We start from the raw sequence: 60,948 nt of genomic DNA on the forward strand, positions 1-60,948 counted from the left end.
TGCAGCAGAGCCCTGACAGCCACAATCAATAACACCCTCGTAGCTGTCTTGTACTGTGAACAACTTCTCTGTAAATTAAAGAGGAAACTCTATTACTGAACAGCCAGAGGGCTCGGGATGGCTTCTGCAGACACGTGTCCTTCCCCTTGTAGGAACATGGGGACAACCACTTGGGTTTTGTCAGGTTGGTTCCAGCTGACCCTGCTGTTTCAGGATGTGGAAGCCTGGTTGCTCCCCCTTACAGCCAAACAAGTTCTCCTGCATCTCTTGCAAAGCCTCCCTCCTTTCCTCCCTCCTTTCCTCCCTCCTTTCCTCTCTCGTTTCCTCCCTCGTTTCCTCTCTCGTTTCCTCTCTCGTTTCCTCTCTCGTTTCCTCTCTCGTTTCCTCTCTCGTTTCCTCTCTCGTTTCCTCTCTCGTTTCCTCTCTCGTTTCCTCTCTCGTTTCCTCTCTCGTTTCCTCCCTCTTTTCCTCCCTCCTTTCCTCTCTCCTTTCCTTTCTGAGGGCAAGCAGAGCCAAAAGTAAAAACCTGGTAGAGAATAAAGGTCAGGATGAGAAAGCTCAAGAGAAAAGAGCTGGTAGCAGCTCTCCAGGTGTCTGTTGGTGCCCATGGCCTCTACTGATAATGTGCCTGAAGGGAAAAGCAGCAGTGGGGGTGAGGAGGGTTTGCTCTTGTGCTTCCCCATGGAAAGGTGACCAGCAGCAGCAGAGTGGGCTGGTGGCACTGGGTGATGTGACAGCACTGGGTGTTATGGGATGGAAACATCTGGTTGGTATGGGCACATCTGTTTCCAGCTGCAGTAGTAAGTATTAAGAAAAAGTAATCAGGTGTAGGAAAGGAGCAGGGAAGTGTGATGGTGTTGCTTTAATTTGATTCTGATGTTATTGATTTTCCATTGGGAAGTGCCAGGTGGTTTTGCTTTTCGTTTCCTTTTGATCTGATTTAGATAAGAACAAAAAGACTTTGAAGGATGGGAGGAGTAAGAATTACCAGTCCTGATGAGATCAGGGGTTCTGACCACTGCCAGATGATGAAGAGAGGGAGGTGTGGTGGGAGAAGCTGAGTTTCAGAAGCAAACCCATGGTGGAAGCTTCATCCATGACAAAATCCCACTGAGCTGGACTACTGAGTGGGACAGCTGTGGTACCTCAGACCACCTTCATCTTCTCTCCATGTATCCAAGAATGGGAAACTGGTCTGGTTATGGAGCCTTCCCAAGGGAGCACAACCCAACTGGAGTCCTCCATCCCTGGCACCCAGGACCTGGGTCCTTCCTCCCCCTTCATCTCCAGGCACTAGCTGCCAAACCTCCATTTTGTTGTCTGTTTACTCTTTTCTTGTCTCTTACATTCCTCTATATTTATGTGAAGCTCCAGAACAGCCAAGAACACTTTAATCAGAGGACTGTCTGCAATGTAGTCAGGGATAACACTCATCAGGAAGCTCAGAGGAGGAGCAGGAGGGGAAAGTTTCTTCCCAACTCCAAGCCGGAGTTTGGCGAGGACTCTTGCATTTGCCCCACTTTCACAGAAGAGCAAACAAAGATTTACTCTTTACATCTGGTGTTTTAAAGCTTCACGGTGGGAGCAGTGGCTGCTGGATAGGTCGGAGGAGCTGGTGGTGTCATGAGGAAATTATGCAAACAGCATGATGCTAATTTACATCCAAGGTCTCTTGTGTTCCCAGCCATAGGGATCTCACTTTCCCAGCCAATCTCTCAAAATCCCCCTTTTTTTTTCTTTTTTTTTGTCATGTGGCTTGGGTTGGATACATGCTCCAGCTTGCAGGAGGATGATTCGAATGCAGCAAAGCTGGTGTGCTCCTTCAGTGTGAAGGGTTTTTTTTTAAATAATTGACTTTGCAGTCTCCATAAGTGGGATCTTCCGACAGAGCTGGCATTCAAAAAGGAGGGAAAATGCTCTGATATAAATAAAGGTAAAACTTTTTAAGGTTTAGCAAACTTAAAATAAGAGCTCACGAGGGTTTTGGACCTGCCAGGCAATATTGTGCACCTCTTTAACATGCTGCCCTTTCTGGAGCTGAGATTTTAGGTTTTTTTATTCTCACTCAGGCACCCGAGTTTGGCAGAAAATCCTTTTTACATGATTCACATGAAAGTCTTTGCTTCCTGAAGTCTTCTCAGATATAAAGGACAAAAGCTCACATTATTTGCCCTATTTTTCACTGGCAACTTTATGGGGTAAGGGACCACAATGCTACTGACTTATATCCTTAATGCAGATTTTTCTACTTAGGTTTTTTTCTTTTTAAAGCATCCATCTTTAGAAATAGGTAGATTTAAAAATAAGTTTCTGGCCCAGCACAGAGCCAGCGGGTGCTGAGCCAAAGATAGGGGATGCTTTTCGCTTCTCCTCTCTTGGGAATGACCCTTCTCATGCTGAAGCAGCAAAACAGATGCTGGTTTCACAACAAGTGTTGATGCCCAGTGGTTAATTCTGGCTCCAAGTGCTGATCCTCTTGGATAATTATCCCATCCTCCCTCTTGCTCTAAAGCTGATGGAGTTGCATCAACTCATGCAAAGCAGCACTTGTGGTGGATTTAAAGGAGCTGCAGTCCTGATGAGCTGATAGTTTATAGTCTGACCACAGATTTATTATTTTTTTTCCTGTTGTTATAGTCACTGGCACAAAGCAATTGCCTTCCTTTTTGCCCCTCACTCAAAGCACCAAGACAACGAAGCAGTAAAGTGAAAATCTGTGAGATCCTCATCAGAGGGCAAGCAAAACTGGGTTAGTGAAATAAAATAAAGGGATCAGTCACATCCTGTACACAGACCAGTTTTAAGTAATTCTTGAAGCAGGAGATGTTTTAGGCTCGGAGAAGTGGCTGTCATCAAAATGCCAGGAGAAAATGGGATTTGTTCAGAAAATGAAGCACCTCATTAAAAATCCATCCCTTTCCTCCTCGTTCCGTGGTGTATTAATTGTGAGACTTCAGCAGAGCTCCTCACAGCTCTGCCTCGGGGCAGGGGGGTGAACCCCATATTTTGTGTCTTGTTTCCTCAAGTATTCAGCCATCTCTAGGTGCTTTCTGGTAGTCAGGAGATCTGTGAAGGAGTTTGAGGACCTCCCACCACCACTGTGTGGGGAAGTGTGATTAATGAAGGGGTTCATCTCCATTGCTCACTTCCTAATTGTCTCCCTGAACCATTTGTGAGGAGTTCCTGGCTGCCTGGTGCTGCTTGGATCGTTCCTCCTGCAGCAACAGCTCCAGGAAAATAGGAAACCATCCTGGCTTTGCTTCATTTGGCAAGTGAAAACAGGCGAACAAGTGGCTGCTCCAGTTCCATCCCCAGATTACCAGCCCCTGAACCCTCTCAGGTTCAGGCCAGCAGCTCCACCAGGGCTCAGCAGTTATTTTTCTCCTTTCTCCCAGGCAAGCAGACCAGCAGGCATGAGCCTCTGGGTTCTTTCTCCATACTCTGCTTCTCCTTCCTGACTGACAAACTCTCTGAGTGTATCAGAATCGTGGAATCCCTGCCTGGTTTGGGTGGGAAGGGACCTTAAAGCTCATCCAGTCCCTTGGGCAGGGACATCTCCCAACCAGCCCAGGGTGCTCCAAGCCCCATCCAACCTTCAGCACCTCCAGGGATGGGGCAGCCACAGCTTCTGGGGGCAACCAGGGGCTCAGCACCCTCACAGCAAAGAATTTCTTCCTCATGTCCAACCTTAATCTCCTCTCTTCCAGTGTAAAGCCATCACCCCTTGTCCCTGGCAGTGGAGCTGACAGCATCATCTGCTCTTGATCTGTGCTCACACATCTCATCTAAAATAATCCCAAGCTCCCGTTTGGTGCTGTTTCTTCTCTGCAGACCCCAGTGCCCAAGCTGACAGCATCCTCCTCCAGAGCACAGGTTTGATCCTGAGAGAACTGGAAATGCAGCAGAGCTTCCCCACTGCCTGCCCAGCCCTGCCAGGCACTGATTTTTCTAAGACACAGGTGCTAATTACTGGGAAATGGTTTCCTGAGAGATAGCAGTTCCCTAAGGGGAAGTGCTGGGGGAGGTGTTATTTTCCATCTAATCTATTAAATTTAGAAGCTGGCATAGCTGCCCCCCTGGGAGACCCCTTGCCATCCCTGACTTCTGCAAGCAATTTCCACTGCTACCTTGTCTCTGCTCTCCTCCCACCAAGGTTTCTCCATTTATACATCAGCTCCCTGTTAGGAAAATTGTCTGCTTTGCTTTTTTCCACACCCCAGGAACACCCAGAGCCCTGTGCTGAGATCAGGGAGTTGCTGTAAGGCACCAGGCTGAGAAGGACAAGGTCCAGGTCTACCCAGAACCCACCAATGAGAGCAAGAATAAAAAGACAACCCCAATATCTTGCTCTTGACACCTTTTCAGTCCCCCAAGGAGGGACCAGAGGGCTTCAGCTCAGGCTGTCACCTTGCCACTGTCTTTGCTGGGTGTTGGGTCAGAACCAAAGCCTTTGAGATGGGTTTTACTGCTCACTTCTTAGCTCCTTGCCTCTTTTTTTTTTTTTTTTTACTTCTTTTTTTGGGTTGGGGGGGTTAATGCAGGCCTTGCACATTACTTTAACAAAGTTTTTATGTGTTTTAATTTTCTTTTATTACTTTGTAGCTGATTTCCAACTGCTTCTAGGGAGACAAGGCGATGAGACAGAGCTCCTAATAAAGTGGCATCCATCAATGCCTTGTTTTACTCTCTTTCATCTCTAACTACTACCCAATCACTTGGACAACTGATGCTTCTGAACTTGCAATTAGACCCAAGCTTTTTGCTTCTGATGAAGGAAGATTAATTAAATCAGTGCTTTTCAGGACTAGAACAAATGCAGGAACATTTTGGGCAATTTTCTCCTGCCTGTAAACCTGTAGCCTATTCATTTAAGACACCTGGCACAGAACTAACATTTTGCTCTGATGGAAAACAATAAACTGAGATTTATACACTGGAGCCTTATGGAAAGGTTGCTTTTTTTCCTTCCCAAAATGCAAATTACAGAATAAAACTACATGAGATCAGGGGGAAAAAGTTTCTAAGGTTTCATCCAAAGAATAAAACAGACTTCTGCAATGAACCTTTCTTTTTTTAACCACACCTAAGAGAGGATCATCTCGTGATAACAGCTCCAGCTTCTCCATACATTGTGTTTCTCTAAGACAAGTTTTTTCTGGGGAGAAAAAGGAGATGGATTGATGTTTTTTTCCCAGTCTGTTCGTGTGAAGGAACTGCAGAGAAATGATCCCAGTTGCTAAGAGGAAAGTTCCAGGCAGCAGAGTTACTTTGTGATAGGTATTCTCCATTTCCTAATTACTTTGTATTTATTTCTTTGGCATATTACTACATCTCAAGATTGGTTGCCCGTGTCCCAGCTGCTGATTTCACCTGAATTTCTTTATTTTTATGGTTTAGGTGCTCGGTGAGCGTCTGCTGAAGCCCAAAAAGAAAAGCCTGGCTTAAAAAATCCAGGTAGCAATCATCACGTTGGATGGAATTCACCAAGGTACATCATCTAGGGATGAAATACCTAACTCCCCCTCTTCTCCTTCATGTCTTCCTAACCATCTTCTCTGAGCACCTGTACTAAGGCACTGCAAATAATTTTCATTAAGTATCTTATAAGCAGCACAATAAGCAACATACACTGCACAGACCTTCCTGAGATGTTTCCTCTCTGTTTCCCAGCCACATCTGGTCAGTACCATGCCCTTCCAGCATCAGCCTGGGCTGGATCAGGAGCAGTGTGGCCAGCAGGTCCAGGGAAGGGATTTTTCCCCTGTGCTCAGCTCTGGGGAGGCCACAGCTTGAGTCCTGTGTCCAGTTCTGGGCCCCTCAGGAAGTTCAGGAAGGAGATTGAGGTGCTGGAGCAGGTCCAGAGAAGAGCAAGGAGGCTGTGAAGGGATCCAGCAGAATTGCTGTGAGGAAGGGCTGAGGGAGCTGGGGGTGTTGAGGCTGGAGAAGAGGAGGCTCAGGGGAGACCTCATCACTCTCTCCAACTCCCTGAAAGGAGGTTGGAGCCAGGGGGGGGTTGGGCTCTTTTCCCAGGCAACTCTCAGCAAGACAAGAGGGCAGGGTCTCAAGTTGTGCCAGGGGAGGTTTAGGTTGGAGATGAGAAAGAATTTCTTTCTGGAGAGGGTGATCAGGCATTGGAATGGGCTGCCCAGGGAAGGAGTGGATTCTCCGTGTCTGGAGATCTTTCCAAAGAGCCTGGATGTGGCACTGAGTGCCATGGGCTGGGAACCACGGGGGGAGTGGAGCAAGGGTTGGACTTGGTGATCTCTGAGGTCCTTTCCAACCCAGCTGATTCTGTGAATCTGTATAAACCACCTCATCATTACCCATCTCTTGGTTGGCATGGGTGCAGTTTGCACCATTCTGACCCCCACTGCCACCCCCTGTCCCCTCCTCGGTGTCGGCATCGGCCCCTGGTTTGTTTTGGGAACAGCTTTGGTTCAGCAGCCTGAAAACATGCAGAGTCTTTGCTGGCATCTTTTGTCCACCTATAACCTGCACATTGGCTGCTCTAGGTGTAGCTTTTTGGTGGTCCCTGTTTGCTGGTCCTGGCAGTTGTGTGGCAGGAGCTCTTGGTGTTGGTGTCCTCAGGAGCAGGTGAGATGCTGAGCGGCTTTGCTGATGTCTGCTGTGGTGTGTTCAGAGAGGCAGATGGCACCTGAGTGAATCCCTGTGACTCCAGGGGGTTTGTTGAAGCCTTCTCTACTCATCCACACTTCAGGAACATTTTGCATAAGATTTAGGGCTCCTTTCTTCACAAGAAAAGCTACAAGAGGTGCCCAGCATGTGGCAGTACCCAAGCATCCTGCTATTTTATCACCATCAGCAACTTTTTCCCTGCCTCTGTGTTCCAGCTCCCTGCTACAGTCAGTGAGATCTGGCAGAGCACTAAGATTTTTTTTTTAAGTTTTTTTCAGCTGTGATTTTTGTTTATTTTCCTGAATTTGTTCATTTGTACCTGTGCACAAGGCATGGTGAGTGCTGGTAAAGTACTACGTGCATTGGTGTCCTTGGTCTGGGAGGCTTTGAGGTGTTCAGGTTCCTCTCAGCTCTCTTTGATTAGCTTGAAGTTCCCCAGATCTTTGTTAATTGAAACACACATCAAGTAACTACACAAACGAGTCATTTATAAACAAGACAGCAAGGAAAAGAGCTTGGCAGGAGTAATAATGGGAATTAGTAATACCCACCTGGGTCCCTCCAAGTGTGCAAAATTCTCTGGTCCTATGAAAATAAGAGCGACTGATTGCAGATGGATAATTGCACCTAATTACACCCTAATCCAATTCTCAGTTTGCTGACCACCTCAGAAAATTTCCCAGCCTCTCAAGAGTCTTTGCTAACCCCTACCAGCCCAGTAGGCCCAGACATTGCCATCTGAATGCAACAGGCTTGTGGGCTGGGAGAAGGAAGAGCCAGCAGAGAGTAAGGCTTGAGAAGGTTGGTGTTTGATTTTGGTCTTTTACATCTTTAAGCATGAAAATATTAATTTTGATGTCTGATTCTTTGCCCCATCTAATTGGTAATCTCTCCAAGGGGGAGATTACAGAAGGGGCCTCTTACTCTGTGTACAAAGTGTTCATGGTCATGTAGAGCTCCCAGGCCAGGGTGGTTTAGCCCTATAATTGGGCAGGTTAGGTTCATGCTAGAGCTTAATGGCAATTTAAATCTCTCCCTCATCCTGATGCAGAGATATGAACACTTTGATCTAGGTCTTTCAGTCTTCCAGCTCATCATCAAGCACAGTGCAGAGCTGGTGCTCTCGTAATGAATCAGGGGACTCAAGTGTTTAAGACATCAAAACTAGGCAAATTCCCTTTTTCTTTTATTTTAAACTCTCCATTCTGCTGTTCAAACCTGTCCTTTTCATACCTCTTCACAGCTCGTGTTATGGATGAGGAAAGCAATTAGGGATATTGTCTTTGGAAGGCTAATAATAATTAATGCATCAGTTAAAAATAAGAAATTATGCAATTGGAGCAGAGAAGAACCCAAGCCCATTTCTACAGGAGACTGTTCCCTAGGAGGTTTCTTTCTGTCACAGAAATAGCTGCTTGCAATCAGAAAAACATTTCTTCTCTAAGTGGAAGAATAAAACCTCCTTTTCTCCCCAGCAGAGGCCTATGTTTTTAATAAACATATGGAAGGGTATTTTTTCTGCAGTGGGGAATTAGTATTCAGGAGCTTCACAGTGCTTATAAATCTCTGTGCCTTTTCTTTCCTTTTATTTAATTAAGGCAATTTTCAGTCTGTGTCCTCTGAAGTCCTGGTAGTTTCACTGAGCCTTTCCATGATCGTTGAGGCTGTGTGAGTATTTCCAGCTTTAATTATGAAGGGGTTCCCCTGCTTGAGTGAATTTTCCTCCTTCCCCATCGTGGCAGGTTTTTCCTTTGCAGTTTTTGGGGCACAATCTTGGGTGGTGGGAGGCTGCTGGGGCCCTTCACCCTCAGTTGCCTTCATGTGATGTCTTTGTAGAGTTGTAGAGTTCCATTGGAGAAGAGACCTCCAGTTCCATCCGTGAGAGCTGGTTCTGCTCCAGGGTGTGGGAGGTTTTGGGTTTTAAGGGTCAGATCCTTGGTCAGTGGTTTGTAAAGGGCTTTGCACCACTTTGGGTCAGCATTATAAAGCACTAAGATAATTAATCCTTGCTTTACACATGCAAATGAAAACAGTAGCACCCAGCAGCTGCCCTTCTCCCAGAATCTTCTCCCCAGCTTGGAAAGGGGCTGGGATGGGGGGTGGCAGCCCGTGGTACCATTCATTCTTTTTATTCCTTTTTATTCAGAGCACAGCATCGTTCTTAGCAACCAAGTTCTTACACTTTACAGGTAGCCCAGCCAGGTCAGGATGTGCTATAAATCTTTGACAAGTCAAGCTCTGCTTCTTGCTGGGTACAGTATATGCTTGGCCCCATTAAGAATAATAGCATGAATAACCATAAGCCATTAATTTTGACGAGATCAGGCCCAGATCACCTTAAAAAGAGTGCCCTGAGACCAGGGGAGACATTTGGCTGTTTCTGCTCTTCAGTCCTTTAATGAAGAAAAATATGGAAGCAGCTGCAGTGTGCCTGGCAGATGAGCACCCCGAGAAAGTTCACCCTGTCAGGATGGAGAGGAGAAAACCTGCTGAGAAATTCCTGCCCAGAAGTTGTGGCCTTGGAAAGGTTCACACAGAATCACAGAACCCTCCCAGCTGAAAATGACCTCCAAGATGTCCAACTTCCCAGCATCCCCCCTCAGAGAAAATCCCTGTATCAATAGTTGTATCACCCAATAGAGCACGTCCTGAAGTGCCTCACCTGCACAGTTTTTAAATACTTTCCAGGGATGGTGATGCCACCTACACAGATTGTAAATACTTTCCAGGGATGGTGATGCCACCACCTCTCTGGGCAGCCCCATTCCAGCTCCTGACTCCTCACACAAAGAGGCACCAACTGCACCAACATGGACAACCCCGTGCCAGGAAAGTCCTTCTGCAGCCTGAGCAGGGTTAATCCCTGCAATCAGAAGGAATGAAAAGATCAAGATCTCTCTTAAGATAAATCCATCAGGATTCCCAGGTTTCAGGGATATTTTATGGCCGAAGATGGAGATGGTGGAGGTATCTCCATCCCTGGCACCCACTCATCCCACCTTCTCAGCACCCTCTGCTTGGCTTTTGCCTGCAGGGGGTTGGGTGATTGTAGCTGTTTTCAGACTTTCCTTAGAGAAAAAAGATCCCTTTTGTATTTTTTTTCCTCTGCCAAAAAAAAAAAAAACAAACACAAACTGGGGCAGTTTGTTCCCTTGACTTTCAAAAGCTCTGAGTGGAAAAAAATTAAAAAAAAAAACAGCAAACAGAAAGAGAAATAAGAAGTGGAGGGAAGGCAGAGCTCCTGGCAGTCCCAGGTGTCCACATGTTCTCTGTGTGTGGCTGAGGAATTAATTGTAGCTGCTGCTGCTGTTGTTGGAAGTTTTATCTTTGACCCAAGTGCTCAGATTTGATCCTTACAGGACACAAAACTCCTGGATTCCACCTTGTGCCAGCAAATCCAAGGGCACCATGGACACTCAGCAGCACTGACCCAGCTCCTCTCTGCTCAGGAGACCTTGACTTCAACCCATGCATCCTGCCTTGGATTTCTGCTCTCAAAGCTCCAGGATCCATAGGAGCTCCAGGATCCATAGGGACACCTCTTCACCCCCCAGTTCTCCCAACCAGCCCATCCCAAAACTACAGGCAAGTGCTGGGGAAGGAGATGGGGGAATCACTGACGTAGCAAATGAGATTTTTTGATGTAGTTTAGAGCTCATTAGGTTCCATTTGCATGGTGACAATGTCAGATTCATATTATTCAGCAGCAGGAGCTGCAGTGGCCCCCAGCTCCCCCCTCACACAGACAGCTGCAAACTGAGTCCCTGGGTTTAACATCTTTCTTGCTGCTTTAAGCAATTTCTCTTTAAAAGGAGCACGGCCAAGTGAGAGCCTGATTTTTTTATTCATGTGGGGGGCTTTTCAAAGCAAAACATTTACCATTGTACATTAAAAAAAAAAATCAGGCTTACAGGACCTAGGAAAAAATAATCTGAAGCTGTTTCATGGGATCCTTCCCCAAACATCAAGATGAATCCTCCTCAGTGCTGAAGGAAAAGGAAAAAGACTTTTGAGTTCAATGTAAAGACCAGGAGCAATGAGCTCCCTCTCTCAGTACATAGCCTGCAAAATAAAAACTGAAAAAAAAAACCCAAAAAGCTGTTTTTGCAGGAGCCTGGCGTGGTCTGGGGACACCATTAGCATTTTTAGCACCAGGAGGGGGGGATCTGAAGCCATCCTGGGAAGCACTGCCAATCAATTTGTGATTTGCTCTCGGCGTGAGGTGCTCTCCAGCTCTCTGAAAGAAAAAACAAACTTGAATCAACAGAAATGATACAAAGAAAAGTAATGAAACATCTCAGAAGGGTTGGAGATTGCATTCAGAGTGGGACAAACACACACACACACCAAAAAAAGAAATGCTGAAAGGGAATGTTTGCAGGAGGCAAAGGCAAGGTAGGATGCTGAGTGTTGGACATCTTGACCTTTTCTTGCTGTTTGCTGGGAAATGGAGACAGGAATGTGCCAGTCCCTCTTGTCACCTCTTGTGTGTCCCTTTCCCACCTCCTGAGCAGGACCCTGGAGGGTAAAAGGCAGCAGCAGAGCCTTAAAACACTGTCCTCACCCTTAGCACTGCCCTAAACCAGGAAAGAAGGGCTGGGTTATCCCTCATGGCTCTGGCTTGGGTTTGCTCAGAATCTGGGGGAAACACAGCACCTGATGGTGAAATGAAGAACCTGAAGGAAAGCTTCTCTTCTCTTTTAGCATTTTAATCCCAGGGAGGATCCTGCAGAGAGCTGTGAGGTCCCTGGGGAGGAGCAGAAAGCCACCTGAAAGCCTTGTCCTCCTCCAGAAGCTCCATCCAGCAGTGTCCCCTCCTCAGGCCATGCCTGGGGACTCCCCTGACCCAGCCCCTCCAATCCCCAGTCTGTCCGTGCCATCTGGTGGCAAATGAGAGGAAATAAAAACGATATTTTAAATTCTTTTTGCCAAGTCAAAACTCTATTCAAGGAGCCAGAGGAGTGGTCAGCTGAAGCTTGGCCATTTTCAGGAGAGCAAGGGGCAATCCATGAGACCAGAGCATCTGCCTGCTCCTTTTTCACCCCTCCAGGAGAGGTGTGGAGGAGGTTTGTTAGGAGTCTGATTGCTGGTAAATAAGTTGCCAAGATGTTGTTTTCCAATGGAATCAGCCATTTGTCCCTATAGAAGGTTCTGTTTTCTTCTTGTTGAAAACTCAAAATGCTTTTTAAATGGATTAGTTTTTCTGTTGCCCTACGTGGGCAATAATATATATATATATATATTAACATATACAACAATATAATATATATTTTTATATATAAATACATAGATGGGAAGGAGAAAGAGGTTAAGTCTCCCTCCACCAGCACTTTTTCCAGGTTCTGTGGGTTCAGGGGAAGCAGCTCACAGCAAGGGATGCTGGAAGGAGAAATGGGGGAGAGCTGCAAAGGCAAACTCTGCTTTCTAGTTAAATTTCTAGTTGAATCTCTAGTTTCTGAGGTGCTCAGGCAGTAATGAGGAGCCAGGTAAAAGTTCTCTGATAATAAAAAAGAAGCTCTGAGGGGACAGAGCCAAACTCCTGTCAGGAACCTTCTCTGAGGCACAAACTGAGACACAGGAATTCCCTTTACACACAAGAAAGTTTATTTTTATATTATTATATAACTTTATATATAAAGTTGATATTATTTCTTTTTTTTTTCTTAAACATGAAGGCTTAAACAGGGCAAGGAGTTGTCCAGAGAGGTTTTAGTGTCTCTGTCCTTGGCAATACTCAAAGCCCAACAGGACACAGCCCCACCAGGCTGCTCTGAACAGTCCCACTTTGAGCAGAGGGGTTGGACAGGGGACAAACCTCAACCATTTGTGTGATTTATTCAATCTCCCATCTGATTTCCCTCCCAGGTTGGAGACACTATCAACACTGCTTCACAGCCACCTGCATCCCAGTATCCCCCATCTCCTCTTGCCAGGTAAGGAAAACACAATCCATCCCATCCCATCTCCACATCCCTTTTGGCTGCTTTCCTTCAAGGCCCAGAGCAAGTGGGAGCCAGAGCCTGGGTGTTCATGCAAAAGCAGTTCTCTGCAGCCCTCTAGTGCTTATGAAATACATAGAAAAAGCAGAATTTGCAGCAGCCATGGGGAAAAAGGGCAAAGAGAGCTCAGGCTGTGGAGTCCTGCACCTCCAGCCCAGCCATGGTGTGTGCACAGACCCAGGCTCACCCCACACCAGGATGCTCCAACCTGGGCTGCATTTCTCTCCCTGCCCCTGCTGCTGGATAACCCAAGCAAACCATTTTTCTCTGTCTCCCTTTTCCACTGTCATCATCCTCATTTTTCTCTCTCTCAGAGCACAGGGAGGAGGGAACATGGATCTCCCAGTGGCTGCAGCAGTTGTGCTGGAGTGCTTTTCCCAGGAGTTCATCCTGCCATGGGTATTTGAGGTATTTCTTTTCCAAGGGGAAGAGTTTGGAACGTTTTTCTAAAGCTAAATGAAAAGAGAAGCTTTTGTTTGCTGACAGGACAGAGTTCCAGCTGGTATTTATCAAAACAGCTGGGTGTTCAGACACATGTCCACTGGAGAAGCTGTGTTGGGTACAGAAAGCAGAAGTTGGCCAGGCAAGGCAGGTTGGTTTTGCAGCACCAGCATCTTCTCTGGAAAGGATTTCAGAGCTTCCCATCCCCTGGGGCAAGCACTGCATGTCCCCTCCCAGTGGATATCCCCTCTCCCCTTCTCCCACATGCCCTCTTCCCTTCCCTGGAACCTTTTTCCACACTTTCAGCCCTCTCTAAAGCATGTGCTGTAGTTCCCCACATCCCCCAAAACCCAGGGTGAGCTCATGCTTGGGAGGGCCCATCAAGGGGAAAGGATTAGGAGAGGGCATCAGCTGCTGGTCCCTCTTCTGCCAGCTTCTCCCTCCTTGTGTTGGGATCTCAGTGACCAAAATATACAAGGAGCCAAGTTGGGAAACTCCTTCTGCATCTTGTGTCACTTCTATCAAAAGCACTCCTTCAGTTTTCAGTTTCAAATCAACCCATTCTGCCAAAAAACAGCTACAAATAATTAAAAGTTAATTAAATGGACTGGTTGCTTTCCAGGCTCTTTCTGATAAAATCCTGAAAAGCCTCTTTACAATTGGATTTCTCCCACAAATCTCCAACAAAAGCAGTCTTCTGCATATAAAATGTTTTGAAGGATTCATTCTCTGGAGCTCCTGAGACAGATGTACTGATACCAGCTACACTGAAGCAGGTCAGCTGTGCCTTGCAGCTCTAGGATTAAGCTCTTCCCCATTTTATTTTAGGTAAAGCTGTAAAGCCTCAGCCAGGACTCCAGGATGCCCTGACTCTGCCAGCACTTGGGTTGGGACCTGGGCATTGAGCAGAGAAGGTCCATGAACCACCAGCATCTCCATGAAGGTGACAGTGATGGCTTTAGAAGGAAGTCTTCACAAGGACTAGAAGAAATAAAAATAAATAGAAATTAAAAAAAACCAATAAAACAAACACAAAAAAACCAAGGTAAAAAGCAGATAGGGTTTTATGCCTGGGAAAAGTTTGGATTTGGTCCATAAATTGAGAAGTTGTTTGGGATTTAAGTAGAAGATGTTTTGTAAATCCCCCTCAGTAGAAGAAGGATCTCAGCTACTCTCCTTTACCACCTGAAAGCTGAAGCTGCCTCTCAAAACCCAACCTGAATAACCTTGTCATTTCAATTTTTCACACATTTTTCTCTGCTGTGCGTTCTCAAGATCTGGGGAGTTTCATTTTCCCAGCACAGCTGCCAGAGGCTGCTGGTCCCTATCAGGGCTCTCTCAGCCACATCAAAGGCAAGAGGACACATCAGAGGGGAGCAGAAGGCCCACGGACCCACCCTGAGGGGATGCTGTGGGCTTAGAAGTGGGGTGGGATTAGAAAAGTCTCTCAGCAGTGCTGCTGTGGTTGCCCAAGCTGGAGGAACTGGGATGCTGTGAGTCTCCTAGGGTGTGGAGAAGCACAGGGAGACCCTTGGCTTGGTGGGGGAGGATTCTGCTTTCCATTCCTCTTCCAGAAGGAGCAGCAGGAGGCCAACTCTGTGATGATCATTCCATCATCACCATCATCACACTGCAGAAAATCCGTGCAAGTTAAAATGTTGGGACCTGAACATTGGTGGAATAAGCAGAAAAGGTCTGTGAAACCACCACCATCTCCATGAAGGTGACAGTGATGGCTTGACTAGAGCTGAGTCTTCACAAAGACCTAGAGACAGAAATTAAAAAAAAAAAAAAAGGTAAAAAGGAGCTGGGGGGTGGGGGGGGTGCCTGGGAAAACTTTGGGATTCACACTTTGAAAAATCATTTCTTGATTTTTCTGGTGTTGATCCCTCAGCCAGCTCCAACACTAAAGACAAAGCTGGCATTGCAAACAAGGTTTCACTTCCCTCCAGCAGCAGCAGCTCAGTGCAGGGGCTTGGACTGGGTGCTCCCTTCCAGCCCAACCATCTACATGATTCTCCAACCTGGAACTTACCACCTCTGCCCAAAGATAACAGGAGAAAGAGTCCCTGGGACCAGGCTGAGTCCTGAAAGAGAAGCAGCTCAAGCTGCCAGGACTCAGAAAGGAGATTAAAGGCACCTAATAAAAGAGGGTTGGATGCCTGGGCAGGATTTGCATGCCTTGGTTTCTCCCAGCTGTGTCTTTGGAGAGGCTGTGCAGGAGGCAGCAGTTCCCTTGGGTTGAAAGCAGGAAGGGGGGAATCACTTTGAAGACTTTGCTTACATAGGGCCAAACGTTTGGAATTTTGGAGCCCAAATGGGTCAGAATGGGAGAGAGACTGAGGGGGTGAACTGGTTTTGGGTACTAAAGGAAACCTGGAGCCCAGTTGTTGGTGGTTCTGTGGGTCGGGTTCCATGGGAAGGTGAGGGCCAGCAAGATTTTTCAGTGGTCACTCCTCATGTCTGGGAGCCAGGTCCAAAACTCCTGGAGTCCTGTTGGCATTTGCAGCAAGGTGTAGGTGCTGCTTGTAACATTTTTTTTCCAAGCTCCCAAGCTCTGGTTTGCTCAGAGACCTCACACCGGGGTGAAGTGCGACAGGTACTGAGCAGTGGGTGGCAGGAACAGCACAAGTGGGTCCATTCAGGAGACAGGAGGTTTCAGAACTGCTCTGCAGGTAGAGCAATTAAAGAAAAGCTTTTGTGTAGGGGTGGAAACCAGTTCTTGTAAAATGAGAATGAAATATTCCAGGGAGCATTTCTGCTGGGCAAAGGGAGAGGATTTTCCATTTCTCCCACGTGCCTGAAGAAGATCTGAAGAGTTTCTCCTTCTTGCCCTCCCTGGCTGCTGAAGAAGTGTTCTCCCCAAGAAGTCCCTGGGTATGATCTGCAAACCCATCACGACTCAGTTTGCAGCAGACCTTGGGAGGGATGTGCCAGAAGGGATGGCTGGGATGGGATGGAGAATTCTTGGTCATGGTGGGTCCCTCATGGGTCAGACCTTGCTGTGCTGGCCACGACTTCTCCAGTAGCTAATCCCAGAGGAAGAAATTGCTCAACAGTAGACAGGGAAGATGTCCAAGACATCTGGGCAAGGTATTCAGGCTTGAATACCTGCTACAGAGGCAATTTTCTCCATCTATATAGAAAATACTCCAGTTGGGTGGATGCTTGCCAGCTCCTCTGATCTTGGAAGCAAGTTTGAGGAGCAAAGCAGGAAAAAAAAAGAAAAAAGAAAAAGAGGGTACTGCATTATTCATGCATGAAAACAATTCCTTCCAAGTGCTCTCCAGGGGTCTCTCCTACCTCCCAGCCCTCTTACAACCCTGGCAATTTATAGGTGTCACGAGAGTGCTAAGGGGACAGGTTCTCATGTTGGTTTAAGTCAGGGCAGAGATGAATCGTTTGGCTTGGTGCTGTAATTATTCCCTATCCCCACCATGTACATTCCTCAAAAAATGACCAGCAACTTTGAGAGAAGCTGGATTTAATTCAACAAATTGTCTTGGCCAGAGGAAAGGGGGAAGGGGGGAGAGAGAAGGGAGGGAAATACTTACAAATGTCAAAACATTCCAATCTGACAATTAAAAAAAAGCTGGTTTTTTGGCACTGCTCCCAAAAAGTTGGTTGAAGTGGAGGCTGAGGAGTGGAGCTTTGCTGGGGATGGTTTGCACTCAGAAACAACCCCAGGGCAAAAAGGGGGAAGTTGAAGAGAGGACAGAACCTGAGTGGGACATTCAGTGCATGCACGGCCCTTCCAGGCTCCACCTGGACCTCTGGGTGCTCTGTCTGGGATTTGCCCCTTCCCTGCAAGCCCCCCCAAGCTGCCTGCTTGCTTTCAGCCTGAACTAAAAACCTTGAAATCCTCTTCTCTGGGGTGGTTCTGCTTTTGCAGTTCAACTCCTGAACCGTGAATCCCGTTCCTTGTTAGGGCCAGTCATGAGGCTGTGCTGAAGGAAGGCAGAATTCCTCCCCTGGGGTGGAAAAAAATAAATGTACCTGGGGGGGGATGGTCTCGTTCCTGCTGTCACTTTGCTGCAGAGATCTAAAGAAGTTTTTATTTCAGGATTTAATCAGCCCCTGGCAGCCCAATCCTCATCCTGCCCCCCTCCTCCTGTGTCTGCTCACTTGGAGTTAATGTTCAGCCAGGGTGGGATGAAATGCAGGGGGGGGGTGGTCTCAGCTGGGCACTGAGGTGACAGGAGGGTCCCCAGGTCACAGTCAGGAATGTGCTATGGGTGGTCACGGGCTTTTGCTCCGTGCCTCAGTTTCCCTGCCTGGACAGATGAGCTTTTGGGCCTTTGCAGAGCTGAGCATCCTCGGGTGCTGCTGCTCCGAGGTGTGATGGTTGGGTGGGAGAAACCAGGAGATGGCACCATCATCCCAGCTGGGAGCTGCCCAGGAGAAGCCCACATACACCCCACAGAGCCTCCTGCACCCCAACAGAACCTCCTGCACCCCACAGAACCTCCTGCACCCCACAGAATCTCCTGCTGCCCCATGCAAGCTCCTGCACTCCCATTAAACCTCTTCCTCCCCACTCAGCTGCACCCAGGCCTTTTTTTATCTTTTAATTCCTGGTGCTGGGTATTTCGTGGTGTTTTGGGGAACAAATTTGGGAGAGAAGGAACTGTGAAAGGTGGGATTGATGGCAGAGGAGCTTGGTTGGGTCTGGGTCTCAGAGGGGTCACCTGGTAAAGGGAAGGGATCGGGTGCTCTTTGCTGTTCCCCAGCTCTGTTTTGCTGTCCCAGTGTTCTGGTGACCTCCCCGTGTTGCCATTGTGCAAAACACCCACGTCCTGAGGGATCCAGGGGGCTCAGAGTCCATTTCAAGAGCATTTCAAGGGCTTTACTGAGCTGGGATGTGATGTGGATCACGTTGAATGTATCTCATCTAAGTGCATTTTGGTGCCTTACTCAGAAGAAGTGGAGTTTTAGCAAGAGATTCCTTGCTAAAATCCTAGGATTTAGTAGGGTGCAACAGGTACCTGTCAGACCTTCAAAAACCACAGAATGGTTTGGGTGGGAAGGGACCTTAAAGACCATCCAGTTCCAAACCCAGGGACACAGACACCTCTCACCAGGTTGTTCCAAACCCCACCCAACCTTCAACACCTCCAGGGATGGGGCAGCCACAGCTTTTTGGGGCAACCAGGGGCTCAGCACCCTCACCCCAAACGATTTCTCCCTCATGCCCAACCTCAGTCTCCCCTCTGCCAGTTTAAAGCCATCACTCCTTATCCTGTCACTGCAGGTCCTTGTCCAGAGCCCCTCTCCAGCTTTCCCAGAACCTCTTCAGACACTGAAAGTTGCTCCAAGGCCTCCCCAGCTTTCTTGTCAGTACCTGTGGTCGAGCAGGGAGTTTCCCCCCCCTTTTTTTTTTGCTATTTTTCCCTGCAGACCTGCACGCCTGCTTCCACCCTGACCCCACCTGCCCACAGAACCCAGGAGCCAGTGATGGAGCTTGTCCTGACCCCCCCAGCCCTGCCGGGATGCTTCCCCAGCTTCCCCAGCCAACTTGCCAAGAGATTTTTTCCGCCAGGCTCCTGGCAGGCTCTGGCTGGCAGCTGGCCGAGGAGTTTACCCTCCTGTTCAAAGGCTTTTCTTGTTCAGGCTCCCGAGCTCCTGGAGAGCCCCAAAGAAGGGTTCCTTTCACAGCCCTTGCCTTTCCTAGACAGAAATTGTAATTTTTTTTTTCTTTTCTTTTTTTTTTTTTTCTTTTCTCAACACAGCTTCCCTTCTCTTGGCCCACAGCCTTTCTCCTCTCTCCTCAGATGTCAGGCTGCCTTTGTGATGCTCCAGGCAGCGCTTGGTGCTCCCCAGCTCTTGGCAAGAGTTTTCAATGACATCCAGGACAGGACAAGCAGCTGAGGTGGCCACCAGGGCTTCCAAAAGAGTTGTCACCTTCTCCAAGCAGGGCTGCCAGCCCTCACAGGCTCCTGGTTGACTCACTGAGCTTGGTTATCGAGGTTCTTGATGTGACGGGAGAAGAAAAAAGGGATTTTTCAGATCTGATATTTTGGGTTTGTGTTGCTGCCCTGGCATTTTGAGGCCTTTTGCAAGTGAGTTTTGTAGCATGGCCACGCAAGCTGGTGGGACCCCCAGCTCTGTGTCTCCAGATGGGCTCAGCACCAGGGGATGAAGAGCTCCAGGTGCTCCTTCTGCCATGGGGAAGCAAGAGGCAGGAATGTCACCACCCCGGCTGGAGGGACACGGGAGCAGGGATTGCAAAGGGCTTTTTCCTGAGGCAGCTCTTGAGAAACCAGGCAGGCCCTGGATGCCATCACCCAGCTGAGGGACGATGTCACGGCTGAGGAAATCATTGCAACACCACCCAGAAATAGAAACCAACCCCACACAGCTCATTCCCTTATCCCGGCCCCAATCCCCCTTCTCGAGGCCTCAAATCCCGGCTCTGTCGGAACCCCCTGAAAGGGCAGAGCCCCAGCTGGCTGTCACCTGGGGACCCTCCTGCCACCTCCATGCCCACCCTTCTCAGGGACTCTCAACTTTGCCCGTGCTGCTCCTTGAGCTCGAAATTTTCCAGGCTTGGCACCAGCCCAGCCCTGGAGTTTGTTTTGCAAGGCAGCAAAGTCGGCTCCGTGCTGCCAGCCCCGCCGCCTGCCCGGCCAAAGTTCGGGTCTTCCCCAGGCTCTTCCCGAGGCAATGTTTGTGCATCTGCCCTCCCCCCTGTCCCCTCTGTCCCCCCTGTCCCCTCTGTCCCCATGGGAGGTTCCATTTGCTCTTTTTAAGGACCCTTGGGGGTCCCTCCCTGAGGGGACTGAGCTCTGTGGCTCCTCATCCCAGTGCTGCCTTCTGCCACTGGGACCCTCACGATATCCCCAGCCCCTGTGGTGTCACCTCATGCTCAAGTCTCCCCTGGCAGGTGGCACAGCCCCGTGTCATGATCCCCATCACTGCCCCAGGCTGGGGTCACTGGTGGGGTCACTGAAGGTGAAGGCATGGCCCGGGATGGTGGCTCTCTGCTCCTGTCCCCTCCTGTTTGTCACTGTCCCCTTCCCACTCTCTTACCAGCCACGTACCAGGGGTTTGTGCTGGACCACAAAGCCACAAGGTCTGACAGCAGCCTGGCCAAGGCTGTGCCAGGGGGTTGGGGGACTCAGGGACAAGGCCAAGCTGTCCCCTCCCAGAGTTTGGCTTGTTGGGGTGTGAGACCCTGCAGGATCTCAGAGGATCTCCAAGAGCTTGGGGACATCCAATCCCTCCAGGGTCTCTCCTTCCTGGGGGAGTTCTGGCAGCAGAGAACGCCTGGACCTGTTCTACCTGGGTGTGATTTTCCTGGGCAGGTACAAATTCCTGACGTTCCTGCCAGGCTGAGTCACCTTGGGCTCCTCCAGGGCTCCAAGCAGCTCCCAGCCTTTGCCATCCTTCCCCTCCAAGGTGGTCACCCAGCATGTTGAGGAGTCCCCATCACCCCCCGGGACGCTTCTCTTGTGTGTGGGGGGGAAATAGGTGTTTGCTTTCCCACATTCCCAGGAAAAAAAAAAAAATCCGTGTTTTCCCTTGACACTCTCTGGTGCAAGCTGGGGCTGGGTGGGTGCTGCTGTTCTCCCAGGAGCATCCAGGGGTGGATGCCCAGGAGGTCACTGCGTGGGGACACTGCAGGCTCTGAGTCAGCGCTGCCGCCGGCCAGAGGGAAGGGAGGGATAAACCAGGCAGAACAAGGGCAGAGCCATGGAGCTGGGGCATGTGCCAGGCACTGTGACCTGCAGCCACTGGATGTGACCCAGGGATTAATGGCCTGGGGACTCGGGGCCTTTGTGCAGCTCCCTGGGGACATTTTCCCAGCTGGACCCTGAGCCAGGTCCTTGAGCTCCGTGCTGGTGGCTGGGGGAGAGGGAAGGACGTGGGTGCAGTCCCAAACCTCAGCACCTTTATCTTGGATATCCCACCTGTTTTAGGGGGTATCCCACCTGCTTTAGGGGTTATCCCACCCTCCAGCCCCTTCCTGGCATATCCCATTTGTCAGCCACCCCCTAAAAGCCACCCCAGCACCCTCTCCCCCTTCCCAGCTGCATCCCACCCATCCTGCTGCAAAGCCCCCGCTGGGACCCCCAGGAGGAGGAAAAACAGAACCTGAGGTGGGATTTATTTTATTTTTTTTGAAGGGCAGGGTCAGACGTGCAGCCACTCAAGTGCTCCTGGCTGAATGTCCCTTGTGTCTGGCCACCCTGGCAGCCACAGCCCAGGCAGGAGAACCCACAGTGGCCAAAACACCTGGCACAGTGGTCACCTCCTCACCTCCAGCACCCACCCCAGCCATGTGGCACCAACCCCTCTGTCCCCTCCTGCACTCCCAAGAATTCCTGCTCCCTCCCAGCCGCTTCTGTCCCCTCCACCACTGCCCGATAAAGATAAATATATATAAAAATAAAAAAATATAATCTTGTGTTCACTGGCCACTATTGACATTAGCCTGTGAGGTGCCAGGCTGGAACCTGCCTCCCTGCAGCCAACAAAGCTCTTTTTAGTGGCCAGGCTTGAACTGGGGAGCCCAGAGGTCAAAAATCTTTTATTTATAGAGGTTTTTCTGCAAAGAAGGGCCCTAAAGAGGGACTGGGGGAGCTAAAGAAAAAAAAAAAATAGTCTGGGAGGGAACAAAACCCCAAGAAGTTATTTAGGAAAAAAAATGAAAAACAAGGAAAAAAAAACCTTGAATGAAATGTACATTCAGAGGGGCAAAGCCCGGCTATGAAAGAGCCTTTTAAGCTGGCAGAAAAACAAGATAAAGCCAGGAAAAAAAAAGAAAAATATTCATTTTCACTGGGCTGGAGGGTGATGGGATTGGGGGGGCGGGGGGGGGAGCATCAGGACAACCCCAGGATGCATCCAACCCCCCTGGCCCTGGGGGGGGGAATTCGGGCTGGGGGTGCCTGGGCACAATATTGAATTTATTGGATTTAAGAAAATAAAGAAGGGGAGGGGGGGATCACACTGAAACCCCCCTTCCCCCCCAGCCAGCCCCAGGCTGATTGATTTCTACGTTTAAACAGAGAAGCCAAAAACATCCCGGCGGCCACAATTTGGGTTTGTGTGAGCCCTGGGGGTTGGGGGAGGGGGCCACAAGGAGATGTTTTCCCTTTGCCTAATTTTCACCTCCACAATCCAAAATAAACAAGCGGCCGGAGGCTTTTATGCCGGACAGCAGCACACAGCCCCCTTGTTACCTCCTGCTGCAGGGCAGGAGAGGGGGGAAAGAAGTGGAAATGGGGGGTGGTTGGGTTTGGAGTTGGGTTTTTTTTTCCTTTTTTTCCTTTTTTTCCTTTTTTTCCTTTTTTTCCTTTTTTTTTTATTATTATTTATTGCCATCAGGGGTTTTAAGCAGTAGCTAACAGGAGGTGGGTGATGGGGAGGGATATTCCTCCTTCTCCCCCATCCCTCCAGTATTCCTCATCATTCCCAAGGGGTTGAGTCCCCTCCTCACACCTGGGGAGGGGGTTTTGCAGCAGGGGAGTCACCTAAAACCAGCCCCTGGCTTTGCCCACTCCTGGTTTTCCAAGGGGAACTTCAAAAATTAGGAAGTACCCAGTGCAGCTGCCAAGGGGCTTTCTACACCTTGGGGTTTTCAGGCTTTGACCCTAAATTGATCAATTTGCCAGAGGAGGAGCAGCTGGGGGCTGCCTGATTTCACTGGGTTTCACTTCATTTAGGGGGTGGGGACCCTTTTAATCACCAAACAAACCATCCCCCAGGTACAATTTGAAAAGGAAAATCATCCAGCCCCCTGCACCTCACCAGCTCCTGGCAGGACAATTCAATAATGGGGGTTTTGGGGTTTTATAAAAGCAGGAAAAGCACAAAATCCTCCCCCAAGCTGGGGCTGGGGTTGCCTGGGCTGGGGGGGGGCATTAATGGAGGATGCTGCTGGGTGCCAAAGGCTCTCAGGGGGTCCTGGGGCTGCAGAGGAGTCTTGGGAGTTACTGGTGGGTGTCGGTGGGTGCTGGGGCTGCTGGTGGGTGCCAGGAGGTTCTGGTGGGTTCTAGAGGGTTCTGGTGGCTTCTGGGGCTGTGGTCAGAGGGTGAGAACCCCCCACCCCACCCCCTCCCACTGACCCAAAGCTGCTCTGGTTTTAATTTTGCTCAAACCCAATCTGTTCCCTTGCTGCTGCTCTCCCAAAGCAGCTGAGGACAAATTAAAAGTTAATAAGGTTTTGGGGTTTGGTTTGCTTTTGTTTTATTTTTTTTCCCTTTTACCCAGTGTGGTTTCTCTCCAGTTACCCCCTTGGGCCATACAACCTCAAAGCCAGGCTGTTTTTTGCCCCATTATAGCAGCACTTTTTCTGCAGTGCCCGGAGGAAGGAGTTGGTTTCAGCAGGCTGGGATTCCTGGTGGCTTTCGAGGCACCAGGGAGCATCCCCAAAGCCTGGCTCTGCCCCACTCCCCCTGCCAGCTCTGCCACCATTCCGGTTCTGGAGTGATTCACAGGGGGAGTGGGAGGACGATTGCAAAGGAGGAAGATTTTTATTTACAAATAAATATCCCAGTTATCAGCCCCAGGAAAGGGGAGGGCTGCGAGGGGAAGGCAAGAACCGAGGGAACAACACCACTGGGATCATCTTCCAGGTGGTTTTCCCTTTGGAAAGTGACTCCCTGGGTGCTGGCAGGGGTTTGGGGATGCTTTGTGTCCTCATAGCCACCCCGGGGCTCAGCAGTCACGGGCTGGTTCTTCCCTAGGGGTTTATCCTGGTGCATCCCTGTTCTGGATGCTGCCTCCATGTAGGGGGATATTCCAGATATTATTTAGGGAGGTTGGGGCGAGCACCCAAGGGTGGGAGTGCTCAGAAGGATGAGGAGCTGAGGCTGGAAGCCACCATGGGTGGGGGTCCTGCTGGTGGTTGGGGCTTCAGGGTGGTTTTTTTTGTTTGGTTTGGTTGGGTTTTTTTTGTTTTTTTTTTTTGAAGCCCAGTTGTTTGCTGGGTTGAAAGGCTTGGGGTATGGGGGTAAAAGAGGGGTGCTGGGGATCCGGGGCGTTGGGAGCAGCTGCTTTCCAGCTCCTTCAAAGAGCTGCTTTCAAGTGAGGAGGTTGAGATGGTATCACCTGGGAACGGTGGGACGGCCCGGCCCGGCTCCACCGCAGGGCTGGGAGCAGCTCCCTGGGGACGCCAGCACGGCACCGGGGGCCACCAGCACGGGGGGGTCCCCTGACTGCCCCCCCGGCCACGCGTAACCCCCAAGCTCCATCTCAGGAGGCTTTGGGGTGGTTGTCCCAGGGTGAGTTCGGCCGTCATGGTGTGTTTGGTCCCCAATGGGTCCCCTGTCCCCTTCTGAAGGGGATGGGGGTTTGGTCCTGTTGATGTAGGGATGGGCAAGGGGGGCACCAGAGAGGAGAAGAGGTTACAGAAGGGTTGAGGAAAGGCTAAGGAGGGGGTGAGGAAGAGGATGAGGAAGGGTTTGAGAGTTAGGGGTGTAGAAGGGGGGGTGAGGAAGAGGATGAAGAAGGGGCACGGAGAGGACCAGCAGCTGCAGGGACACTCGGTGACAACTGAGACTCAAGCCGGTGATGCCCTGGGGAGTGCTGGAGGGGGCTGTGCCCCTGCCACCCCCTCCCCGTCCCGGAGGGAGATGGGGAATATTCAGAGCGCTTTGAGGTGGGGTCGCAGCCCCCCCCGCGGGTGTCACCCCCCAGCTCCCACTGGTGACACCGGGTGACCCCAAATCTCACCCCCAGCCCGGAGCAGGGGGGGTTGTGCGTGTGTCCCCCGCACCGTGGGGAGGGGACAGGGCCCACCCTGGGGGTGGCTCCGCCCCGGGGCCGCAGTGGCTGGCGGAGTCCTCGCCCATTTCCGCCGGCGCCGAGCCCGGCCCCTCGCCCCGCCACCGCCGCCGGGCCACCACCGGGCCACCGACGCCGCCACCGGGCCACCACCCGGCCACCACTGCCACCGGGCCACCACCGCCAGCATGCCGGGCGAGGCGGCAGCCGCGCTGGCCATGGGTAAGTGCGGGGAGGGCAGGGGAGGGGGCGGGACGCCGAGCCCCGGGACCCCCCCGGGACCCCCGTCATTGGAACTCCGCGACCCCCCGAGCCCGCGACCCTGAGCCCCAAGACCCCCGTATCCCGATAACCTGGGGTCCGGTACGCGGAGCTCGGGTACCCCCAGCCCTGGAACTCCCGTATCCCGATAGCTCCGGGATCCCCCGTATCCCGACAGCCCCGGACCCCGCTGTCACGGGGCGCCGACTCCCGGCACCCCCATATCCCGATATCCCGGCACCCCGAGCCCTGGTGCCCCGATATCCCGGGGGGATGGCTCGGAGGGGTGGTGGCGGTGATTTCCCCTCCACCAGCTCGGGGAGGGGGCTCAGAGTGGGTGGGATCCGCCCTCCAAAAAACTTTCCCCACTGAGCATCCAGCCCCGTGTGTCCGGGCAGCACTTTCTGCTCGGGGAGGTGGGGGGGTGATAAACGGGGTGGGGGGCGGTGGTCGGGTTGGGCACGGGTCGCTTCTTGCGCCTTAAATCCTCCGAAATATTTGGCTCGGGTCCTCCCCCAAGGATTTGCTTAAACCGCTCCTCGCCTGTGGGAACGCGCTTGGCCCCGGCCGGCTGCGGGTGGGGGGGTGTGGGGGTGTTCATTAATTAACCAGAGCCTCTGGGTTGGTAATTAAGAGGAGGGGAGGGTCAGTTTGTTGCGAGTGTGGGGTGTGCGATGTTAGGGGCAGGATGTGGAGCCAGATGTGGAGCCCCTGGAGGAGGTGGGTGAGCAGGAGCCTTGAGGGGTGTGGGGGGGTGATACTTCAGTGGTCCTGGGGGGCTTCTCCCCCACCCCCCGGATGGCTTTTTGCAGTTTTCCCTCCCGATGTCACCGTGGTGCTGGGCAATGCCAGCCCGGTGGCCCGAGGGACTTTGTGGTGCTTGGGTTGGGGGGAGCAGCCAGTCCTGACCCTCACCTCCTCCCCCGAGCATCCCTCGGGTGGGGAGGCCCCCACTCCCCTCCAAGTCCCTCCTCACTTTTTGTCAGCTTGGTCTGGGGACACCCATGTCCCATCTGCTCCCTGGGGTGGCTTTGGGGCTCTCCAGCCCTGTGGTTGTCCATCCCGGGGGGCTGAGCTGTGGGTCCCCACCCATCTAGATGCTGTCCCCATCCTGGGGGGCTGGCTGCTCCAGGACCCCAACCCAAGCCTCCTCCGAGACCTCCGTGGGTCCCCAGGGGCTGTGGAGGGAGAGGAGCCGGTGACAGACCCAAGAGGGGGGTTGGGGACCCTCCCCCTGGCCACTCTGTGAGCTGAGGGGAGAATCTGAGCCAAGGGGACTTGGGGGGTGTGGGTGGGTGTTGAGATTTGGAGCAGGGAACAAACCCTGGGGTGATCAGGAGCTTCTTGGGAAGTTGGTGGTAGAGAAAGGGCTGGGAATTGATGGCACCTTGGGGAGTGGGGATGTAGGGGATGGGGGGAGATGGAGGTGGAGGTGAGGATGAGGATGGTGTGGTCGATCAGCCCAAGGGTGCAGATGCTGCATGGTGTCTCCTGGAATCTCTCAGTGTCCCCAGGGTCTCAGCAGACACCTTGGCCAGCACCAGGGATGGACAAACCACTGTTGGGAGGCTGTGGAGCAGTGGCTGGAGATGGGGGTGATCCAGGGGGGGTTTCTCAGCCAGGTTTCTCTGGGCAATGTGGCTGTAATGGAGAGAAGGTGGAGGAGCCACCATGGGGTGGGGATCTGGGAGGACAGATGAGCTGGGACAGCAGAGGGGTCGGTGCAGCCACTGGTTCCCAGCTCACACAGGGGTCTTGGCACCAGCAGGAGGATGAAGCCTCTTCTAGCCTGGAGCTGCCAGCACAAAAAAAAATAAAAAGCCAAAATGAGGGGGGGAAAAAAGCCAACACGAGGAAAAAAAAAGAAAAACTGTAGTGAGGGATGCTACTGGGGTCTTGTGGCTGCCAACCCCCCCTAGTCCTGTCTCTTTTCTGCACGATTTGATTAAAGCCCTGAAGGAAATTGGGTCAAAGGCAGCCAAGGGGCTGATGGGCTGCCCAGCAAAGCTTCTTATCCTGGTGGGGGGGTCCCCAGGTCCCTCCAGCCTTCCTCCTCCCCAAAAAAAGGACGGCTTGGGGGGGTTGTTCTGTCCCGCGAGGCTGCAGGGGCTGCTTTGCAGGTTGGGCAGTGACCAGCAGCACAATTTTATTTTTTTTTCCTTTTGAAATAAAAAAACAACCCCAAACCTGAGGAACATTTGCGTGACAACCCCCCACCTCCCTCCTCCAGGATCCTACTGACACCCCCTCCCCTCTCTGGTCTCCCCCCAGGTGTGCTGCTCGCTGCCTGCCATGCGCTGGAGAACACAACACAGAGCTGTGAGTTTGGGGGATGGGGAAAAAATTCATCCCAGAGGGGGACTTACAGGGGGGAGGAGATTTGAGGGGGGGGGGGAGGGCTGTAGTTACCAAACCAGGGCAGAAAACCCCCCCGGGTCCCCCACCCCCAGCTGGATCATCCCAGGGATGATCTCACATGTGTGTCCCCCAAGGGGATAAAGGGTCCCCCAGGTGGGGTGGGGATAATGGGTCCCTAGGGGATGTTGGGGGGAGGGACTGGGGGGGGTTTTCTCCCCCCTCTTGTTTTTTGGGGGGGTTTATTTTTTAAAAAGCTGCCGGTGCCTGACGCCAGCCCGCGGCAGCACCAGAGCCCCTCGTGCCTGATAAATCGGCTCATTCATAAAAATGGCACAATGGGCAGGGACAGCCAAGGGCCCTGGGGCCCCCCCCCGGCACGGGGTGGGGGCTTTGCCATCGAGGGGGGGGTTGTGTGTGTGTGTGAAGGGATGGAAAAAGCTGGGGTGGAAACAGAAGGAGCACTTGCAGCAGCAGCAGCAGCAGCAGCAGCGTTCCCCATGGGTGCGTGGCCAAGCTGGGGGAAAGGGGGGGGGCAGGGTGCTGGTTGGGGACACCTTGGGGACAGGGTGTGTGTGGGTGGCAGCAGTGTGGGGAGGAGGGGGCTGCAATGTGGCTGACAGATGCAAGTGCACTGGGGATTGATGGAGGAGCCCCCTCCCCTGCAGAGCTGGGGAGATGCTGCTGATAGCCTGGGGGAGACAAAGGGACACGGGGGACACGGGTGTCACTGCTGGGCTGGCAGCATATGTAAACTGTGTTAAAACCTCCCCCAAACTGGGGTGAAAACTCTCCAAAATGGTGAAATTTTTTTTTTTTTTTAAGGGGAAACTGAGGCAGGGGTAGCCTGCCACCATACAGCCCCCTCCTGGGGGGAGGAGAGAATGTAGGGGGGGGGGGGAATATCCCTGAGGACACTGCCACCACCTCCTCCAGCTCCAAACCCTGGGTCTCTCATTGTCCTCACCACCAGCATGGGGGACGTGAGACCACCAGAGCCAGGGATGCAGGACCCCCCCTCCCCCCCCCCCCCCAAGACATTGGTGGGTTGAGTTTCCCCCAGCCTGCCATAAATCAGGAATTTGAGGTGGCTTTGAAACAACAGCCGTCGGATGTGCTTTTATATCCCCCAACCCCCCCAGGATCTTCCTTTTCCGTCTGCTGCAGGACGATAATTTAAACCAGGGGGGGATGTAATGGAAAACAGGACCCCAAACCCCATGCCTCCCCCCTTTTCATTAACTCTTTCCTCCATTTGAAGCTCCTCGGGAGTTTTATTTCCCCTCCTCGGAGCCAGCTGGGCTCCTTTGGGTGGTCCCAAACCCAGGTTCTACCCGGGAATCCCTAACTTGACATTTCCAGGCTTAAAATCGAGGTGCTTTAAGGAGTTCCCCCCTCCACCTACCCCCCCCAAAAAAAACCAAAAAAAATGTTGTTTTTCTCTGGCAGCCACGGGCCCGCCGGTGGCAGCAGCCGTGAGGTCCCACTTCAACGACTGCCCCGACTCCCACCGACAGTTCTGCTTCCATGGCACCTGCAGATTCCTGGTGCAGGAGGAGAAACCAGCGTGTGTGTGAGTGGTGGGGACCCCAGCACCTCGGGGGGAACCCATGGAGATGGGGGGGACACAGGGAGGCCCAAAAAAAGGGGGTTGGAGCTGGGTCAGCTGGGCACCAAGTGATGGGGGGTGATGATGATGATGATGATGGTCTTCTCCAGCCCATCTTTGGGGGCAGTGATTCCCTTTCCTTTCCAAACCCTGGAGGGATTGATGCACATCCCTTCCCCATCCTTGGTGACACCAGTGTCTGTCCTCTGTCTTCATCCTTGGTGTCACTGGTGTCCATCCCTTTCCCCATCCTTGGTGTCACTGGTGCTCATCCCTTCCCCATCCTCAATGTCACTGGTCCCCATTCCTTCCCCATCCTTGGTGTCACTGGTCCCCATCCCAATTCCAACCCTTCCCCATCCTCGGTGTCACTGGTTCCCATCCCTTCCCCATGATGGTGTTACTGGTCCCCATCCCTTCCCTATCCTTGATGTCTCTGGTCCCCATCCCTTCCCCATCCCTTCTCCTTGGTGACACCAATGCTCTTTCCCACCCCGTGCTTGTTGTCACTGATGTCCTTCCCCACTCCCCCCCATCCTGGGGTGACACCAGTGCCTTTCCCACCCCCAGCTGCCACTCGGGGTACGTGGGGACCCGCTGTGAGCACGCTGACCTGCTGGCCGTGGTGGCTGCCAACCAGAAGAAGCAAACCATCACCGCCCTGCTCGTGGTCTCCGTGGTGGCCTCGGCGCTGCTCATCGGCGCCTGCGTGCTCATACAGTAAGTGCAGGGGGCTGGAGGGGGTGGGGGGAAGGGGGGGCTCAACTCCCCCTCCCCATCTATTTGAGGACCCCAGGAGGGGGATCGAGCACCCCCTGACCCCCCCCTCCTGCTCCCTTCCAGCTGCTGCCGCTTGCGGACGCGGTGCCGGTGGTGCCGGGCGCCGGAGGGACCAGAGAAACCAGGGGGGCTGCTGAAAGGGGGGACCTCCTGCTGCCACCCCCACACGGGGAAGGGGACTGGGAGGACACCCACACCCCCCGGGGTGTAACCACCCTCCCCAGCCCCCTCCCACGGGGGTCTGAGAGAGGTGGGGGTGTGGGGAGGGTCCCACCACCTCCACCCCCCCACCCAGGACCAGCGCTGTGTCTCTGCTCTGCTTTGGGGCTTGGTTTGGGTTTGGGTTCAGTTTCCTTTAGGGCTTCTTTTTGGTTTGGTTTCCTTTAGGGCTTCTTTTTGGTTTGATTTTTTATTTCTTTAGCCTTGGATTTTTATTTTTTTCATTTGGTTTCCCCACCCCCCCCTCACCCCTTCCTCCTCTCCCCCATGGCAGGTGGGGAGCAGCGCTGCACAGCCTGACCCCAACCACCCTGGGAGGGGGTTGGGGTTTTATTTTTGATTTGAATTTGTTCACTTCGGGGTTTGTTTTGGGTTTTTTTGGTTCTTTTGGTAACCCAGAGCCCCCTCCTCCTCCTCCTCCTCCCCGCAGGCTGGGGCTTTATGGGCTTTATTTTTCTACCGAGCCAAGGCTCTGCACAGCTCCAGGTGCACTTTGGGGACAGACCTGAGCTTTTTATTAATAATAAAATGAACTTTAATCCTAGGGACCTCCTTGGACCGGTGCTCTAACCCCAGTTAATCCTCTCCGTAGTTTTTATCATAACCAACCCGAAGCTTTTTTTACCTTTTTTGGGGGTTATTTGTTTGTTTTTCTTTTTTTTTCCTTTTTTTTTTTTTTTAAAGTCCTGGTTATTCTCATGTCTTCTGTATATCTTGCACTGAAAGTTAATATTTAATGTTTTAATTTATTTTGTGTGGTTTAAATTAATTTTGATTTCTATAATATGTCGTCGTGATCGGCTGTTTCGTTTTTGGTTTTGTTTCAGGTTTTTTTTGGTTTTTTTTTGTTTTTTTGGTCCCCTAATACCTGAATTATAGTTATTTAAGTGACATAAAGGACACTTTTTTCAGAAAAATCAGTCTCTTGGGGCTTTTTTTTGGGAGGGGGAATATTCATGAAGGAAAAGGGTGGGGGTGTTGTGGATGGGGCAGCTTTTGGGGTGCAGGCTGGGGGGCTCAGCCCCATTTCCCCACGTTTTCAGCTGAAATTGTGGAGGAAGGAGGGAGCAGTGGGTTTGGGGGGGGGGGTCGGACCAGCTGGGCTGCAGGTGCCTCGCTGGGCTGGGGGGGGGGGCAGACAGCTCGATAATAACCTCCATGGAATAATAATAATAATAATTAATAATAATAATAATAACTGCTATGGACCCTCCCGATGGTCTCCCCATGGGCGGTGCTGAGGGGGGTTGGGATGAGCGATCCCGGTGCTGGGGCGGTACTGGGGTGGTTGGATCTCTCCGGTCCCGGTACTGGGGGGGTTGGGTCTCTCCGGTCCCGGTACTGGGGGGGGTTGGGTCTCTCCGGTCCCTCCCCGGGGCGGTACTGGGGGGGGGGTTGGGTCTCTCGGTCCTCCCAGGTGCCGGGTGGTCCCGGAATGGCGGAGGAAGCGCAGGTTCGGGAGCAGGATCCGGAGCGGGACCGGATCCACGGCATGCAGGTAGGGGGGGGGGGTCCAGAGGGAGGGGGGTGGGGGGAGCTCCGGGACCTGGGGAAAATGCTACCCCCCCCCCTTTCCCCTCCCGTGAGTGTTCATTGTGTCCCCCCTGCATGGGCTGCACCCCCCCCATGCCCCGTGTTGCCCCCCCTCCTCTCTGCAGGTTTGTGTCTCCCCTGCATGCTTTGTGCCCCCTCTGTGTCCCCCCAGCCCCCCAGTTCCCTCCCCATTCCCTGAGCCCCCCGCCCCCATGTCCTGTGACCCCCAAACATCTTCTGTGCCTCCCCCCCCCCCCAAGTTCATTCCCTGTTTTTTTGCCACCCCCCCAGATCCATTCCCACAAGGATCCAAAGGGTGGGTGCAGGGGGGATGGAGCTGGACTCTTCTCAGGGATTCCCAGGGACAGGATGAGGGGCAAGGGGCAGGAGCTGGGACAGGGGAAGTGGCATTTAAACGTGAGGAAAAACTTCTTGACTCTGAGGGGGCCAAGGACTCCTCAGGGATGCAGCAGAAAAAGGTTTTATTGGGTGGAAATGCTTGAATTTCTCCCCAAAGCCAGCGAGTGGCAGCAGCAGCTCAGGTTCTCTGAACCCAGCCAGGTCCCAGCCCCCCCACAACCCTTGCACGAGGTTTCCAGAAGTGAATTCACTTTGTGTTTGGTTCTCCCTGCCAGGAATTCCACCTGATGGACAGGAGGGAGCTGGCTGCTCTGCAGGAACTGATCCCGAAGCTGGGCTCCAAGGACAGGGAAACTTCAGCTGCTCCTTCCCTCTCCCTGCTTCACCTCTGGGGACAACAGCGCTGGTGAGGCCACAGCTTGAGTCCTGTGTCCAGTTCTGGGCCCCTCAGGAAGTTCAGGAAGGAGCTTGAGGTGCTGGAGCAGGTGCAGAGAAGAGCAAGGAGGCTGTGAAGGGATCCAGCAGAATTGCTGTGAGGAAGGGCTGAGGGAGCTGGGGGTGTTGAGGCTGGAGAAGAGGAGGCTCAGGGGAGACCTCATCACTCTCTGCAACTCCCTGAAAGGAGGTTGGAGCCAGGGGGGGGTTGGGCTCTTTTCCCAGGCAACTCTCAGCAAGACAAGAGGGCACAAAGGGTCTCAAGTTGTGCCAGGGGAGGTTTAGGTTGGAGATGAGAAAGAATTTCTTTCTGGAGAGGGTGATCAGGCATTGGAATGGGCTGCCCAGGGAAGGAGTGGATTCTCCGTGTCTGGAGATCTTTCCAAAGAGCCTGGATGTGGCACTGAGTGCCATGGGCTGGGAACTGCAGTGGGAGTGGATCAAGGGTTGGACTTGATGAGCTCTGAGCTCCCTTCCAACCCAGCCCATCCGACGATTCTATGATTCTTATTTCAGGCTGCTGTCCCCCTGGCAGTGTGGCTAGCAGGAGCCAGGGCAGGTAGCCACCCATTAGCCATTTCCCCATCACTGTTTTATCCATCCCCAGCCTTTGGGGTTCCTGTGCTATTACTGAGCCTATTTCCAAGCTCTTATTCCATTTTTTATTCATGGGGAGGTTAGATATCTCTATTGCAGATCAATAAAAGGCTGGCTCATGGCTCCATCATTAATAAGGGACACATTATGTGCAGCCAGCCATAAACCCCCTCTCTGTTGCCTTTACTTAGGAGTTGGGCTTTTTGGGGCCAATTCTGGAAAATATTTAAGAAGAGCCTGGATGTGGCACTGAGTGCCATGGGCTGGGAACTGCAGCAGGAGTGGATCAAGGGTTGGACTTGATGATCTCTGAGATCCCTTCCAACCCAGCCAATTCCATGATTCTGTGATCAGCCATGTGTCACTGCCACTCTGCACCACCCTGGGGGGGTTGAAACCTGCCAGCTGCCTGCCCCAGAACCACACTGAGGATGGGACCTCTCAGCCTGCATCCCACACCTGCTCCCAGTTCCCAGTGCTGCACAACTGGTTTTGACCAAGTTCCCTCTGGCCCCAGGATGGAACCCAGCCCCGAGGGGCTCAGCTCATTTTTTTGGAAGTGCTTGGTTTGGCTGAGGGGCACTCAAGCCTCAAAACTCCCCTTGGCAGCAGCCTTGGATGGGGGGGGGAAAAGGCAAAGAAGTGCCTGTCCCTTTCCCCTGCCTGGCAAGGCAATAAAGTTTCAATCAAGTTTTTCCTTCCAACTTTTCTTCTCCTCCCCCGGCCCCACAGAGCTGCTCAAATTGCAAATGTAGGACTTGAGGGGGAAACTTCAGGTACTCTGAGGCAGAAATTGAGTGGAGCACTAGAGGAGCAGCTTTATTGAGTGGCTGGTGAGTGCACAAACACCATCAGGGCTTGGGGGTGGAGGTGAAGATCCGCAGCCCGTGCATGCTCTTGATCTCCTCACTCAGAGCCTGCAACAGACAAAACCCCAGCACTGAGACTGCCTGGGCACAGAAAAGAAGCTTTAAGAGATGCAAAAATAGAGAACTGTATTTAGCAAAAGCACAGGAGCTCCTCAGAGTCCCATCCCAAAGTGATACGTGCACAGCTACACTAAAACCTGCACACAAAGCAGAGAGGGAGGGGAAGGGAAAGGGGAAGGGGAGAGGAGGGAAAGGAGAGGGAGAGGGAGAGGAGGGAAAGGGGAGAGAGAAAGGGAAGAGGGAGAGGGGAGAGGGAGAGGAAAAGGGGAGAGGGAGGGGAGGGAAAGCAGAGGGAGGGCAGACACAGAACACCCTCCAGTGCCCTCCCCTCACCTGATTGACCATCTGGTGCTGCTGCACTGTTCTCTTCTCTCTGAACTCCTCTGACTCTATGTGAATCTCATACATAGCCCCACAGCCACCTGGGGATCACAAAAAAAAAAGAACAACCAAAAAAAAAAACCATAAACAAACAAAAATACAGAAAAACACCTGAGCAAAACTGGAGGCCCCCACACCCCTCATCCCTTGAGATCCCCAAGCGAGGGGGGGATCTGGGGACAGACAAAACACAGGGGCATATTGGGGGGGGGTTTGGTTTCCTCTGGGGGGAGGGAAGGGGAAAAGCCAGAGGTTTTTGTGCACCTGAAATGTCCACGACCCTGATGGAGGAGGCACGGGGGAACTTCTCCCGCAGGACTCGGGTGACTCGAGCCTCTCCATCAGACTGTGAGCTGAAGCTCCGCCAGGGCCCCCGGCGCAGGAGCAGCTGAGGAGGGGGAAAGAGAGACAAAATAAAGGTGAGAAACCTTGGGGTGCACCGGGGAGAGACGGGGAGGGGGGGAGGCACTTACAGCGAGCTGGGGGAGGGCAGCTCCACCGCTCCGTGCTGTGGAGACCGACAGCAAACAGCACTTGGGAGGGGAGAAATACAGCAGTCAGCAGGGACAGAGCTTAACCAGGTTAGTAGTGACAGAACTTAACCAGGTTAGTAGTGACAGCACTTAACGGTTAGCACTGACAGTGCTTAACCAGGTTAGCAGTGACAGGTTAACCAGGTTAGCAGTGACAGTGCTTAACTAGGTCAGCAGTGACAGCACTTAACCAGGTTAGCAGTGACAGGTTAACCAGGTTAGCAGTGACAGAACTTAACCAGGTCAGCAGTGACAGCACTTAACCAGGTTAGCACTGACAGAACCTAACCAGGTTAGCACTGACAGAACTTAACTAGGTCAGCAGTGACAGCACTTAACCAGGTTAGTAGTGACAGCACTTAACCAGGTTAGCACTGACAGAACTTAACCAGGTCAGCAGTGACAGCACTTAACCAGGTCACTGACAGCACTTAACTAGGTCAGCAGTGACAGCACTTAACCAGGTTAGCACTGACAGAACCTAACCAGGTCAGCAGTACGAACACCGCGGGAAACCCGGGGAGCGGCCTCCCCCACCCACCCCCTCCGAAATCCTCGGAAGGGATCTCCCGCTAAGAGCCGAATGCAGGAGCCCAACCACAGCCCGGGCTGAGCCCGGCAGTGCCCGAGGGAGACACAAACCCTGACAGAACCCCGCATCCCAGCCCCGCACCACAGACCCCACACCGCACACACCTGACCCGACATGGCGGGCGGTTGCCTTGGCGCGCAGATGTCGCTCAGCGATCAGCCAATCACAGACAGGGGGCGGAGTCAGAGCAGGGAACGCCCCCTTGCCCTTTCTGCCGCAGCGCCCCCTGGCGGCTCGGAGGACTCTGAAGGAGGCTGCGCCCCGCGTTGCGGGGGGGGGGGGTTGGGAGGGGGCAGCCTGGGACCCCCGGGGGAACCCCAAATCCCCCCCCAAGAAGGTGGGAGAAAGAATCCTGAGCTCCTGGGGGAAAAAGAATCCTGAGCTCTGGGTCGGTCAGCGAGGCCTCGGCATGGTTCCATGATGGGCCCGTGCTGCAAGGGGGGCTGCGGAGAGGTGGAGCCCCCCCCATCACACGGAGCCCCCTGGACACGGGGCAATGGGCACAAGGTGCTCCTGGGGAGATTCCCTTTGGACATCGGAGGAAAATGTTCCACCCTGAGCACAGTCAGACACTGGAATGGTCTCTCAGGGGGCGGAGTGGATTCCCCCACTTTGGAAAGTTGGAAGTCTCAGCTCGAGGGGTGCTGGGACACCTCACAGAAACAGTAATATAACAAGGATTGGAGCAGATGATGCTCGAGGTCCCTTCCAACCTGGCATTTTTCTGGGATTCCATGGTTCTATGAACCTGCAGAAGGTCTCCTGTGCCATCCCCATTCATTCCAGCAGTGGATGAGGGAAGAGCTGTGGGGGTTGGGTCTCTCCGGTCCCTCCCGAACGTGGTACTTGGGGGGTTGGGTCTCTCCAGTCCCTCCATGGGCGGTACTGGGGGGGTTGGGTCTCTCCAGTCCCTCCCTAGGACGGTACTGGGGGGGTTGGGTCTCTCCGGTCCCTCCCGAACGTGGTACTTGGGGGGTTGGGTCTCTCCGGTCCCTCCATGGGCGGTACTGGGGGGGTTGGGGTCTCTCCAGTCCCTCCCTAGGACGGTACTGGGGGGGTTGGGTCTCTCCGGTCCCTCCCGAACGTGGTACCTGGGGGGTTGGGTCTCTCCAGTCCCTCCATGGGCGGTACTGGGGGGGGTTGGGTCTCTCCAGTCCCTCCCTAGGACGGTAACTGGGGGGGTTGGGTCTCTCCGGTCCCTCCCGAACGTGGTACTTTGGGGGTTGGGTCTCTCCGGTCCCTCCATGGGCGGTACTGGGGGGTTTGGGTTCTCCAGTCCCTCCCGAGGTGGTACTGGGGGAGGGTTGGGTCTCTCCAGTCCCCTCCCTAGGACTGTACTGGGGGGGTTGGGTCTCTCCGGTCCCTCCCCGGGGCGGTGCTGGGGGGGGGTTGGGTCTCTCCGCTCCCTCCCCGGTGCTGGGGGGGTCCCGGGATGGCGGAGGAAGCGCAGGTTCGGGTGCAGGCGGCGGTGGAGGAGGTGGTGCAGGCTCTGGAGCGGGACCGGATCCGCCGGCATGCAGGTGGGGGGAGGTCCGGCAGTGGGGGGGGCGGTCCAGAGGAAGGGGGTGGGGGGAGCTCCAGGACCCGAGGAAAATGCTACCCCCCCCCTTCCCGTCCCTTTCCCGTGAGTGTTCGTTGTGCCCCCCCTGCATGGGCTGCACCCCCCCCCCCACGCCCCGTGCCCCCACCCCTTGTGTGCTCCCCTCTAGTGCCTGTCCCGTGTGTACCCCCCCACTCGCACTGTGCAGGCTTTGTGTGCCCCCCCCCGTGTCATGCCCTGTGCCCCCCAGCACATGCCCTGAGCCCCCCTATTCCCAGACCCCCCCATTTCTTGTGCCTCCAGACATGTTCTGTGCCCCCCCAGAGCTCATGCCCTGTGCCCCCCTCATTTCATCCCCCATGTCTCCTATGCTTTTGCCCCCAGATATGCCCTGTACACCCCCATGTCATGCCTTATGCCCCCCACCCAGCTCATGCCCTGTGCCCCCCCCATGCCCTGTGCCCCCAAATAAACCCTCCTTCCCCCATTTCTTGCCCTGTGCCCCCAAATACACCCTCCCTCCCCCCCATTTCTTGCCCTGTGCCCCCCATGCCTTGTGGTCTTCCCCCCCCCCCATCCTTTCTGCCCCCAGATATGCCCCATGTCCCCCCACCCCCCAGTCCATACCCTGTGCCCCCCATGCCTGGGGAGGGGTGTGGGGGCTGCACACAGACCCCAGGCTTCCCCATCCCCCTCATGGTGCTCCCCCAGAGCAATAAGGTGGGGAGGGGTTATGTGTGAGGTGTGTTGGTGTCCCTATTGGGGTGTCCCCCCCCCAGGGTGCCATGTTCCGGTGCAGTGCCCGGTGCTGTGAGGACGGGGGGGCCACCATGCAGCAGGTCCAGCGCTGCATCGAGCGCTGCCACGCACCCCTGGCCCAGGCCCAGGCCATTGTCACCTCCGAGCTGCAGCACTTCCAGGTGACACTTCTGGGGATCTTTTTGGGGTGGGGGGTGTCCTGGTAGAGCCCTCAGGGGGCCCTTGTTGCCAGGGGGCTGCATCAAGAAGAGGGTGGGCAGGAGCTGGAGGGAGGGAGGGGGTTCTCCCCCCTCTGCTCTGCCCTGGGACCCCTTCCTTCCCACCAGCTGGAATTTTGGATCCAGTGCTGGGCTCCCCACAGGGAGAGGGGAGGATGAGGAAGGGGATTGGGGGATTGGAGCATCTCTCCTACAGGGAAAGGGTTTGCACTCTGTGGTCTGTAGAAGAGGGGGTTGAGGGGAGACCTTGTCAGTGCCCACAAGGATCCAAAGGGTGGGTGCAGGGGGGATGGAGCTGGACTCTTCTCAGGAATTCCCAGGGACAGGATGAGGGGCGAGGAGCAGGAGCTGGGACAGGGGAAGTGGCATTTAAACGTGAGGAAAAACTTCTTGACTCTGAGGGTACCAAGGCACGGGCACAGCTGCCCAAGGAGGTGTGGAGTCCCCTGTTCTGGAGATGTTCAGACCCCACCTGGATGCACTCCTGGAATCCTGGACTCATGGAATACTTTGGGTTGGAAGTGACCTCTAAAATCCAACCCCAGTCCTGTGGGATGTGCTCTGGGTGCTCCTGCTTTAGTGGGGAGCTGGGCTGGGTGATCTCCGAGGTCCCTCCCAACTCTGCTCATTCTGTGAGGAGGGGACACACCAAAGGAACCCCCTTCCCCAAAAGGGGGGTCTGGGGTTGGGGCAGAAGGCACCCGCTGACCCCTCCATCCCCCCCAGGACCGGCTGAGCCGCTGCACGCTGCGCTGCAATGACGAAGCCAGGGACGCGCTGGAGGCCGGGGGGACACAGGCAGGGGTGAGGGGACAGCTGGACTCCTGCCTGGCCACCTGTGGGAACGACCACCTCCGCCTGGTCCCTGCCATGGCCAAGAAGATGAAGGAGGGCCTGGCCGCCATCCCCCAGTGACGGGGCGCCGGCGTCACCCCCGCGCTCGGGCACGGCGAGGTGACGGGGCTGGGGGGACACGGGGGTGCTGGGAGGGGTGTGGGGTGACACTCAGGAGGTGTAGTGGGGGGGATGGCTGCGTGGGTGTGCATGGCGTGGGGGGTGGTGACCCCTGCGTGTCCTTGCAGGGCCCGAGGTGTGCGCCCCCCCCCCCCCGCCCCACGCGTGTGCAGAGCTCGGGGTGGTCTCTGTGGGTGCGCAGTGCTCAGGGTGACCCCCGGGTGCGTGCAGAGCCCGTGTGCGGTGCTCGGTGCGGGCTGGGCCATGCTCAGGGTCACCCCCCGGGTGTATGCAGAGCTCGTATGCGGTGTGCGGTGCTCGGTGCGGGCTGGGTCATGCGCAGGGTGACCCCCGGGTGCAGGCAGAGCCCGCAGCCCCTATGCGGGGCTCGGTGCGGGCTGGGCCGTGTTCAGGGTGACCCCCGGGTGTATGCAGAGCTCGTGTGCGGTGTGCGGTGCTCGGTGCGGGCTGGGCCATGCTCAGGGTGGCCCCCGGGTGCCCGCAGACCCCGCAGCCCCTGTGCAGTGCTCGGTGCTCTGCGGGGTTGGGGCCCTGCCCAGGGTCACCCCCTGTCCCCCGCAGTGCCAGGCCGCACTGCCGTACCCCTCCGTGTAGCCGCTTCCCGCGCACCCCAGAGCCCTTTTCTTTTTCCCGCCTGCGCGCCGCTACTCGGAGGAGTGCGGTAGAGGCCGCGGCGAGCGCTGATTGGCTACCGGGGAGGCGCGAGGGAAGGATGGGGAAAGGGGCGGGGCGAGGCGAGGGCTCGGCTATATTAGGCGGCGGGGAAAGGAGGCGTGGCTTGGTGACGTCAGAGCGCGGTGCGAGCAGCGGCGTGAGGGGTCTGAGGAGACGCCATGAGCAAAGCGCACCCGCCCGAGCTGAAGAAGTGCGAACGGGGGGCACCGGGGGGAGGCTGGGAGCCGGGGGGAGGTTGGGAGCCGGGGAGGGAGCGTGGCAGGAACGGGACTGCCGCCATCCAGCACCCGCCGGTTTCCCGGCGTGCCCCACGGCCCCCGGTGTCATGGCGGCGGTGAGGGGAGGTGGGTGCTCCTACACCTTCCCTCCGGGCTGAGCCGCCGCCGCTTTCTCGTTGCAGGTTCATGGACAAGAAGCTGTCGTGTGAGTGGAGCTGCTCTGGCTGCGGGTCTGTGCGCTGGGGAAGGGGTTGGGGGAAGCCCCCTGCGTTCACCCCCACCCAGGCTCCTCACGGGTCCCTGGAGCGGCAGTGCGGGGGTGCGGGTGCTCATAAAAGGGTTGTGAGGAGCCATCCCCTTCCCTCATGTCCTGGAGCGGGAATGGGGGGTGGGAAAAGGGCTGTGGGGCTCAGAAGGGACCAGAGCGAGCCCTGACTGGTTTCAGGGTTTAAATCCACAAATTGGGTCCATATTAATTTAACGATTCCCCCCTTCAAACGGGTCTGGTTTTACCTCATGAGTTACGATGCTTTTGATCAACAAACCCTGGGTCCCTCCCTGAGCTGGGGCTGGCAGTGCCTGCCCTGTCCTGGCTCTGTTCAACCCTCTCCTCTTCCCTCTCCTTGTCCCTCTTCTCGCCCTCTCTTCCTCCTCCTCCTCCCCTCTCCTCCTCCTCCTCCTCTCCCCTCTCCTTCTCTCCCTCCTCTCCCCTCTCCTTCTCCTCCTCCTCTCCCCTCTCCTTCTCCTCCTCCTCTCCCCTCTCCTTCTCCTCCTCCTCTCCCCTCTCCTTCTCCTCCTCCTCTCCCCTCTCCTTCTCCTCCTCCTCTCCCTCTCCTTCTCCTCCTCCTCTCCCCTCTCCTTCTCCTCCTCCTCTCCCCTCTCCTTCTCCTCCTCCTCTCCCCTCTCCTTCTCCTCCTCCTCTCCCCTCTCCTTCTCCTCCTCCTCTCCCCTCTCCTCCTCCTCCTCTTCCCTCTTCTCCTCCTCCTCTCTCCCCTCTCTTCCTCCTCCTCCTCTCCCCTCTCTTCCTCCTCCTCCTCTCCCCTCTCTTCCTCCTCCTCCTCTCCCCTCTCTTCCTCCTCCTCCTCTCCCCTCTCTTCCTCCTCCTCCTCCTCTCCCCTCTCTTCCTCCTCCTCCTCCTCTCCCCTCTCTCCTCCTCCTCCTCCTCTCCCCTCTCTTCCTCCTCCTCCTCCTCTCCCCTCTCTTCCTCCTCCTCCTCCTCTCCCCTCTCTTCCTCCTCCTCCTCCTCTCCCCTCTCTTCCTCCTCCTCCTCCTCTCCCCTCTCTTTCTCCTCCTCTCCTGACAGTGAAGCTGAACGGTGGGCGACACGTCCAGGGGATCCTGCGGGGCTTTGATCCCTTCATGAACCTCGTCATCGATGAGTGCGTGGAGATGGCGCCGGGAGGGCAGCAGAACAACATTGGCATGGTGGTGAGAGGGGGCTGGGGCAGGCTGTGAGGAGTGGAGGTGTTTTTGAGGTGAATCCTGAGGAGTGGGTGCACTTCTGAGACCAGTTCTGAAGAGCACATGCGTTCATGTGATGGATTTTAAGGGGTGGGTGTGTTTATGAGGTTGATTTGAGGAGTGGATGCATTTATGAGAAGAATTTTGAGGACTGGATGGATTTACAGAACAACCCCTGAGGTTTTTACGTTTAAAATCTGTTTTTTTTTTCCCTTCAGTGATGGAATTCACCTCAACTTCTGGCACAGCACAATTAATTGGAGGTGTGGGGGGGTGTCAGTCTGCTGCATCTCATCCCATCATCTTTAATTTTCCACTTTTAGGTAATCAGAGGAAACAGCATCATTATGCTGGAAGCTTTGGAACGAGTATAGAGGAACCTGCCTCGTTAGTGGTCCTGATGACCTTTCACCTCATTTGTTTACTCCCTGAAGCATCCCCGCAGTGTAAACTTGACTCTTTTTTCTCCTTTTGTTAAATAAATTTTTGTAATGGTTGAGTAATGGTTGTCAGTTGCTGTTTGGGGAGCAGAGAGATCTTTTTTGACTGATTTAAACTCCCCATTTCTCACGAAGATTAATTGATTGGGTGTTAATTAGCTCTACACCTTTGAGGTGAGCTTGGTTGGGCTGGAGGTAAGTGATTAATTAGCAGGAAAATGGGAAATTTCCCCATGGGGAAGGGGGTGTGGAGGATTTGAGTTGTGCTGCCTGGAAATCAGGAAATTTCTTGTAAATTGTGGGTTTGGTTTTTTGTGGTGTGTTTTTTTTGTTTGTATGCTTGGTGTTTGGGGGTCTTTTTGTGCTCTTTGGGTGTTTTTTTGTCTCCTTTGGCATCCCAGAGCTGTGGTTCAAGAACTGAAACCTAGGGGGGGGAGGGAATAAACCTTCAGATTTTTCTCCTAAGTGCCAGCTGGGTAAAAACTAACCTTTTTTGGCTTGTTTTGGAGACTAAATGAGCTTCTATCTCCACTCCTGATGAGCAGGGCTGAGTTTTGGGGTCACTTTTTCACAGAAAGGTGCTGACCAGGGTGGCCTCACCCCTTGGAAGAGACTCCACAAGGAACAGTAACTTTTTTTTTAAGATGACAGCACCTTTTTTTTGGGTTTTTTTTTAGCTTTTATTGCTGTTTTGTTCACCTTGAGACCCATGGGGTGGGATTTGAAGTCTCCCTTCCCAACCTTCACATTCGTGTTCTTCATACCAGCAACATCTGGTTCGAGCTGCAGCAGCCAGAGCAGATAATCCCAGACAAAAACCTCGTGGAAAGGGTTTTTTTTTACCTCCTCATTGTAGGACCAGGGAGTTTTAAGTCTTTCAAACCTGAAGTGAAGGACATGGGTGGTTTTGGGGTGTTTCCACCCATTCCAGCAAGCAGCAGAGCAGTCCCCAACACCCAAGAGTGAGGAACACCCAAATCTCAACGTTTTGTTTTACTTCTTGGAATAATTACTCCATCCAATCTTCAGAAAAAATTTAATTTTTTGCAGTCAAATATATTTTCCTGTCCAAGAGGGGAAAATAATGGGGGGCGGGAGGGTGTGTGGCAGGGGGAAGGGGTTAATTACAGTGATGCAGATCCTGAGTTTGGCAGAGGGCACTTTTGGGATCAGTATTTGCATTTTCAGTGTTCTTTTCCCTCGTACAGATGCAGGAGTCTGAGGAAAAGCCAGAGGAGCTTCCTTCAGGAAGCCTCCTCCGCCATCTTGTTCTGGTCAAGTTGACCGGGTGCCCTCCGAGGGGCTCCAACGAGGAGTTCATGGTTGATGAGCTTTAATTTGGGGGGGGTGATGAGGGGCTCAGAGCTCTGTTTTCAGCTTCTCATGCAGATCCTCCTGGTCGATGAGGTGGGTGTTGCCATACCAGCGGTGGTAGGCGAGGAGGGCGGCGTTCTTGGCGGCGATGGCGCTCATCTCCATGGCGCTGGCCGCTCGCTCCACCCCGTTCAGGTAGTAGATGTCATCGTGGAGAATAATGGGGGGCAATCTTTCTGGGGGGCTGTACTGGGGGTAAGCCAACCACTTCTTGACTTGGATGGAGTCGTAAGAGGAGAAGAGTGAGCGGAGCTGCTCTTTGCTGAGCTCCTCTTGGGAAAAAACCTTCCAGACGGCCAACTGGGAGGACGGGTTCCGCTCGGTGCCGGCGCCCTCCACGGGAGACACCACCCCCAGGCTGCGGATGAAGAGTTTGGGGTTCTCTGTTGTGAAAATGGCACCCAGGTGGAAAGCAGATGGATCTCGGTAGCCAAAGAAGGAGGCGTTCAACCGTCCGTGCACCAGGGTGGTGACAGTCTGGTGGTAAGGGTTGGGGAACTCGGGGACAGGAGGGTTGAAGTTCTTGAAGGTGATGTCGGCCATCTTGTGGCCCAGCGGAGCGGCGATCACCACGATGTCGTAGGTGTCCCCCGTGAGTCCTGAGGTGGTGTTGTACATCACCTGGTAGAGCTTCACTGGGTCCCCTGAGGAGAAGAAGAGCTGGGTTATCCAGCTGGAGGGAACCTCCTTTGTCCCTCTGACAAAACATCTTCAAATAGCATTTTTTTTTTAAGGCTCACTGCACCTGGTGGTGAGCTGAAGGGGCTTTATAAGGAACTATTCCCAGCTTAGCTGGGGCTTCAAGCAGAGCCCATATTTCACCTTAAAAGACACCAAGGAGGACCCAGCCTGGTGCTTCTGCCACATGAGTGGTGGTGGAGACCAACATGGGTCTCCTTGGTTCCCCAACCAACCAAAGGGCAAGCAAACCCCACTCACCTGTGGGCCTGGGTCTGATTTTGGGCTCTATGGACACAACTGTCCCAGGGATCACTTCAGCTTTGGAGGCATAGAGAAGGCCAGTGCAGACCAGTTTGTTCCCCCCTTTAACTGACCAAAGGCCTGATTCCACCCCGGCCAGGGAAACAGCACCTAGGATGGAACCATTAGAGATGTTTGATAGATGGAAAACACCTTGGAGAGGTTTAAAAGCCATGGAGATGTGGTGCTGAGTAGCCTAGTGGTGGCCTGGAGTCTTTTCTCCAATCAACACAATGCCACGATTCTATGAAAATTAAGGGGAGAAGAGGGAGGGGAGGGGGAAACCTCTGAAACACTCACCCACAAAACCATTGATGGTGACACCTTGCCCATAGTTGACTCTCATGGCTGGACAAACCATCTCGTTGATGAACTTGTGGGAGAAGCCAGCTTTCTGCATGGCCTCATCGATGGTTTGGTTCAGCATGCGGGTGAAGTCGTTGCCTCCCAGGGCGTGCAGCAGGCGCTCGTTGCTGCTGAAGGCGTAGTCGTGTGTCTGGTAGCGATAGATCCTGCACCCAGAGAGGAGAAACCAGGGGACAATTTTTGTTGTTGTCACTCTCAGAAGCTGCAGAAGACCCCGCAGCCCTTCGTGGGAGAACCTTGTCCTTCTACCCCATGTGGTAGGTGCCCAGATCTTCGTTATTCGTTGGCTCATCTTCCCTAACAAAAGCACTTTGTGTACAGTTAGGAACTGAGTCCTCTCTCAGCTCCTAATTTAAAGGATCCACCATCACACCTGGGTGCCAGAGGGATGGGACATCCCACACCAAACACATTTCCACCACACCCTTGTTATTGCTAGACCTGTTGGAAGTTTATTCACATTCACATCAGGCTTTTTTTCTTAGAAAAATGGTCAGTGATGGAGAAAGGGCAACCAGGGACTCTACCATGGTGATGGGATGATTTTACCCTTTTAAAATTTTTTTTTGGTTGTGTTTTTGTTTTTTTTCTGTTTTTTACAACTTGGCACCAATTTTAGCACCTTTTTTTCCCCAGCAGGAACTGGACATACCTCATGAACTTGTCCAGGATTTCTTCTACCCACATGTACATCCGTAGGGGGTTGAGCCCATAGTGCCAGAGGAGCTTGAGAAGGTTGACAAGGTACCAGCTGCTCTCCTCAAAGACAAACTCCTCCCCATTATAAATGCCCATGAGGCTGCCCTGTGCTGGGGCAACTGAGAGGCCTTGAGGAAAGGGGTAAGGGGGAAAAAAAAAAAAAGTTAATTAATGAAAGGTAGAGCCTGTGTCATGTGAAACTATCTTACACTTCAGTTTTTAACTTCCTGAGAAAACCTAGGTGTGCCTTGATAAGGGTGAGCAATTAAAGACTGGATCCCCAGATTGTGGAAAGGGGAACTGGCTCTTGTCCAGGAGCCAGGCAGTTACTTATGGTGACTTTTGGACCTCTGCTGATGGCATTAATGGATCACCCATAGTGGAGGGTCCCATTTCCAGCAGAATGTGGGTCTCATTTTTGCCAGGGGCTTGGGTTCTGCAGTGGGGTCTGATAAAGGATGGGAGGCAACCAAGGCTTGTTCTTCAAGGGGGTATCCCCCTTATCAGAGCAGAGCACTCCTTGTGAGGCACTGATTTTGGAGGGTGTGTGTGTCTGTGGGTCCCCACTCACCCAGCTCCTTGACGAAGTGTTTCATGTGCAGGTTGAGGGGGTGGATGACGGATCCCCCAGCCTCATAGGCGGCCCCCTCCACCTCCAGGGTGGCCAAGCGGCCCCCCACCACCCCCTTCTCCAGCACCTCCAGCCGCACGCTCCTCCCGAACTTCTGACGCAAGAAGTAGGCGGCTGCTGCTCCCCCGATCCCACCGCCCACCACGGCTGGAAGAACCATCAGGACTGTGAGTGCTGACCCCCCCATACAGCCCCTCTACAAACACCCCACAGCCCCCCAAACCACCTCACAGACACCACCACCATAACCCCCTCGCAACCCCCCAATCCCCTCACTGCCCCCAGTCCCCTCACATCCCCCCACCACAATCCTCTCCCCACCGCGACCCCTCCCAACCCCACCCGCTTCACAACCCCTCCATCCCCTCACACCCCCTAAAAGCCCCCCAACCACCCCATAGCCCCGCCGCCCCCCAATCCCCACGGCCCCTCACACTCCCCCCTGGCCGTACCGATTCTGCCGGGCTCTCGGCGCTGCGCCTGGCGGGCCGGGAGGCTGGGGCAGAGCGCGGCCAGGAGCAGGGTGAGGCGGAGGGCCGGCATGGCGGTGCGGGCGGGAGGGACTGTCCCGTCAGGTGGTTCGCGGCGGGGCGGCGAGGGCGGGCGGACTCTGAGGTGATGAGGGCGGGCGGGAGACGCGTGATCACCCGCGCCGCTGGTGTAGTGGTATCATGCAAGATTCCCATTCTTGCGACCCGGGTTCGATTCCCGGGCGGCGCATGTTTCTTATTGTTTTGTTTTGTTGTTTGATTGTTTGTTCTCTTATCTCTCCCTTTTCTTTCTTAAACGCTTTGTTGTTATCTTCCTGATAAGAGCGCACCGAGCCCGCACACCGCTGCACCGAAGCGCTCCGGCTCCCGGCGCTGGGTGCCAGGGCGCATGCGCGGGAAGCGGCTGCCGGTTCCCCTGCCGGGGCGCATGCGCTTGGCCGCCGCCGAGTCGGGCCCCTTCGCCCGCCGCCCGCCATCTTGCGAGCACCGCTGGGTCCATCGTCCGCCGCTCGGGGAGCCGGTGCCGGCGGCCGCTCGGGCTGCCCAGGCGCTGACGGGGCGGCGGGGCCGGCTCGGCGTCAAGAGCCGGGGCGGGCGGGGGCGGCGGCGGCGCCATGGAGGATGAAATGCCCAAGACCCTGTGAGTGGGGAGGGGGCGAGACCGCCTATTGTTCCCGGCTCCGCGGGGAGGGGCGGCCCGGGCTCCCCTCATCGCACCTTCCCTCAGTCCCGGGCGGCGCGATCGGGCCTCTGCGGCGGCCACCGGCGGCTGTCCCGCTCCCTCGGCCGCTTGTAGTGCCGAGGGGAACGGCAGGGCTGCGGGCACCCGGCCACGGTTCCCCTCAGGGCGGGCCGGCCCTGGCCCCTCCGCCCTGCCCCGCTGTCCCCGGTTCCCGCCCGGCTTCCCTCCGGCACGGGGCTTTCCACAGCTCACACCTGGAGGGAAAGGGGCTGGGGCCGTCTACCCGCTTCCCGGTATTTGGTCCCTGGACGTTTTCGCGAGCATCTGACTGAATTTTTGCCATGTGGGGGTTGTGTCAGCACCGGGGCGTGCTGGGGGGTTGGCACAACCCCGCTGCCACGTTCAGCAGCTTGGTGTGAAATAAACGGCGGGTGCCCTGCGAAACGGAGCTTCTCCAAGTGTTCCAAGCACGCTGCCAGCCTTTTACTGCCCAAAGAACTCATCGTAGCTCTAGGGCAACTCCTTGGTAAAAATCATACATCAGGTTCCTTTTAATTACAAGCAGCTTTCCTGGCGGTGTGGCAGCTGATAACCTGCCACTGTTAAGAGGGATTTGGGCTCTCGGCTCAGAAGATCTCCTGTGCAGATCTGCTGTCACCTTGCTCCCCTCTTCTGTGGCAGGGTTTACCTGGGGTGGTTTCCTTCCTTTAGACCAGGGGCATCACAGACTCCACTCTTTCTGCTCCACCTTTGCATTAAGCTGTGATCTCTCTTTCAGTGCAGGAGTTGAGGGGAGGAAAGGCAGGAGGGAGAAGGAATCTTTCCAAGGTGAGGGGGAAAGTTTTGCCCTCAGACAGTGGCTGCACGCACCCCAAGGGCTAATAAATAACCTGGCTGAGCGACTGCAGGAAAACAAGACTTTTACGTGACTTCTGCCAGCTCCTCTGGTCCTGCCTTTCCGGAGCAGTAAACACTCCATCGGTGTATACACCATCCCATTGTCTCTGGAAGACGTGCATTTTTAGAACTATTCTTGGTGTCTACAAACATGTTGGTATATTTGCATGTTTATTTAGAATGTTCCCTTCCCTGCCCCTTACAGTGGGTGTCTGGAGTTTAGTGGTCTCAGCTGCCCACGGTGTATACTTGAGGGAATGAATTCTCTGCCCTTGAGCACGTGTGGCTCGCACAAACCCTTCTGGTTTCTGAGCTGAGCAACCTGAGAATGATGTTTCCCTCTTGAGTGACTTTCTCGAGTCACCTGGAGGATTGTCACCAGCTGAATGTCACAGTTGGGGTTTAGACCAGGCAGCTTGGAGGAAGAAGCAGCAGCTAAAAGGGATCTCTTTCCAGCAAGGATCTGAAGTGTGTGTTTAGTATTGGCTCACACCAGGTTTTGGGTGGGTAGTGCCAGAGTAATCCCATCTGGACACGAGTTACAGGGCTCCCTCCTCGCTTGCTGTGTCACAAGGGGACCACCAGAGTGGCCTCTGCCTTTGTCTTTGCTTCCCTTAGCTGGTTGGAAGTTGTTTTTCTGGAGGAGATTCCACGTGTTGTTGGACGTGAGGTATTGTTTCTGCCATTTCCACATAAACCCTTCCCTCTCAGGGAGCCAAGGAGCTGTCTGCCTTTATGTAAATGATTTCCTGGAGAGGCAGCTCCTTTTCACGTGGCCTTCCTTGAAAGCTGCTCTTCAACGGCAGAGATGATGACTTTGAGGAGCAGTTACAAGGCAGACAGTGTCTTTGGGTTCACAAAGACCTCTTGTTTGTGGTTTTTCCTGCAGACACGTGCGGGCGACGTGTCCTCCTCATGGACTTTGTGCATCTAAAAAGACACAGAAGTGCCAACACGTGCAGGGAGGAAGCAGAGCTGTTGACAGAGTTCTGCATCTGCACAGAAAGCAGTGACCCAGTTGTTGAGGAGAGTCCCATTAGCAGGAAAGAGAGAGAGAAGAAAGATGCAGGAGACAACAGATCTTCTCCTCCTGTGTGAGCTGGCAGGGTCACCTCAGCATTTGATTATTTTGTGTGTAACGGGTGCAGGACAAGGTATCTGCTCCACTGTGAAACTCTGTGGAGAGGCTTGGAGGGTTAGACAGCTCCAGTGTAGGATGGGGAGAAGCCATCAGAGGAAATCAGATGTTTTTCCTGTCCCTCTTGGTACTGGCTCATGCTAGTAGATGATTCAGCTGTGGGCTGGAGAAACCTGCTGCAGAGAATGGGCAGCAGATGTGGGCAGCCATGGGTAACACTGAGAGATGACACGAGAAAAAGTGCTGCTGAATGTGTTGGGTGTTCAGCTGGTTTTCTGAGTCACCAATGTGCTTTCTGATCCCCTTCCTCTGTGTTACTACTGCCTGTGTGGCCACTGAGGGGGGTTCTGACCATGGCTGTGCCCCAGCAGCTGAGATAGGTCACTACATACCAGGCAGAATTCTCTCTCTGTATGTGTAGGTTCATGTTGCTGCAATTGACCCTTCAAGGTTGCATTTTGAAAACTCTGGCTGTGCAGAGAGTCATGGGGCTGCTGGAGATGGCTTCCCTAAATTCAGCTTTTTTCCAGCTAAACCCAGCCTTGAGGTGAGGGATGATGCCTGCCTGATTATCGGGGTGAAACCCCAGCCTGGGTGCAAAGGTCTGGGTGTTGATACCATGCCCAGGAAACTTTCAGTTACAAATAAACTGTTAATAAACTTAGACCTGGAAGGTGACCTGAGAGCCTCATCACTTTAGTACCTCTGCTGATTCATTATCCAACATTATCCAAATAACACAAACTTAAACCAGGGGAAAAGCAGTCTTGCTGGTTATGACTCTCAGTTGAACCTGATGTGGGGTGGAAAGTCCTGTCATTACCCTGAGGTGCACCAAACCCTCCTCTCTCTCTCTCAGGAAGGAATTCCTGGTGCTGCTGAGTGAGAGGATGCTTGTCCTCATCTGGGTCTGGTGAAGTTGTGTTGCCTTTCAAAAGCAGAACACTTCTGACCCCTACCTAAAATAGCTGGTCACATTTTTTAATGCAGAGCTTGGTGGATTGTTTCTGACAGAAAAAAAACCCAGCAGCCATGTGTCTTATCCATCCATCCCCTCAGGAGGGCAACAGCAGGAGCCCAGCAAGTCCCTGGTTTTGCTGCCGTGTTGTTCTCTGAGGTGTTTTTCTGTTTTTCCTGCTGATTTGAGGTGGTTTCAGTGGTGTGGTTCTGGTTGCAGAGGCCACTCAGCTCTTCTCTGTGGAGAGGGGCTGCCTCACCTTTGGAGCTGAGGTTTCTTGGGGTGTTTGGGTTTTTTTGTCTTTTTGTTTTTTTTAATCTCCTGACTTGGGGCTTAACAACAACCAAACCCAACACACCTGTGGATCTCGGTGTCTGAGTGTTCCCAAATCCCACAGGGCAGCAGGGGTTTGGGTTCTGTTTGTGTGAAGCCCACGCTTGAAGGGGTTTGCCCTCAGTTGTTGCAGGCAGAGAGAACACTTTCAAAGATAAAAGCTTTTTAAAAATAACTATATCTTGTGTAACAATCTTGCTAAACACCAGAGTGGGAAGCTGGGAAGGGGGTGCTGGTGAGTGATGGCTGCATGTGGTTATCAGAGTTGCTCTTGCTAGACATGGACATCAGTTTGGTAGGTTGAGTGGTCTGTGACTGGCCTCAGGACAATTTTCTGCCCCATTATCCTAGAATCCCAGACTGGTTTGGGTTGGAGGGACCTTAAAGATCATTTTGTTCCAACACCAAAAGCAGGAACACTTCCCATTGGCCCAAGTTGCTCCAAGCCCTATCCAGCTTGGCCTTCAACACTGCAGGGATGGGGCAGCCACAGCTTCCCTGAAAAATCTGCTTCAGGGTCTCACCACCCTCACAGCTGAGAACTTCTCCCTGCCACACACTTAGTTTTGACAGCCTAACCTGCTGGGTTGGGTGTTGGAGGAGCAACTTTGGGCTGTGTTTGCTCTGTTACAGACAAGCTTCTAACTTTGTGTTTGCTCCTGTAGATACGTGGGGAACCTCTCAAGAGATGTGACTGAAGCCCTCATCCTCCAGCTGTTCAGCCAGATCGGACCATGCAAAAACTGCAAAATGATCATGGATGTAAGAGCCTCCCCCTTCTGATTTCCAGGTTTCTTGTAGCTGATGGCTTTGGGCTGTACTCCCATGGCTTACAAGTCCACTGGACGTATGGGGTGGCCATGTTAAAGGGCTTTAAGGCTGGAGATCACTCAGTGCAGCATTTCTGCCTTCAATCTGACATGATATTTCAGGATGGGTGGAGACTGTGAGAAGGAATGAACAGATCCATGCTTGTGGGTGTTGTAGATGAGATTCTGCAAAGTTCTTTGCTGTACTTCTTTGGCTTTTTAAAGCTGACAGCTCCTGGGGCATTGTTAGTGCACAGTCCTCGTGTAGGGGGAGAAAACCTCCACATTTGGAGACACGTAGATGGGAGGGCATAGTTTGAAGAGGTTTGTGTCATAGAATCCCAGAATCCCAGACTGGTTTGGGTTGGAAGGGACATTAAAGCTCACTCAGTCCCAACCCCTGCCATGGGCAGGGACCCCTCCCACAGCCCAGGGTGCTCCAAGCCCCATCCAACCTTCAACACCTCCAGGGATGGGGCAGCCACAGCTTCTGGGGGCAACCAGGGGCTCAGCACCCTCACCCCAAAGAATTCCTGCTTTCTGCCCAACATCAATTTCCTCTCTTCCAAAGCAGAAGAGAGCAGCATGATGAGTGATCCTGTGTTTGTTCCCTTTGATCAGACAGCTGGGAATGATCCCTACTGCTTTGTGGAGTTCTACGAGCACCGGCACGCGGCCGCAGCGCTGGCTGCCATGAACGGCAGGAAGATAATGGGTAAGGTAAGCTGTCATGTCTACAGGGTGAGTTGGGGCTGGAAATGGGGCTGGCTCAGCTGGGGTGGGTGAAATAACCCTGGGCAAATCAGCACCAGAGAGGAGGAGGTCGGGTGCTTCTTTGGGATGGTGTGCTTGGAGAGCTGTTTAGACGTAGCAGGAGAATGTCCTCCCTGACCACCTCTGGAAAAACCCCTCCCAACCAAACCAAACTCCCAGAGCAGCTCTGTTTGCTCTCAACCAGTGGGACACAGTTTGGAAGAGTGAACTGTCCTGAGAAATGTGTCTTAAGCTCCAGCTTTGCCCCTGACTCGCACGCCTGGTCCCCCTGTAGCATCAGAAGTAGGGGGTGGGCAGAGCTGAATTTGCTGGAGCTAACGTGGGTGACTGACATTTGCAGGAGGTCAAAGTCAACTGGGCAACAACCCCCAGCAGCCAGAAGAAGGACACAAGCAGTAAGTGTCACACGTTGAGTACCTCTCTGGTTTGTACAAATCATTTTGAACCATAAACTGAGCTTTTTTGCAGTGAAAATCATAATCCTGAGCTGTTATTGAATGCATTTGTGTTAATGAACCTCAGAGCAAGTCTGATCTTTGTCATCAGGTAGGTCTGTTGTCTACACAGGGAGATGTATCAAAGGGGGTGTGACAGGTTGCTTGAGTAAAACTCCCTTGATACAGTATTAGTGTTTCTCCTTGGTGTCTTCTGAGACATTTAGATGTGACAAAGGGCACTGCTGTGAAATGAAGGGATTTCTGGTTGCCTCCTGCCTCAGCTCACTTGCCCATGGATTCACACCCACTGAATTCAGGTGGATTCATGTGGAGTGTGGGCTGGGCAACCCAAGCTGTTGGGTTTTGGGAACTCAAAGACTTCCAGCAGCAAAGTGTTGCCATGCAGTGTGGTGTCTGGAGTTGTTCTTCACAACCTGTGGCCTTAACCCCAGCATCTTGGCTTGGTAAAAAGTACTTCTTGCTTTAGAGTGAGTGTTATCCCATGCTTCTTGAAACTGTTGGATGTTTCAGTTGGTGAGATTTTGTATAAAAATCATCTGTATATAAACACAAAAATCATCTAAAAAAATGGCAGTTCATCTCCTAGCAGGCCAAGGTGTAACACCAGCAAAGAGAAAGATTTACCTGTTGTTTTGGCACCTTAAGTACAGACTTTGAGATTTTCTGGCTGCTCTGAAAAGCAGTTTGTAAAATACAACCAGAAAATGCTGCATCTCATTGTAGTCTCCTTAAACTCACAGACTAAATCCTGGTTCCCAGTAGGCTCCAGTCTCCATTCAGCTGGAAAGCCATGCTCCAAGAGTGTTCCTGCTCAGGGTTCCTCTTCAAACCCTTAAGATTCCTTTTGGTTTGTTTTTTTCTTCTTCCCAAAAAGAAGTTTGGTTTTTATTTCTTCCCATTTCTTTTCTTTTTATTTACTTATTTCCTTGCCTTCCCCCCCCCCCCTGCTCAAGAGTTCTCTTCAGACACTTAAGATCCTTTTTGCTTTTATTTCCTTGTTCCCAAAAAGACCATTTCCACGTCTTTGTTGGTGACCTCAGTCCAGAAATCACAACTGAAGATATCAAAGCAGCTTTTGCTCCGTTTGGAAGAATATCGTAAGTAATCTCCCAGGGCAAAGCACCTCACAAGTTCTCTCTCCTAAATGGAGGCAGCCTCATGTTGCAGTAAGTAAAGAGTGAGGGATGTGGAACCCAAGTCCTTTATAGGAGTTCTGCCTTCTTAGAAAAGTTGCCTCCAACTCGCTTTGGTTTTACACTGACTTGGTTTTATACTCCTTGCCTCGTTTGGCAAAGCAACGCTGGAAAAAAAAAAAACAAAAAAAACCCCCCAAAAATAGAACATTGTCTCCTCAGAGCTGGGCTGCACCTTTGGGTGGCCCTACAGCCTTCAGGTCACCATCACACTGCACCCTCTGTCACCTTGCACCTTCTTGTCTTGAGAGGCTTTGGCTTTTTGGTGTGCTGTCCACCAGCAGCCAAGATTGGGGGTTGTTTTGATTTTGGTTTTTTAGCAGTTAAATCCCCATTATTTCCCACCAAACAAGCCTCACTGATTTATTTGGTTTTTTAGCTTGTTGGGGCACCCAGAGGCAGCAGCCAGAGCTGCCTGGTTGGGCAGCAGCTCAGCCCAAAGGGGCCTCTCGGGGTGAGGAGTTGCTGTGTGACCTGGCAGAGGTGGGGAGCAGAGCTGGCAGGGTGGAGCAGAGTAAGGAGGGGGTCGTTCACTCCATCCTCCAAACATAAACCATTAATTTTCCTTGTAGTGTTGTCTGTACTGGCCATTGAAGTTTCTTGATGGTGATGTAAGAGAACATAGAGTGCTTTGGAGTGTTGTGTAGTGAAGCATTTAATTGAAGTAAGTTTGGTTTTTTGTTTGTTGTTTTTTGTTTTTTTTTTTTCCCCCCCCTCAGAGTCCAGTGTGTTACTCTTAATGTAAGCTTGATTTCCTCTTATAGGTTTAAAAAAAAAAAAAAAAAAATTGAAAAGATTTGAAAAGTTTGAAAGGTTTAAATCCTCCCCCATGATCTGAATGTGACTTGCTTCAGAAAAACTCCTAGTGCTTCAATTTAATTGTCATCCAGGAGGGTGACAGACTCCTCAGGAGAGTCAGCCCAAATGTGGCCTGGATGGAGGGGCTGAGGGACTCTAGAGCAGAGCTGGGATGAGTTCTGAAGGGAGGCAGGGACAGAGTGAGGGAGCTGGGATGGGGACAGTTCCTCAGGGAGCAGCTCTGGCTGTCTGAGATGACACTTCCAGCAACATTTGCCTTTACCAAACCACTCCCCCCAGAAATAACCCCCCCTCCTGAGCCTGAAACAAAATCCAGCATCTCAGTGTGAGCTGGGGGAGTACAAACCCAGGGTGAAGGTGGGTGCAGGGTCCCTGTTTTTAGGGCTGTGCCTGTTGTCCCCTCCAGGCGAGGGTTTTGGAGGCAGAGCTGTTGCTGCGTGGTGGTGATGGGGCAGCAGTGCTCTTGGGGCCCATGGCTGTGAGGCTGAGAGGGGAAAAACCTGCCTGAAACTGATTATCCAAACCAAAACTCACTTCTTTTCCTCCCTCCAAAGTCAAAGGTTTTGAATTGTCCCTCTAATGACTCTTTTGAGCTCCAAAGCCAGAGGGTTAGACAGAGGGACCTCAGTTTTCTCCTGGTTTAAACTGAACCTGAAAAAAAAAAACCAACACCAAAACGTTTGCTACTGCCTCTTCAAATGAAGTAACTTGACTTTACCTGTTCTTCACTAGTGGCTGGAAATGTGGTGCTAATGGAATATTTCCTGAATAATTTTGAGTAGTTTTTTTTAACATGGTTGGTGCAAAACTGAGCTCTTTATTTTTATTTTTTTTTTAATGACACCAAGGGTGAACTACTGCATGATTAGCACATAAGAAATCGGGGTAATTCTCTGCATCTGGATTCTTTTCTTTTTTTTAATCACTGTAAAAACACACTTTCATTGTGGTTTCCTTTTATGCTTGCTGTACGCATGTTTTCACTTGTTCTCAAGTCTTTATTTTTCAAAGTTTTCAGTTGAGGGTAAGTAGAGATGAGTTTTTCCCCCCCCCTCCCTCTCTAGGCTCTGGAGAGCAAACCCAGCTCAGCTTCCCCCAGTGGCTCTTCTCAGGCAATTTGGAACCTACCCCCCAGGTTCTGACCTGACCCAGGAAAGGGGCAAAACAAAAGGGACTGGGGGGAAGGGGAAAGTGTCTTACAAAAAGGAAAGCAATCCCATTTCTGCTGTAGCTTTGGGAGAAGGATTTTCCTCAGGCCTTCAGCAAGGACCTCAGCCACAATTAGGCTAACGAAGCAGCATAAAGGCTTAAAAAAAAAAAAAGCCCTTAGCCAGCCTAACAAACCTGGTGACTTCTGGGGATGCTCAGTGTTGTGCATGTGGCACTGCTGCTTCCTCTGCCCCCTGTTCTTTTCCACAGTCACTTTGCATGACTTTTCTGACCTTGGTTTTATGTCCTTCTTCCTGTTCTTTTAATTAATTGCCTGTCTGTCTGGGGCAAAGGAGGGGAGGAGGAGAGGGTGAAGGAGCATCTCACCTCTCAGCTTGAATGAATCCAAACCCAAATTGCCTGAGAAAGAGGAGGGCATTCCACGAGTGGGGTTTAGCTCTTGTAGCTGGGTTCTCTGTGTAACTCAATCTCAAATAATAGGGCTCTGGTTATTTTGCAGAGTGTCTCTGAAGAATGGACAGAATTGCCATGGCTAACTACAAGCTACAGTTCACAGTGGACAAACGTTGTAGTTTTCTTATTTACTTTTATAAATTATTTTTTTTTTTAATATATCTATATATCTTGTAGTTTCCAATCAGTCCTGTACGATTGCTGTCGTGTAAATGCTGTGTAAATATGTAGTTTGAAAAGAGATGAATGTTGCAGTGTTTGCTTCTTTCTTCAATAATTTCTGAAAATGTCAATCTCTCAAAATTTACAGCTGCCCACAGTCCAAAAAGGGGGTAACGAATTGACCTGAGAAAATTAAAGAATTCAGTTAACAGGCGACGTATGCCTTTTAATTCCTATCTTTTTTTTTTTTCCTTTTTTTTTTCCTTTTTTTTTTTTTTTTCTTTTTTCTATTTAATATTTGGAATGAGTAGGTAGAATGTGTTGGCAACTAGCAAGTTTAAAAAAAAAATGTGCATGGTTGAAGAGAGCTAACTTTAGTCAGCTGCTGCCGTGAGGGATTCTTTGGAAGAGCTGCTTGGACCATGCTTGGTGCCTTTAACAGTCTGTAAAAGCCTTTGGAAGGGGGAGCCAGCTGTTGTAAACAAACAAGTACATTTTGTTAGTGATTTGCAGCTAGAGATTTGCATGTTTACACAAATTTAAATGATGTTTTGTTACTACCTGCTGAAGCAGTAGTAAAGCTGTGTTTAGAGAAAGCAGCCTTTTGCTTTTTGACTGTGTTGCTGGTGCCAGAAAGAGTTGAGGTTAGCAAAGGTGAGAGGTGAAAATGAGTTGTAGGTGTGACTCGAGTTGTGGTTGTGGCCAGGGGGGGTCTCTCCAGGGTGCTGATCTGCTGCTGCTTTCTGCTTTCTAGAGATGCACGGGTGGTCAAGGACATGGCAACGGGGAAGTCAAAAGGATACGGCTTTGTCTCCTTCTTCAATAAATGGGTAAGCACCACCCCTGCCCCTCAGGAGCAGCCTGGGGTGCTCAGGACTTCATCAGTCCCCATCTCTGCCCAGCTTCAGTTTCCCCTCCTGCTGAGAGAGCAGCTTTGCTTTTTTTCCTACGGAATATCAGGGGTTGGAAGGAACCTCTGGAGATCATCCAGGGCAGGATCCCCCAGAGCAGGTGGCACAGGAGGGACTCCAGGGGGGTTGGGAATGTCTCCAGAGATGGAGACTCCACCACCTCTCTGGGCAGCCTGGCCCAGTGCTCTGCCACCCTCAAAGGCAACAAGTTCCTCCTCAGCTTGAGCTGGAGCTGCCCAGGGTCCAGTTTGTGCCCGGGACCTCTTGTCCTGTCACTGGGCACCACTGACAACAGACTGTGCCCCCCCTGACACCCCCTGAAGTGTTGATAAGTGGTGATAAGATCCCCCTCAGGCTTCTCTTCTCCAGACCCCACAGCCCCAAGTCCCTCAGCCTTTCCTCACAGCAGGGATGTCCCTGTCCCCATTTTGTTGTCTCCTTGATGTGTTTGACTCCACAAGACCCTGATGGGGGGGTTCCCTCCCTCCCTCCCTCTCTCGTGGGCAGGATGCTGAGAACGCCATCCAGCAGATGGGCGGGCAGTGGCTGGGCGGAAGGCAGATCAGAACCAACTGGGCAACAAGGAAACCTCCAGCTCCAAAGAGCACCTATGAATGTAGGTCCACAAGGTTCCCCATCTCCACAAACCTCCATCCACCCGTGTGAGGAGGAGGAGGAGGAGGAGAAAAGAGGGGGGTGGGAGGAGGGAAAGCAGAGGCTGAAGGTAAAAACTCAGTTGGACAATTTCAACCCTCCTGAGCAAAGCAACTTCCTTGGTGATGGCAGCTGAGTCACCACCACGGGGGGATTCATGGGATCAGAGAGTTTCAGGTTGGAAGGGGCCTCAAAGTATCATCTGGTCCAACCCTTCTGATATTACTGTTTCTGTGAGGTGTCCCAGCACCCCTCGAGCTGAGACTTCCAACTTTCCAAAGAGGGGGAATCCACTCCTCCCCCTGTGAGACCATTCCAGTGTCTGACTGTGCTCAGGGTGGAACATTTTCCTCCGATGTCCAAAGGGAACCTCCCCAGGAGCACCTTGTGCCCATTGCCCCATGTCTTGTCCATGGGACTCCTTGTGAACAGGGAGTCTCCATCTGCTTTGCAGCCCCCCTTGAAGTTCTGGAACATTATAATGAGGTTCTCTGAGCCTTCTCTTCTCAAAGCTGGACAGATTCCTTTCCCTTTTGCACATTTCCCTCTGAATGACTGTAACCTTCATACTTTTGTGGCTTTCTGTTATGAAACAGAGCAGGAACATTTCAGAGAGAGAGAGAGAGAGAGAGAGATTTTAAATTGGGCTTCAGCATTTGATCTGGGGATTGGGATTCCCACACAACGTGTCCTGTGTGCTGACCAGCTCCCTCTAATCTCTTCCAGCCAATGCCAAACAACTTTCTTATGAGGATGTGGTCAACCAATCCAGCCCCAGCAACTGCACGGTGTACTGTGGGGGTGTCACCTCAGGGCTGACAGGTACCCTGACTTGACACTTGCAGCTCCTTGGGTGTCACCAGATAACACAGTGGGCACCTCACTGTGCTGCTCCTCTCTCTTCCTGCTCCAGAACAGCTCATGCGCCAGACCTTCTCTCCCTTTGGGCAGATCATGGAGATCCGAGTCTTCCCAGATAAAGGCTACTCCTTTGTGAGGTTGGTGTGACTGGGGAGGAATTAAAAAAGGAAAAAAAGGAAGGATTGGCACGTTCTTAGTGTCAGCAGAGTGTGTGTGGGTGGGTGGGTGAGTGGGTGGGTGGGTTTGTGTGAGCCCCTCCTGGTCTTCATTGCTTTGGCAATGAGGCTGCAGATAGATAACAAAAAAAGGACTTATTACAACTAAATTATTAGAAATTGACTTATTCCTTTTGCTGTGGAATTTCTGATGTCTATAATCCCAGAATCTCGGACTGGTTTGGGTGGGAAAGGTCCTTAAAGCTGATCCAGTCCCACCCCCTGCTATGGGCAGGGACCCCTCCCACAGCCCAGGGTGCTCCAAGCCCCATCCAACCTGGGGCCTTCAACACCTCCAGGGATGGGGCAGCCACAGCTTCTCTGGCCAGGGGCTCAGCACGCTCACAGAGAAGAATCTCAGATGATGTAGATGTCATCTGAAATCTCATCCAAGTCTCATCATCTGTGATCTCATCTCCATCTCCCCTCTGCCAGCTGAAAGCCAGTTTGTTGCAGGAATATCACAACACCAAGATGGGAACGGTGGCCTGTGGGTTGGTGGGAGAAGTTTCATTGGTTGTGGCTGATCGGAGAGTGCCTGTGGGGCACTCTGGGGGTTCTTTGGGTTGTTCCTCACCCCCCAAGTTGCTGTTGGTATCATCACAACTTCATTTCTGCCCTCACCACAGGTTTAACTCTCACGAGAGCGCCGCTCACGCCATCGTCTCCGTCAACGGCACCACCATCGAGGGCCACGTTGTCAAGTGCTACTGGGGCAAGGAGACACCAGACATGATCAGCCCAGTCCAGCAGGTCAGCTGCACCTCTGCCCTCTGCTAACCACCAGGGCTTTCCTAATTAACCTTTAATGAATCTTGGCTTTCTTGGGGTGTTTTGACAGAACCAGATCGGGTACCCACCGGCGTACGGGCAGTGGGGACAGTGGTATGGCAGCGCCCAGATCGGGCAGTACGTCCCCAATGGCTGGCAGGTCCCTGCCTATGGGATGTATGGACAAGCCTGGAACCAGCAAGGCTTCAAGTGAGCATCTGGAGGGGCTTTTCCTCCTTTTGCCAGGGTGGGGAGACAAGCCCAGGAAAAAACCTCCCGGGTTGTTCCCCCCCTTCACCCAGATGAGCGGGAAACGTGCGTACAGCTGCAGGGCTGAGCACAGCCCCCTGGTTGACTTCTCCCTCGTGAACCTAACGAGCTTTTTTGTTGCTCCCACCTCAGCCAGACTCAGTCCTCAGCACCCTGGATGGGCCCCAACTACAGCGTGCAGCCCCCCCAGGGGCAGAATGGGAGCGTGATGGCCAACCAGAGCGGGTACCGGGTGGCTGGCTTCGAGACGCCGTGAGGAGAAGGGAGGAGGAGTTGATATTCACCAGATGAAGCCTCAAGATACCATGTATTTATTTAAAAGAGAAACACACACACACACACACAAAATCCCCAAACAAATCAACAAAAAAACAAACAAAAAAACCATTTTTAATCATGAAATTGTCATCCCCCTTCTTTAAAAAAAACCCACAAATCACTCAGAGGGAGATGCTGGATGTCTGCCAATTTCTGCCTTCACGGGGTTTTGGGTTGTTTTGTTCATTTGTTTGGGTTTTTTTTCCCCTCCTTTCTGTGTTTTTGGATGATCCACAGGTTGGTTTTGGTTTGTTTGTGGGTGGGGTTTTTTGGTGGTTTTTTTTTTTGGAAACACAGCAAAAAACACAGGGACCTATGGCTGCCCCTGGGAAGGGGTTGGGGGCAGCAAGTTGCACAAGTATTTTTCTTTCCAGGAGGGTTGTTTTGGGGGTTTTGGGGGGTTTTTTTTGGGTTTTTTTTGAGTTGTTACTGATTTTTTTTTGTTGTTCCCTCGTTTGTGTTCTGAAGGGTTCTAAAATGTATTCTAAAAAACCAAGCCAAAAGTGTGTGAATCCTGAAGCCACCTTCAGCCTTTGCACCTCTGTTTCAGAAAAGCCTCTTGTGCTAAACCTCCACCTCCCCCTTTTGTTACACCAGGGGGGTTTGGAAAGGAGAAATTCTGAGTTTACAGCAGGGTCAGTGTTTTGGGTTTTTTTTTTATATTGCAGCGTCTTTTTCAGGGTCATCTTTTGCCTTAGGATGGGGAGTGGCACCCAGCTCCCCTTGCCAGCGAGGATTTCCACCCTGGAACGGCGAAAATAAAAAAAAATAAAGACATAAAATGTGACAAAATTCCTCTGAACCTGCTGGGTTATTTTATTTTGAGGTTTGTGTTGGGTTTTGGTTTATTTCTTACAGTTTTGTTTCCTGTTTCTGTAAAATAT

At 52.7% G+C, this 60,948-nt stretch overlaps 6 protein-coding genes and 1 non-coding gene across 14 annotated transcripts; 5 read left to right on the top strand and 2 right to left on the bottom strand.

Annotated features, from left to right (window-relative positions):
• The first annotated feature begins 24,922 nt into the window (after nucleotides 1-24,922).
• TGFA (transforming growth factor alpha) lies at nucleotides 24,923-30,190 on the top strand. Its single transcript, XM_030464166.1, has 5 exons — nucleotides 24,923-25,028; nucleotides 27,339-27,386; nucleotides 28,872-28,995; nucleotides 29,602-29,751; nucleotides 29,875-30,190. Exons 1-5 carry the CDS (start codon nucleotides 24,995-24,997, stop codon nucleotides 30,020-30,022), a joined length of 504 nt encoding a protein of 167 aa, XP_030320026.1. The 5' UTR covers nucleotides 24,923-24,994; the 3' UTR covers nucleotides 30,023-30,190.
• Nucleotides 30,191-33,748: 3,558 nt separating this feature from the next.
• BOLA3 (bolA family member 3) lies at nucleotides 33,749-35,559 on the bottom strand. Its single transcript, XM_030464168.1, has 5 exons — nucleotides 35,495-35,559; nucleotides 34,739-34,798; nucleotides 34,530-34,653; nucleotides 34,218-34,306; nucleotides 33,749-33,872 (listed from the first exon to the last, which is right to left on the bottom strand). The coding sequence occupies exons 1-5, from the start codon at nucleotides 35,504-35,506 to the stop codon at nucleotides 33,807-33,809; spliced, it is 351 nt and encodes a 116-aa protein (XP_030320028.1). The 5' UTR covers nucleotides 35,507-35,559; the 3' UTR covers nucleotides 33,749-33,806.
• Nucleotides 35,560-36,778: 1,219 nt separating this feature from the next.
• Nucleotides 36,779-38,832, top strand: FAM136A (family with sequence similarity 136 member A). The gene is given in 4 exon segments (XM_030464167.1): nucleotides 36,779-36,900; nucleotides 36,902-36,910; nucleotides 37,710-37,850; nucleotides 38,634-38,832. Coding segments are annotated over 4 exon segments (417 nt in total). The 5' UTR covers nucleotides 36,779-36,822; the 3' UTR covers nucleotides 38,823-38,832.
• SNRPG (small nuclear ribonucleoprotein polypeptide G) lies at nucleotides 38,800-41,739 on the top strand. 2 transcript variants are annotated; one of them, XM_030464171.1, is made up of 4 exons: nucleotides 38,800-38,861; nucleotides 39,958-39,980; nucleotides 41,079-41,203; nucleotides 41,560-41,739. In XM_030464171.1, the coding sequence occupies exons 2-4, from the start codon at nucleotides 39,962-39,964 to the stop codon at nucleotides 41,608-41,610; spliced, it is 195 nt and encodes a 64-aa protein (XP_030320031.1). In that variant the 5' UTR covers nucleotides 38,800-38,861; nucleotides 39,958-39,961; the 3' UTR covers nucleotides 41,611-41,739. The 2 variants fall into 2 exon arrangements, with proteins under 2 accessions (XP_030320031.1, XP_030320029.1); XM_030464169.1 differs by lacking the exon at nucleotides 38,800-38,861 and adding an exon at nucleotides 39,658-39,747.
• A 959-nt stretch (nucleotides 41,740-42,698) lies between these two features.
• PCYOX1 (prenylcysteine oxidase 1) lies at nucleotides 42,699-46,601 on the bottom strand. Of its 2 annotated transcripts, XM_030464154.1 has the most exons (6): nucleotides 46,180-46,601; nucleotides 45,668-45,874; nucleotides 45,050-45,224; nucleotides 44,332-44,543; nucleotides 43,990-44,142; nucleotides 42,699-43,694 (listed from the first exon to the last, which is right to left on the bottom strand). In XM_030464154.1, the coding sequence occupies exons 1-6, from the start codon at nucleotides 46,268-46,270 to the stop codon at nucleotides 43,036-43,038; spliced, it is 1,497 nt and encodes a 498-aa protein (XP_030320014.1). In that variant the 5' UTR covers nucleotides 46,271-46,601; the 3' UTR covers nucleotides 42,699-43,035. The 2 variants fall into 2 exon arrangements, with proteins under 2 accessions (XP_030320014.1, XP_030320015.1); XM_030464155.1 differs by lacking the exon at nucleotides 45,668-45,874 and having other exon boundaries at nucleotides 46,180-46,290.
• On the top strand, nucleotides 45,877-60,083 carry TIA1 (TIA1 cytotoxic granule associated RNA binding protein). Of its 6 annotated transcripts, none has more exons than XM_030464161.1 (12): nucleotides 45,877-45,894; nucleotides 50,892-50,988; nucleotides 51,657-51,755; nucleotides 52,150-52,204; nucleotides 53,277-53,364; nucleotides 56,819-56,894; nucleotides 57,483-57,591; nucleotides 58,356-58,451; nucleotides 58,543-58,627; nucleotides 59,335-59,458; nucleotides 59,547-59,686; nucleotides 59,879-60,083. In XM_030464161.1, exons 2-12 carry the CDS (start codon nucleotides 50,977-50,979, stop codon nucleotides 60,000-60,002), a joined length of 1,008 nt encoding a protein of 335 aa, XP_030320021.1. In that variant the 5' UTR covers nucleotides 45,877-45,894; nucleotides 50,892-50,976; the 3' UTR covers nucleotides 60,003-60,083. The 6 variants fall into 6 exon arrangements, with proteins under 6 accessions (XP_030320021.1, XP_030320016.1, XP_030320017.1 ...); XM_030464156.1 differs by lacking the exon at nucleotides 45,877-45,894 and adding an exon at nucleotides 46,716-46,858; XM_030464157.1 differs by lacking the exon at nucleotides 45,877-45,894 and adding an exon at nucleotides 46,716-46,858 and having other exon boundaries at nucleotides 59,883-60,052.
• TRNAG-CCC lies at nucleotides 46,377-46,447 on the top strand. The gene has a single exon. It is a non-coding gene; the product is annotated as a tRNA-Gly (tRNA).
• Nucleotides 60,084-60,948: the final 865 nt, after the last annotated feature.

This window comes from Calypte anna, chromosome 22 (assembly GCF_003957555.1).
Source record: "Calypte anna isolate BGI_N300 chromosome 22, bCalAnn1_v1.p, whole genome shotgun sequence".
Lineage (NCBI taxonomy): Eukaryota > Metazoa > Chordata > Aves > Apodiformes > Trochilidae > Calypte > Calypte anna.

What these genes read in the sequence shown, in the direction of transcription:
- SNRPG (XM_030464169.1), top strand. Translation starts at nt 39,716, where the DNA reads ATGAGCAAAGCGCACCCGCCCGAGCTGAAGAA. An exon ending in CACCCGCCCGAGCTGAAGAA is followed by an intron (nt 39,748 to 39,957) that starts GTGCGAACGGGG and finishes TTCTCGTTGCAG; the next exon opens with GTTCATGGACAAGAAGCTGT. An exon ending in CATGGACAAGAAGCTGTCGT is followed by an intron (nt 39,981 to 41,078) that starts GTGAGTGGAGCT and finishes CTCTCCTGACAG; the next exon opens with TGAAGCTGAACGGTGGGCGA.
- TIA1 (XM_030464156.1), top strand. Translation starts at nt 46,833, where the DNA reads ATGGAGGATGAAATGCCCAAGACCCT. An exon ending in TCTCCTTCTTCAATAAATGG is followed by an intron (nt 56,895 to 57,482) that starts GTAAGCACCACC and finishes TCTCGTGGGCAG; the next exon opens with GATGCTGAGAACGCCATCCA. An exon ending in TGTCACCTCAGGGCTGACAG is followed by an intron (nt 58,452 to 58,542) that starts GTACCCTGACTT and finishes TTCCTGCTCCAG; the next exon opens with AACAGCTCATGCGCCAGACC.
- TGFA (XM_030464166.1), top strand. Translation starts at nt 24,995, where the DNA reads ATGCCGGGCGAGGCGGCAGCCGCGCTGGCCATGG. An exon ending in GGAGAACACAACACAGAGCT is followed by an intron (nt 27,387 to 28,871) that starts GTGAGTTTGGGG and finishes TTTCTCTGGCAG; the next exon opens with CCACGGGCCCGCCGGTGGCA. An exon ending in GAGGAGAAACCAGCGTGTGT is followed by an intron (nt 28,996 to 29,601) that starts GTGAGTGGTGGG and finishes TCCCACCCCCAG; the next exon opens with CTGCCACTCGGGGTACGTGG.
- BOLA3 (XM_030464168.1), bottom strand. An exon ending in CTGCCCTCCCCCAGCTCGCT is followed by an intron (nt 34,654 to 34,738) that starts GTAAGTGCCTCC and finishes CCCCCTCCTCAG; the next exon opens with CTGCTCCTGCGCCGGGGGCC. An exon ending in CAGGGTCGTGGACATTTCAG is followed by an intron (nt 34,307 to 34,529) that starts GTGCACAAAAAC and finishes TGTGATCCCCAG; the next exon opens with GTGGCTGTGGGGCTATGTAT.
- PCYOX1 (XM_030464154.1), bottom strand. Translation starts at nt 46,270, where the DNA reads ATGCCGGCCCTCCGCCTCACCCTGCTCCTGGCCGCGCTCTGCCCCAGC. An exon ending in CACCATCAATGGTTTTGTGG is followed by an intron (nt 44,143 to 44,331) that starts GTGAGTGTTTCA and finishes GTTCCATCCTAG; the next exon opens with GTGCTGTTTCCCTGGCCGGG. An exon ending in AATCAGACCCAGGCCCACAG is followed by an intron (nt 43,695 to 43,989) that starts GTGAGTGGGGTT and finishes TCTTCTCCTCAG; the next exon opens with GGGACCCAGTGAAGCTCTAC.